Source organism: Thamnophis sirtalis, unplaced genomic scaffold (genome assembly GCF_051295495.1).
Source record: "Thamnophis sirtalis isolate CommonGarterSnake01/CBP01778 unplaced genomic scaffold, rThaSir2_p1.2 scaffold_3, whole genome shotgun sequence".
NCBI classification, from domain to species: domain Eukaryota; kingdom Metazoa; phylum Chordata; class Lepidosauria; order Squamata; family Natricidae; genus Thamnophis; species Thamnophis sirtalis.
In genome coordinates, this window is record NW_028261383.1 from 4049441 (window position 1) to 4121529 (window position 72089).

Sequence of the window (72089 nt, forward strand, 5' to 3'; positions counted from 1 at the left end):
TAATTCAGTATGGAAGGCCCAAGACTTTTACCATAATATCTTGAAGGCTGGACACCCCGTCCCACCTGGACCTAGAGAAAGAGAACAAGAAGGACAAGATAGATGGCAAACTATACAACTATCAACAAGGATGGATCATTTTTCTCTCTCAGAAATACAAGGAGCCAAGGAACAAAGGCAAACCCGTGTGATTACCAGATGAATAGACCAACAATTAAAAAAGCAACAAGCACAACAAACACCTGTTACCGGTCAAGATGCTACAGGTACCAGCTTAGAAGCAGTGGGAGGAGACAGACAAAAGGTTAAATTCCAAGATGTTCCAATGGCTCTAAAAAGGCTTCAGGGAGCCAAAGATGACAACTAAGTTCCTAACATGGAACGTCAATGGATTAAACTCTCCACAGAAAACAAAAATAAATAAATCACTATCTTAAACAGTTCAAGACTGATATAATTTGTTTGCAAGAAACTCACATTAGATCAACTGATCAAAAATATTTGATTAATACAAGACTTGGACAACATTTTATAGCTTCTACTTCAGAGAAGAAAAATGGTATAGTTATATACTTAAGGAAGGGTATGAATGCTGAATTAATCGAAGTAGATCCCCAAGGAAGATACATCACAATAGACTTGGTATTAGAAGGGAAAAAGACATTGCTACTGGAAATATATGCTCCCAATCAACAAGATGGATTTTATAGAAAGCTTCATGCCAAATTAGTACAGTGGGATTATAGGCCTTGCATACTATTGGGTGGCTGGAACGGTGTTATTGACACTAAGAAAGGTAAGAAGGCTTCTCGGCCAAATATTCAAATGCGAGTGAAGCTACCTAAGTCCTTTTTCGATATGATGGATTATTTTGAACTGAGAGATATTTGGCAAGAAAGAAATACAGAAGAATACGATTTTACCTTCTTTTTTGATAGACATCAATCCTTTTCTAGAATTGATTTCATACTAACTACCAATGATTTGCTTTCTAGGGTAAAAAAGACAAAGATATGTGCCAGAGTTTTACCAGATCATAATCCGGTTTGGATGGAGTTGGGAGGGGTGACGCAAGCAAGAAGGTCTTGGAGATTGAATGAAAATTTATTTAGATATGAGAAATATATTAATGAATGTAAAAAATTGTTAACAGAATACTTTGTTTTTAATATGAATAAGGGTACATCTATGGAAATTGTATGGAATGCAAGTAAAGTGTATATGAGAGGAACTTTGATAAATCTAAATAGATTACGTAGACGTAAACAAGGGGAAAAGTGAACAGAACTGGAAGATGAAATTAGGAAGAAAGAGCAAGATGTTTTATAGATCGCATTTAGATCCTAAAAAGTTGGCTTCTATGTATCCGAACTTACAACCCAAATGCTGGAGATGTGATTCTCTCGACGCTATATATTTTCATATATGGTGGACCTGCAAAAAGCTTAAGGCATTTTGGATAAAAATATGGTGGATTATGCAAAATGTTCTTAAAAAAGGATAAAGTTTACCCCTCAGTTATTTTTGTTAGGTATAATTACTGATTGTACAGCTGTAGAGATTAATTTGATTTTGCACTTAATAACTGCAGCAAGATTGTTGGTGGTGCAATACTGGAAGAAGGAAGATTTGCCTACAATTCAAGAATGGACATTGAAAGTCACAAATTTAGCTGAGATAGCTAAAATATCTGCATATCTTAAGGACTACTCAAATGAGAGATATAAACGAGACTGGAAAAAATGGATCGATTATACTCAAAATAAATATGGGACTAAGAAATTCCAGATAGCTTATCATTAAGATCAGGAATGATATAAATTGTTTAAAGTTAGCCTAGCAAGGAGGAGCTAAACTCAATTTAAAGATGTTATCAATTTTCTATTCTGTTTTCAAATATATATTTAGACTGTTTTTGTTAAAGATTTATACCGTGTATGAGTTCTGGGAAGTCAGGGGAGGGAAAGTTGCGGGGGTTGGGGGGAGGGGGGAGGGTGGGAAGTATATTAGGCTTGATGAGGGGTTTTAGATTTTAAAGTAATATGATTGCACATGTAAACTGTCTTCTCTTATTTTTTCTTTAAAACTAAGATATGTTAAGTATATTGATATGGAAGCATAGATACCATCAACATAGAATGGAGTTTGCTCAGAAGCTGAAATACACCAAGTGAATGAGAGGAAGAGTGGGAAGCAGAAGAGAGAAGAAAGATAGGAAGAGAGGGATAGGAGAGAGGGTAAGGGGGAAAGATGAGGAGAATAAGGAGGCATGGAATGAGGAGAGAGGAGAAGGAGAAAGGAAGGGGAAGTAGAGTAGAAAAGGATGATGGAGGGAAGAAAGGAAGTAAGGAGGGGGAGGAGAGAGGCAGAAGAAAGTGGTGTATGGAGTGCTGAAGAGCTAATAATTGGTTTTTATCTTTCTGGGAATTGATGGCAAGAGGATGTAATTATTACTTAATACAATATGATACTGGCTATGTAATAGTATACGTGTGATTATATGTTATGAAAATGGAAAATAAAAAAAGTATTTTGAGAAAGAAAAAAAGGTAAATGTCAAACACCACATTCAAGCTAAAATACAGAAGAAACATTTTCTCTGACAATAGTAAAGCTTAGCTAATCCTCCCCTTATTTCTTACGAGCTCCTAATTCAAGGCCTTTTGGGTATTATTCACTTTAGATAAGAAAGTGTGCACTTTGAAAATAAAGAAGAAGGTAGATGAGCTTCAAACTTCAAACTGTCTTTTAACTTGCAATTTCATGAAAATGCTATGGATGAATCCACTTCCACTTCCTTCTTTGGCATCACCCACCTTCCTGACTGGAGATGGTCCCATCCGGACAAGGAACACAATCATAGCAGCAAACTGGCTCTCCTTCTCGCTTCCTCTTGACAAATCCAGGATGACATTTTTCCCCACATTTGGACTGAGGAAGAGACTGAGGAGAAAGCAAAGAATGCCAAAGAAAATATGTTAGTACAGCCATCTTGGCATGCTTATTTCATGCTCTTGAAATAAGACTAAAAGTGACTTCTCAGTTTCTAAGAACTGTAGTGATATGAGACAGGGGGTCATGAAAATATATCCCTCAAAAAGGGAAATTAAGGCACTTATTTTCTGCAGCATTTGGGACATTGGTTTGAGTCATGTGTCAGAAAGGGCTATTTCTAAGACAGTAACTAGGTAGCCAAGAAAAGACCCTTTCTGTTGAAGACCTATACCTAGGTAACAACAACTAACATGGAAGAACATACTCATATTTGTTATCAATTGAAGTTGGAGCTTTCTTTTTTCCCAAAATACTGTAGGCAGGTAATAATCAAGATAAACAATTGCATTTAGATATTTTGTGATGAAGTGCTCTTTTTAGAAGCCAAAGGCCAAATCTAAGCTGTGCTTCCTATGAAAGAGTCCCTCGTTACTTCAGATTCTTGGAGGGGCTTTTCTTTGAGTCAATGTTTCAATGCTCCAGCTTTCTGGGTCAGGACATTATCTCTCATCAGACCAGTCTTTATAATGATTTCACATGAAAGCTTTGGGCCACATTTCTAGGAGCAGAAGGCCTATTGCACTATCCCAGTGGGGTGAAAGTTTGGAATGGAGAATGCTAGCCAGGCCTGGGTTGCTGAAAAACTGCTTGCCCTGTCCTTTAATGGGACACTGGACCTACTCAGGACAATGTGAATCTTAATTTCAAAGATAATTTGGGCAGCAGAAGCTCCATCCAGTGCTGATGCTAGTTCATCAATTTCAGTCCAAACCTGAACTCAAGAGCTGGTCAACAGAATTGCCTTCATCTTTGGAATTTGTGAACAAGGAACAGATGAACCTAAGGCTATCAGCCTTCACACTTGAAGGACTACCTTACCATTTTCATGCAGCTTCTCTATTTCAACACTAAGCCATGATGCATGCACTTATCCTAATTGAAATAGGTTGGAACGCTTTGGGATATACAAAAAAGATACCAATATTTTTCCTACCCTGTTTAGTGACTTTAGCCGTGACAGATGCTTTTGGTCAATAATCAGTCTCTGTCTTTCAAAGTTCAACAGTTTATTGAAGATGCTACCCTCCTTTGTGAAAAATACCCAGCTTGTGATCTCCAGATTATACATTAAATCTCCATTTTGGTCCCAGTACAGTTTGAATTCAGAAAAATTGTAGTAGTCATTCTTCTCCAGAAAGGGATGGAACTAGAATGAGAACATCCAAGAATTTTAAGAGTAGTAAACTTGATAACATTCCTTTTTGTTAGTTCTCATAGGTATCATTCCTCTACAGTGATCTAACTTGCAAGTTTTACCATGATCTTCAAAAGTGAAAAAGAATGGCTCAGTAAAATTTATCTTCCCTTTCTCTGATTATGTCTACAGAGATTCCCAGTAATCCAGGTTATGGTTGTTCCAAATGCATGGTACAACATAGGAGAATAAACCCATCAGGACAAGATTCAGCAGTCCATCTGCATTGAAAAGGCAAAGGCCACTCTTTTGAAGATAGCAAACTCCAAATTTTGGACAGAGAGGACAATTGGTTGTAAAGGCATGTCAAATAGATCATCTATGTCAAAATTTAACAACCCTTTCTCAACAGAGAGTGGTGGGGATACAACATAATTATCTCCAATCTACAACATAGTCCTTTCAACAGATCCAAAAAGGTGCCACACCCATTTATAAGTGTTACTCTGATGATGTAAATAAACCTCTGGGTGGCCTCAACAATTCTTTAAAAGTATGCAAATGACCAGCTGCCTGCAAGGAGTATAAATCCTTCCATTCCCCACCATCCAGTCAGAACTAAAGAAACTTCTTCAATGAGCAGTGAAACCTCTTCAAAGAAAAAACAGAAAGTCCAGTTGCCTCTTGAAAAAGCAAGGAGATTTTCTCTGATTATACAGTTTTAACAGACTGTGGGAATTCTGGTGATATAATTTAAGCATTAATGAACAAATTCCTAATTTGATTATTAGGAACCTAGTAAAATGAGGGCTGGATGGCATAATAATTAGATGGATAAAACTGCCTTTAAAATTCCATTCATTCCAAAAATACAAAGCATCTAGATAAACATTTATGATTTCCTGATAAAGTGGATAAACAAAATCAAGTAGAAAATTATCAGATTTCTAGCGAATAAGATTTGACAAAGCATGCTATTTCATATAACAACAAAGTTGTAGATAGCAGCTACAATGTAGACCTTTCATTAAGATTTCATTTGTGGTTTTCTCATTATGTATAGCTGATACTGATTCTAAAAAAGTAGTAGTGGTATTTTAAAGTGATTAGATAATAATCATATAATTAATTTCATAATAATATCTTTAACGCTTTAGATGAAAGGGAATTGAATGCCAACTAAGTTATAGCTGAGATCAAATTGGACATCAAAAGATATATTTTAAACAAGGTATAAAATTCAAAACAGATCTTGATTTTTTAAATCAAAATACTGTAGGCTGAAACAAACCTCTGAATGGAATTTAAAAGAGGGAGAAATGCAAAGAAAAATAAAAAATAAATGCAGATCAAGAAGGATGAGGGAATCAAACTTGATAAGAATATTTGTGACAATTATATTGAAATAGTAGTTGATTAAAAACCAAATATGACCTAGCATTGTGATGATAAATGAAAGAAAGCAAATACATCCATAACAATCTCAATGAACACATTTTCCAACTAATATAATCTCTTAGTTGAAGAAGGGAATGAACAGTAATTTTTCAATAACTGAGATGTTATGCAGAAGCTTAAACTCTGTTTACTGCTATTCCAGAAGGTGGAAGAACATAAGATAAACTCAATCAGGAGATTGTAGCTGAATGAGAGAAACAGTTTCAGAGTAAGTCTCCCCTTCACTGATTTTCTTAATTAGACCAAATAGCCATCAGACAGAGAAGCTTTAACTGGGATTCCTGCAGAGAGAAGGGACTGGGCTACATAGTCTAAATTGCTCTTTCAAATTTATGAAGGTAAAATTCTACCAATCTAAACATAAAACCACAAATACAGGAATATATTTAAAAATGCATATTTTTTTAAAAAAAATACTCATAATATCCAACTATATAAGTAATAGTTCCTAGTCTTTTTGAATATTACGCCCTGAGTGATTAGAGTGGCCAAACCTGTTAGCCTCTTGTAGCATAAAAATGTTGACATAGTTCCCCTCCTTCTTCTTTGGATCCACTCTCAAAAGGAACTAGGTTGGATGGATCCATACCTGCCATGGCTGCAGCCTTGCACCCTTCTTCCTCCATCTCTTGGATCTTGACGAATATGCAGCATTCAAGACATAGGCCAGAGTCTTAATGACACTGTAAAAACGGTGGAAATTCCTGACTGCAACCAAGTTTCTTTTCTGTTGTGTTACCAATGGGGCTTTCTCAGTGCATCTTCTCCGGCCTTTGGCAGAAAAAATGTGCTTTGAAAAAGAACAGTGAAAAGATGAATCTCCCAATGGTGGCTTTATAAAGAAATAATGTACATGGGAATCTGACTCTCGCCTTTTTTTTCGCACCAAACTAAGAGTCCATATGGTATTCACATATTTGAAAAGCCTCATTTTCAGTGGAAATAGTCCGATGACTGTTGTGATCCACACTTTCCCTTCAACGGGCCCTGGAAAACGCATAAAGATTAACTGGAAAGTAAGAAGTCTGTCCCAAATGGCACGATATTCTATGAAGTGAACATAGACATTGACTTGTCTCCACTTAGAGAGGGCTGCCCTGAGAGATGCTGTATGTCCAGTCATTGAAAAATGCTGTGATATCACAACACAAATTCCATTCCTGACAAGCAAAGGAGCAAATGTCCTCATGAAATTCTCTCCATTTTCTGTGTCTGAAGCAAAGAGGCCAATCAAGGTCCATTCAAAATGCAGAAGAAGTTTGACTATTTCTGGATAGAACCCTTTTTTGGGAAACAAGGAATGGTAAAATGGCAATTGACTTTTATCATGCAGTGAATCTGAAAATAATTCAAAATTCATCTGAAAAAGCAATGAAGAATTTTGCAGTCAGAGCTATTCCAAACTGTTACCTTTAAAGAAATCCAGTTTGTTTCTCATAAATACTTGAATAGTTATTTGAATAGATTACTGTTGATCAGTCATTAAACCATATTAAGATACAGGTTTTTTTTTTTTAAAAAAAAAGCTTCTCATTTACAAGACTGTATAAAACAAGTGTAGAAAAGAAAACAAATTATTAAAATGAATAGGAATGCAAATCATATTTCTGTATTACCCCTATTATTGACCACAATCAGATCCACATGTGCAGATCACAGATGAAATATTTTCTTCAAATAAACAGCTGTATTATATGTACTTTTTAAAAAAATGACCACAAAAATAAGTTGTTTTAATATAAGAATATATTTAATATAAGAATCCCAATAAATTCTAATCTGCACTTCAAGGTACTGATCCCTCTCTTTCTTATACATTGAAATTAAAATAATAAATATTTTATATCTATCTCTGAACTCCACAAATCAACTCTATTCATTATAAGTGAGTTGGGACTCAAATCTTGCTTAAATAGTGCCCTAAGATGTTTAGGGATTTCTGGATCGGAATATTTGCCAATTTGGACATACTTTTTTAGAGACCTATCGATTCCAATGTGACATCCTTACTGAGAATGGCTGTATCTTTTTCTATTTGATTGTTCAAATAAAGAGCTGTGTTATATGTACTTTTAAAAAATTGACCACAAAGAAAATAAGTTGTTTTAATATAAGAACCCATCTTATCTACAGTCCAAGATACCGATCCCTCTCTTTCTTATACCTTGACATTAAAACAAAAATATGTTATGTCTATCTCTTGAACTTTGCAAGTACAAGTCTGTTCCTTACATGTGGGTTGGTGCTCAAATCTTGCTTAAGTAAAACATGCCCTAAAATATTTAGAGATTTCTGCATTGAAATATTTGCCAATTTGGGAGTACATTTGTAGAGGTTCATTCATTACAATATGCCATCCTTAGTGAGAATGGTTGTACCTTTCTTTATTTAATATCCGAGAATTTTTTGTCTAGATTTTTTTGCTTGTTCTCTAATTGTACAAGAAACGGAAACAGCTTCTAGTATAATTTGTCAGTTGTACAATTTAAGAAGTCTTTAATTGTACTTTTTTAATTTTAAAAGCACTTGAGGCTAGGACAAGAAGCAGTGTGTGGAAACTAATCAAGGAGAGAAGAAACTTAGAATGAAGGAGAAATTTCCTGACAATTGGAATGATTAATCAGTGGAACAACTTGCCTCCAGAAGTTGTGAACACTCCAACACTGGAAGCTTTTAAAAAGAGTTTGGATAACAGTTTCTCTGAAATGGTATAGGCTTTCCTGCTTAAGCAGGGGGTTGGACTAAAAGACCTCCAAGGTCCCTTCCAATTCTGTTATTCTATTCTATTCAAAAGACAGAATTTTGGAAGTTTGTCAGTTTCTATAACTTTAATTTTATACCAATAATTATATGCCCTGATTTTAGCCATAGAACAAATTTACATAAATTCCCAAATCAGCTCTGAAGGTAGTAGCTGGAATATGTTTATCCAATCCCAAAATATTTCTCAGATGATGTAATTAGCTTTGTTCTAGTAGTGATATATTTGAAACATATATATTAGGCATAACATCAATAAGATGAAGACTACTGCCATCTTCAACCCAACTTGAAATGGTAGGAATTATTTATATTTGTAAGTGAGCCTGCCAATCCCTAATGGGGGTATTTAAATATTCGACATGTTGCTTCTATCCTTGCAATTTTTTTTAAACAAAGTGATTCATTAATCCTGTGGTTCCTACAAATTCATAAAATATATGTGTTTTAGCAGCAATAGATAAGGTAAACCATTTGGAATTTTTTCATTAAGGTGGGATGTGTTTACCATTGAAAACATCATTTTCTTTGTTAACCTTATGTACAAAACATAAGCTTACCATCTCTGCTGCACCACCCATTCACTCAGAAAACATTTTGATTGTACATAGAGCCTCTCCTGACCTTTGCAAGTGTGAAGAAGAGAAGACTGAATGCAATAAGATGTCATAAAAGGTTCCCATTGCTTTGATCCTTACTCCCCCTACCAATCCCTAACCATGATGCCTAAAATAGCCACAATGAAAAGCAACTCTCAATTTTTGAAGAGAAGATATGATTAAATCTATTACTCATACACCAATTGCCTTACTCAATTTACTTATCAAAGAACTAGCCATACAAACCTGTGGGACTTTGTAGATACCACCTAATGTTGAAATCTGGGTAGAGATGTCATCAGCAGCTGCATCAACAAGAACCAAAATATTGTCCTTTCTTCCACAGCTGTAGTTGGGAACATTAGCTTTTCCAGTAGCGAGTATGTCCAGCAAGGCTTCTGAAGTGTGAAGTATGTTCAAATAATTGTCATGAATGTTGTAGCCAAGTGTGATATTCTGTGGAAGCCAGGGAGTCTTGCTGGCCACTTGAATGTTAAAAATGTACTGTAGAAATGTTTCTTTATCACAAGGTATACTAATGTAAAAAAAGGTTTTCATGTTATCATCACCATCATTACATAACAATAGAATTTTTTTTCCCAATATAAGCTTCTTTCTCTCCACAAGCCTTGTGAGTCTTAAGCTAATATTGATCCAAAATCAAATGCAAATGCTAGTCACTCATCACCATTTCATTTTAAAGAGTGTTGGGAGCTGGGATTTAGATAGTGTTCCACTAAATGTAAGAATCTGGGATTCTAAATGACTGGGAAGCATCTCCAGTTGGGAGGGTGGATTGATTGGACATGTGATGGACATGTGGGTGCAGGGGAAAGAGCTTTGACTTTCCTTTGGGTGGGGAAAACATAGGAGCTTTCAGATTCCGGTTTTCCTAGATATGCCAATTTGACATCTCTAATACAATGGAACTTTGAGGAACTGCTGGCCTTGGAGTCTTCATTGGTTAGGGGTGTTACTTGGAACCCCAACAATATCATTCAATCATTAAAGTAGAACCATCATACGAGGAAAAGGGTGTTTCATAAGTGATCCAGAAAAGAAATTATAAAAAACCCCACTCCATATATATATATATGTATAAGAATTAGGCATTGAATACAAGTGACTACAACTCATTACTTTAAACTAAGTCAGTATTCAAGAGATATCTTAGAATTGGACTAAGAAAAATTATTTCATTTAGACTTCTTTCAGGTCCCCACTCCCATTTAGAGATTTGAATCTTTTCCATAAAATAAGGCAAAAGAGAGAAGCCATGGAAATCAAAGTGATTCAGCAAATTATATAGGTTTTGCAATATAGAAATAAGTGAAATAAGACAAAAAAGGGGAGAATGCTGGAAGCAAATGGAGGAATGCAACTCCATCACACTGAACAACTTACACCTCAGACTGAATTGAAGGAGCCACGTTGAAAGGCAATGTTGTTATACGCAATATTTTTCTTGCAGTGGTGATGATAGTAATGAGATGGTCTCCTGGCCTGTAATAACTCCGTGGTCTTTTTTCATCCTGGTGCTCCAAGTTCAGAGGACATTTCATTCTAATCTTCCCAGAGACTGGCTTGAACATCAGAAGTAGCAGAAACAGAAACAGGAGACCCATAATTAATCCCATTCCTGTTTTTAAACAACAAGAAGCTTTAGAAGAATTCAAAGCCCTCTCACAAGATGGAAATGCCAGTGAGTTTCGTGATTCCAACATGGACAAACTGAGCTTCACTAGGAAAAGAAAGATAGAGACATTCAAAGCCACAGACCCTCCCCATCCTTCTGCTATACAGACTGTGGTATTTATTCTTGTCTGATACAAAACTCACAGGAGTAGCTGGGGGAAAAAAAACATGTTAGTGAAAAATCACAGTTACACCCCCAGGGGACACTGTTCTCTAGTGGATGTGCTCCTTCCTGTCAGGTCTTGTCCAAAAAGTAACACAGTTCAAGAGCCAGATGATTACTTCTGCTGTCCTTCAAAGTGGGATCTTGTCTCCTGGGACCACTGGAGATGATGCCACCCACCACCAAGGGGTTTGGTGACATTTTAGGCTGTGTCTTATCTAACTCTAGTAGTCTCTGTTATCTTTATTCCAATTAAGTAATCAGGACCCTTGAACCCTGTCAATTGTTAAGAGCTGGGCCTGTTTGAGATTGTGTTTTCTATTAGACCGCTATTGTGGCCCAGCAGGAGCCGTTGGAGCTGCAAACAGACTCCGCCAGCGAGGGGCCTTATGAGTTGACTCTGGAAGAGGTGGAGGACCCTGGACAGGGTTCTGACTCTGAGCAGGGCGCAGAGAGGCTGGTTGGCCACCAGGAGGTGCCTGAGGCATGGAACAGTGGTGAGAGCTGAAGGCCGTGTGCTCCTGATGTCATGCCTTGGAGTAGTGACGAGGAGATAAGGGAGGCGGTCCTGGATGCCCAGGAGTGCCGGGCAGATCGACGGAGAGAACAGCTACGCAGTTACAAAAGATAATTGGACCCAGGTTATTGCAATTAGGCTCCTCTCAATATTGTATTTAAGGAGAGACTGGGAGGAGTCTGGTTTTGCAGGATTCAACTTCATTTGTAACGCTGGAGAAGCTGTTATCTGTCTCTGTCAAAGTCTGAGTTGCTGCCAAGGTTCTTATCTGTTTCTTATGCTTGGACTTTCAGCCACCGAGGTTTATGTTTCCTGTTAATAAAGTGCTGTGAAATTCCAGTTAAGCTTGCATTCGTTACTGGATGGAGGAGGGGGTCGGAAGAGACCTCCATATATGAATTCTAAATTGGAGTTGAATTTAAAATTGCTTGTGACTGAATTAAAATTTTATTTCCCATTTTTTTCTAGAAATATCAATTTTTGGGTGAGAGCTGACTACAAGCACGGAAATGACAGCCTATGGACTGTATCATTTGCTTAATAGGAAGAAAGAGATAGAATGGATAGATCTCCCCCCCCCCTTGATGCTTTCTTTGTTGTCCTTTCATATTCATCCAACACATGGATAAACTTTATATTTTGAAGCTTTTTTTAGTTTACTGGGGAAGGTCTGGAGGTGTGATGGGAGGAGTTTGAGCTGACGATTCCTAAGGAAGTGGTCAAAGTTCTTTAAGCGATCCAGAAGACCTCAAACAAGGCTAATTTTTGAAATATTTTGATCATTTTGTTCTTTCACCTAGGAGATCATTGGTGATGATCACCCATAGATTTTGTTTTTTGTTTTTTGGTTACTATGCAGCTTGCTGCTATCCTTGTGATCTTTTCCTTTTCATAATCTCTTACTGGGCGGATTCTTCTTTTTTGATGTTTGAATCCCCAAAGTCTATCCTTCAACTTTGGCTCCACTGTGAGCAACTAATAGCACCAAGTATGGGTGTTTCCACCTTGGAGACAGACCCTTCTTTCTCTGACACACCAATCTTCTGCTTGCATTAGCTCATAGGCTTTAGTGTCAGGTATCCCATTTTGGTGCTGAAGCAGTCTGACTCATGCTAGGGTCAGTTGCTGCTCCCATTGAAAAGATTGTACAGCAAGAAATAAATTGACCAAGGGTCTGGATGAAGAACACCTTCTGGGATGGGAATTAATTCAAATCCTAAAGGCATTGGTCACCCATAGATGTCCACTTTAGATTCTTTAAAGGCGAGCTTCTGATCGGCAAGAATGTTATGGGAAACACATGTATGGGGAACATAATAGTGCTGGATAACCTACATTAGATTACCAGGCTGAGGTCCTTGCTTTTCCATATTCAGCTCATGTTCTGATTGTTGTGTGACCCAGTGCAATTCAAGGTTTTATTTGTGGGCTGCTTTCACCATTTTGAATAATCCGCAAATCATAGGAAAGTTATTATTTCCATGCTTTCTCTCTCTTCATTGTCAATTTCTATTTTGCGTTTCCATCCCTTGCAATGGTCATGAGCTGGATCTTTTTGATGTTAAAAACCAACACTTTCACTTTCTTCTTTAATTTTCTTGACTAGATGCTCCAGGCATTCTTTGGTTTCTGAGAGGAGAGTTTTGTCATCAGCACTGGATGGGGAAACAAGGCTGATGTCCATACAGAGATTTAGAAATGTAGAACTAGAACGCCTCCTGTTAATCCAGCTCAACCCAAACAGCTCTATGGACACACCTAAAACTGAAAGCCTAAAATAACTTTCATTTCCATATTGGTGATTCCCCACCACCACCATCTTCTGCAATATTGCAGGGTGGATAGACTGAATTCCAGAGGTGGGGAAACCTAAAAGGAAAAATGAGGGATCAATCAACATGGCGAAGATGTAAGTGATAGGACAATGCTTGTGAACCTTTTCGGCACTAAATATGTGTATGCACACATGTATCAGAGCACCACAAACAGTGGTGGGTTGCAGGCGGTATGCCCCTCTATGGGCATACTGGAGCCTGCCCGGAGCACTGGGTACTGTTCCGGTATGATGCTTCGGCGGGTCAATCCACCCACCTGAGCTCCTTACCTGTCATTTAAAGCCTTCGCCGAGCAGCTGGAGGCTTGCATGAGCGTCGCTGGCAGATACAACACATGCACATGCCACAGAGATGTGCATGTGTGCTGCATGCATCCCTGTGAGTGACGCCAGGCCCGTTCCAACTGTACCAGTTGGAATGGGATACGGAACCCACCACTGACCACAAACCAGAAGGGAAGATAACCAGCATGTATGCAGATGCCGGGAAGCTGTGCTTCTGGTTTCTGGCGTGCACATGCACAACAACCGCCTGCTCTTCCTGTTTCCAGTGGCATGCATGCGTGAAAACCAACTTACCGCCCCAAATGCATGCGCCGGAAACCAAAAGATCAGGAGTCTGGAGTGTGCATGCGCACCCAGACACTGCTCCTCCGGTTTGTGGTGCTCCACCATGAACAAAAATCAGCTAGCTGCTGTGTAGGCATGTGCTGGAACCCAGAAGAGCATCAGGTGATGGCTTCCATGCCCAGATAGATTGCTACTTCCAGCATACATGGCATAGGTTGGCCATCACGGTGACAGGAGATCAAAGTGACTTGTTGACACTTTCTAATGTGCCAAATCTACAATATTAGGATCCCATCCCAAGTTCTATGACAAATAATGTCCATGTGTTGCTGGTAAAAATGTTAAAATGGAAAACACCCATGTTGAAAATTTCTGATAACCCACTTATTATATATTGTAATACAAATCCTACTAGAACAGCTGAATGTTATATAGTCTTGATCAGAATCACTTTAATTGATGGCAGGTGTGTTCTGACCTCTATTTAACATTAGTTTGAATGTGATTGGTTATTTCAGAAGATAGCCACATCCCTACTTATAAGACGGTGTGAACACTTATGCAACCACATTGTTCCATTTTTTAAATGGTTATTCCCCCCAAAAAAATATTTCAGTTTGTTTTTCAGTTAAATTGTACAGTTTATACATTATATTAAAGATGAGGAAAAATATGAAGTGATGTGTGTTTTTCTGATTTTACATCTCAAAAACCTGCCATTTTAACAGGGGTGTGTAGACTTTTTATATCCATTGTATTTAGATTTTCAGGGAATATCTCTTGAAGGCTAGTTGAGGTCAATATAAATTCTTGGAAACTATAGCAGGAGTTTCTCTCCCTAGGTTAGAGTAGAATCATTATGATGATTTCTGATTACTGATTTCAAATTATCCCCCTTTCCCCTTCTTCATTCATCTTGGCAAACATGACATTGAGAAGACGAGTGAACAGCCAATTCTTCCTCTGTGTGACTTGATTCTTTGCATTTCCTCCCCCTTTGCCAGTTTCACCACAATAAAAGACTGAGTAGTTCTACTTTGTCTTTCTCCTTCAGCAGCTGTTACCATTTTTCTTTTTGAATTTTGACTAGTTCAACAGATGGCCAAGGGGCCTTGCTTTTTGAGTTTGTCTTGGTGGTGTTTTCCCAATAAAGAATATGTGTAGCTCAGGGTTGACATGAGCAATGGTGGGCTGCTGGGGGTTCACAGGAGTTCGAGACGACCTCTAGCTAAGATTCTGTGCAGTTCAGAGAATTCCCAAATCCCACTCTAGCTGGTCCCACACTCCCCACCTGTCCCCTCCCAGGAATCCCCACATAGCCCGTTTTAGATGCAGATAAGTGCAGGGCGCATTCAGAGGCTTAAGGAGGGTGAATAACGGGCCTATTGGAAGTTCAGGAAGGCCGGAAAAAGGCCTGTTTCTGGCCTCCAGAATCTGGGGAGGCTGTTTTCGCTGTCCCAGAGGCTCAAGGAAAGCCTCCGGAAGCCCAGGGCGGGCAAACCACCCTCCATGGTGCAAGAGGCTGACTAGACCATGCCCACCATGGCCATGCCCACACCCACCCAGCAACCAGGCAGAGAACCTCTTGCTAAAAATTTTGAAGCCCACCCCTTGACATGAGGGGTCCTTGACGCTCTCTGATCTTGCTTGCTTTTTTGGGGGGGGGGGCAGACTTTCTGAAACTTTCTTTCTCAATGGAGCACTTTAGGCCATGCACTCTGGAGGAAGTTACAAAAGTGATGTTTTTTCTCCTTGCAATTTTCAAAATCACAGCTATTCCTTGTTTCATGTTGATGCCGCACCCCTTGGGGGTTTCCTTCATCTGAAGAGCAAGATGAAGTAATCCAGCATCTAGGCTGCATAAACACCTTGGGTCAGATTTTGGCAGGTGCTGTGTAGATGAACATCGCCTCACCCTCTCAGAAGTTAGCCTTTTATTGAGCTCTCTCTGCACTACAAAAGCCACTGAAGGTTTGTCTTGAAAGATGCTCTGCTTGCAGAGTAAACAATGCAGTTACAAGGCAGGAGAGAGTGCAGGTATAGAAGGATGTTTCTGTTGCACTCGTTATTTCTGCTGTTCCTGTTCCTTCCAGACACAGCCTCCAGGATGTGGAAGACCCCCTGCCCTTTGACTCTGGGGCGGGATGGGGAACAACCAGTGAATCATTACAAACCAGGAGATGCTCTCATTGGTGGCCTCACCTGTGGAATGAAAACTCTTTTTCAACTAATTAATTTCCACAGGACTCCCTCTCCCTCTGTTATGTTAGAACAGTAAGTCTACGTTGGTTTTCTAGCTAATCTGATTTCTGTTGCATTAGTAAAATATGGATCTTTCCAAATTCCCTCTCTTCTCCATGGGTCAATCGTTGCCCCATGTTCATGGAGATGAATTTACTGTGGTGCAACTGATGTGGCTGTAAGCCATAATGCTGACTGACAAGCTAGACAGATTAGAAGTCTTTCTGCCAAACAGCATTTCTCTGTTTTACAGCAAACACGGCTGCACCATTTTGTTGACCGTTTGTTGCTGTATCAATGCAAAACTTGATTATTGATGAGAAGGGGAAGGAAGAAGAGGAGGAAGAGAGGGAGAAGGAATGAGGAGGAAACTGCTCCAAATATCTTGCAGGAAACTGATAATGATTTCTTACATTCGGCAGAAGGGAAAAGGTCCTAAAAAAAAAAAAAATCAAACGAGCAGTTTCTGCTTCATTTTATTCTTGCTTTAAAAAAAAAGAATATTAGTCAAATGATTTGTGAAGAAATCTACATAACTAAGGAACCAGCAATGTTGGTTGGACAGGATTTCAGATAATGCTCATTCCTAATTCATACAGTATATTTGCCAGGACTTGCAAAACTTTGCAATCTTGGGGGGGAAAAAAACCCATTTCAGAGTTTTTTTGTGCTGGTCAATATATTTATCCACATTATTTCAGGGTTGTTTTGTTTTAAAATCTTCAGTATCTTTGCAATGCATACACAGAATTCAGAGATTGGTGGATTAGAAATAAGAATCACATTTAAAAGAGGTGCTGACCCTAAAATAAGATCAAACTTCCACCTCCCAATGATAGTAGGCAGAAAATATTCCACATAGCTTGGAATTGTGCTTGGATAACTACTGAGGCTCCATCAGTAGTTATAAATCCATTGTAAATGATTTTAGTTTTAAAGAAAGGGGCAATGAAATAGATGTGTTTGTTGGAGAGGTTGATGTTGATAGGTTGCAATTAGAACAGAACAGAATAATACAGCTGGAAGGAACTTTGTAAGTCATTCAGTCCAGCCCCTGCTCGAGCAGAGGACCCTACACCATTTTTGACAGATGGCAACCCAGTCTCTTCTTGAAAGCTTCCAGTGATGAAGCTCCAACCACTTCTGAAGGCAAGCTGTTCCATTGGTTGATTGTTCTCACTGTCTGAAAAAAATCACCTTATTTCTAGGTTGAATCTCTCCTTGATCAGTTTCCATTCATTATTCCTTGTCGGGCCTTTGGGTACTTTGGAAAATAGCTTGAACCACTTCTCTCTGTGACAGTACCTCACTTGATCTTGACTGAATCCCGCTGTTAATGCAATTTAGGATTGCATTGGCTTTTTTGGCTGCCCCTACACACTGCTGGCTCATATTTAATTGGTTGTCCATTAAGACTCCAAGATCCTTCTCACATGTACTGCTATTAAATCTAGTTTCACCCAGTCTATATATGTACTTTTGGTTTTTCTTGCTAAATGTAAGACTTTACTTTTCTCTACATTAAATTTCATTTTGTTAGATAGGGCCCAGAGTTCAAGTCTGTCAAGATCCATTTCTCTAGGGTGATGGCTATTCCTGCCAGTTTAGTACCATCTGCAAATTTAGTAACTTCCCCTTCTGTTCCTTCATCTAATCCATTTATGAAGATGTTGAAGAGTACTGGGTCTAAAACAGAGCCTTATGGTACTCCACTGCTTACTTCCCTCCATGTAGACATATACCATTAAGGACTACTCATTGAATGCAGTTTGTCAGCCAGTTGCAAATCCATCTGATGGTGATACTATCTATCCCACTTTTTTCTAGCTTACCAAGAAGTAGGTTGTGGTCTACTTTGTTGAATGCTTTGCTGAAGTCTAAGTATACTATGACCACAGCATTTCCCTGGTCTTCTAATTTATTCACAATGTCAAAGAATGAAATATGATTGGTTTGGCATGATCTCTTTTTAACAAATCCATGCTGACTTCTCGTTATTATTTTACTCATTTCTAGATGTTTGCAGATCTGTTTTTTGACTATATTTTCCAGTATCTTCTGGAGTATTTATGTTAGGCTGATTGTTTCTGTTTGTTTATGTTAGTCTATAGTTTCCTGGGTCTGTTTCTATCCCTTTTTTTTTCAAGATCTTTCAGTTTATCAGAGAGACCTTTGTGTAGCCCTGCTGGTTTCTTCTTGGATTTCTTGTTTTTCTTTTTCAGTGGTATTGTGCTGGACTGAACTTTTATGATAATATTTTCCCAAGCTTCTTGAGTTGTTTTCCCCTTTAGGATCTTCATCCAAGGAATTTTTCCCAAGTTCTCTCTAAAATCAGATCTTTTTAAAATCTAAGACTCTGGTATCATTATGTTTTATTGGTTGTGTTTGCATTATATTGCATGGTTCCTGCAGTCTCTCACTCTCTCTATCACTTCTTCTGTTTGTAAGAATTAAATCCAGTATGCCCCTCTAGTTCTTTCCTCTACCTTTTGGACAACAAAGTTGTTAGCTAGGTTGGTCAGGAACCTATTCAATTTCTCACTTGGTGTGGAATTAGTCTTTTAATTGATGTCAGGCTAATTGAATTCCCCCATTAATATTGCAGTATGTTTCCTACATATAGTTGTTAACTGTTTAGCAAAAAGGACATCTATTTCTTCTGCTTGGTTGGGTGGCCTATAATATACATTTATGTCAATGTCATTCTTTTTTTATTTTATATTGACCCATATGCCTTATAGTAGGTTTTTATGTTTGCTTTCATGCATTTCTGTAGCAATATAGTGTTCTTTTACATATAGTGCAAATCCACCTCCCCTCTTATGGGGTCTGGGTTTTTTTTTAACAGTTTGTATCTTTCTATCAGTATGTTGCAGTCATGGGTTTCATCCCACCAGGTTTCTGTAATTCCAACTATATTATATCTACCTTCATGTATTAATAATTCAAGTTCTCCCTGTTTGTTCCCCAAACTTTGTGCATTTGTATATAGGCACTTGAGATTTTTATGTCTGACTCTAGGTATGTTTCCGATGTCTTCTATTTGGTGTTTGAGCTTATCTTCCTTCCCATCCTGCAGATCCTAAAGATTACTTACATTTCCCCTTCAATTTTAGTTTAAGTTTAGTTAGTTTAGCCCTCCTAATAAGTTGAGCAAGTTGTTTCCCACAAACATTATTCCCAGTTTTTGTGAGGTGCAGCCCATGATGCCAAAAGCCCATCATGGAGACAGTGCAGATCATGGTCCAGGAATCCAAAGTTATTTTGGTAACACCAACCCTTTAGCTGGTGGTTCACTTCTAGAGCCCTTTGTTCCCTTACTGGATGTTGACCTTTTGTTGGCAGTACAGATAAAAAAAACTACTTGTGCACCTAATTCCTTAACTTTCCTGCCTAGCAGCTCATAATCACTCAATATTGTTTTCAAGTCTATTTTTGTGTCATTTTGTGTCATGTAGTAGTAGAAAAGGATCACCACTTTATTGGAAACTCCTGTCCTTCCTCATTGCTGTCCAAAGGATCAACCAGGATCCAAAATTCTTACCCAACATCACTTTGGGCTACACAATCCAGGAAAGCTACCTTGATACAAGAATGACTTCAGATGCTCTGCTGGACCTGATTTCAAATGGAGAGGCCAACATTCCCAACTACACCTGTGGGAAGTCAAAACATATCCTGGCTCTTCTTGAAGGGGCTGCCATGGACATCTCCATCCAGATTTCAACTATGTTGGGTACCTACAAAATCCCTCAGGTGTTTGTGTGCATGGAACCATATCTAGTTCAGTAATATGATTGAAATATTAGCAGCATAATATCCCAATGTTGATTGGTGACCCATGAATGCTAATCTTGTGGTCCGCTGGCAGCTTGCAGAGTTGGGAGCAGAATCGGACAGTGAGGAGGTTAAGGAGGAACACGAGACAGTCCTGGAGTCTGGGGAAGGCTCAGATGAGGGCTCTGCAGAGAGGGGGCCAAGGCCATCTGGGTGTTATGTGCTGCCTTCGGAGTTTCCAGAGTTGAACAGTAGGGAGTCAGAGGAACAGGCTCACCCTGTTCCCAGTGTGTGCATGTGCAAAGCTGCCAGAAGGCAAAAACAGTTAAGACAGAAGGGATGACTCCAGAGTAAGGCTTGGAGGTGATTGCCCTCTCCCCATAGGACATAAAGGAGGAGCAAAGGCACATGAGCCCTTGCAGGAAGCGACTTGGTTCATGCTGGTCAGTTTACATTCTGAAGCTCCATTCTGACACTTTGCTCCATGTGGCCTTGTTACACTAACTGCCAATTAAGTCTTTGGCAGCATTTCCAGGAAGATAAAGGCGTATCAGCCCTATCCCGAAGGGCTTTGGCCAGCCTACAGCAGAACTCACAACTCTTTGGGACTCAATATTGGATCTTCATTTGGATTCCCTCATTGTGAATGAACATAATTCACAGCCTTTGAAACAAAAAGAGGATTTTTGGGACTAAGTGTGTGCTTTTTACTGTATCAGGAAGCCCAGGTCAGAACAGCTAATTGTAAAAAAATTCTCCTTTAATAATAGCATTTGCAGAGCATTACCCAGCCCCTGTTGAGGTGGATTAGCCTGTCCTCCTTAATGGTTACTTTGGCACAATGAGTCTCTAGGGAGTGGGCAGCATACAAATCCTAATAAAGTGAAAGTGAACTTTTGGATGATTCAAGAGGTCTCAATCATTAGAAGAGAAATGGCCTCCAAAGTGAGATTCGTGCTTTTGGGCTTGGCAAAGTGAGGTGGGAAGCAGCTTCCCTGTAAAAGTTCCTTTTTGTGAAAAAGGTGGGGTACCTTTCCCTGAGATAAAGAGCATCATTTTAACTTTCAATTTGTATAGCTAACCAAATTGGCCTTGATCTGACCAAACAGAAAACCTTAATATCTCCCTTTCCTTTCCAGATCACTTTTACTTTTGCTTCATCTGTACTGAGTGATAAAACTCAGTTCCCTTTTCTCTATCGCTCTGTCCCTTCGGAAGAAACTCAGTACTCGGGGATTGTGAGACTCCTCCAGCATTTCAAATGGACTTTAATTGGGATCCTTGCTCCAGATAATGACGATGGGGAAATCTTCATGAGAACCTTAACTCCCCTGCTTATAAGGACTGGAATTTGTGTGGTTTTGTCAAATAAAATATCTGTGGCTGCCCACCATGTGACAATTGACTTAAATCCATTCTACAAATGGATGCAAGTCAATGTCTTTGTTTTCTTTGGAGAGCCAGGTACCTTTGTACAAGGAGTACTCTTTTTGCAGGAATTAGTTCAGATGGTGAAAGCATCCACTCGTGGCAAAGTCTGGATCACTACAGCTAGCTGGGATTTTATGCTGGATTTGAAATATTGTACACCTGATATTCTCTACACTTCTGCTTTTTTTTCCTTCTTCACCCTCCAAAAAAAATGGGCAACCCATGATTATTTTCACTTATTTTATGAATCTGTTGAGAGGTTTGTAGAAAAAGCATTTCATTGTTCATATTCAAAGCATCCCTTGGCCAAGAAAGGTTGGACCAGGTGCACTGAGAAAGAGAAACTGAAAGCCCGACTGACCCAGGAGGGGGAGGAAAAAAACTTATCTCTAGACAACTATCATATATACCACTCTGTCTGGGCTGTGGCACAGGCATTAAATGCTGCATACTCTTCTAGAAGCAGGAAGATAAAGAAGAAGGATGGAGACAAGCTGGAAGTTCATGGGTTGCAACCATGGCAGGTATTACTTTTTCCATTGTAGGGCTCTATCGTCCACTTCAGCGGTCCACAAGAAAATTTTGGTGGTACACAGAAAAAAATATTTCCATTTTTTTATATTGCATTAAATCAGGGCTCCTCAAACGATGGCCCCTGGGCCAGATACGTGCAATGAACATTTTTGTTGCTGCAGAGAGTCTCCCCCTTTGGGGTCTTTTTGTGTGGGTTGGAGTAGGGGAGAAATTCCGACCTGGGGTCTGCTTCTGTTGTAGGCCTTTGGGCGAAGGCTGGAGGGAAGTGCCACTGGTGGCAAAGAGACAGAGGACCTTGTTACAGTGGGACTGCATCACGGCGTGGAACTGCCTGACCATCTCAGCCCACTGAGCCTCCAGGCGCCGGTACCTGGCCTTACACTCCTGCAGGTCTTCCTTCTGCTTGGAAAGCCTATGCTCATAGTCCTCAGTGAGATGCTTCTGCTGAGCCTCCTTCTCAGTCAGATCCAATTTGAAATGAGCTGTTTGGCCAACTCTTTCTCATGGTAGCTGCTTAGCTCCAACTACTGCTTCCTGTTGGGGCCCTAAGGAGCCTGGGCAAGCAGCTGAGGAATGATGAGTGACATCAAGTTGGCCACTCCTATCAAGTCACATGACCATCTAGCCATGCCCACCCAGATCATATTAGTGATCCACAGGATTTAAAATTATGAATTTAGTGGTCCCTGAGGTCCAAAAGGTTGGGGACCTTTGCTCTACTTGACTGTCCTGTAATTCATGGACAGGACATATAGATGGAAACAATGTGGCATGCTGAGTTTTAAGAAAATGCAATTGCCTATCTCTCCTAGGTACAAAACAAGAATATTTCAAGTATGTATTTAAAAGTTCTAAAAGAAATTTGATTAAAATTATAAGTTCTTAAAAACTGTAGTTCAGGACACTGCCAAGTTAAGTCTGAACTTACAGCTATACCATATGTCCAACAGAGAGACTTTAAACTATTTGTAGTTTACTGGAGTATTTCTTTTTGTGCCCTTTCATTTCATACTAGAACAGTCTATTCTTTGCCAGTTTTATTTTTCCTGAAATGACATTCAGCTCAGTTTTATGATTATTAATATACAAACACAATGATTTGCCTTCTTAAAGGACTAGATCTCATTTGATATCTTCATATGTCTAAAAAAAACCTGTGCCACCACTCAAGTTTCTATCAGTTTTTCACCATAGGCACCATGATATAAACATGGGCAATATGTGTTCTCTTTTCCTTATCTTCCTTTGTCTCCTTCACCTTCTTCTCCATCTCTTCCTTTTGCTATTCCTCTTTCACCTGTTCCAGTTTCACCCCTTCCTGCAAAGCTCCCATTTTTACAACTCTTCCATGGATGGAGTACATTTAGATGAGAACAACAATGTGACAGCTGATTTGAATATTCTGAGCTCCATAATATTCCCTAATGGATCCATAATGAGAAAGAAATTTGGGAGTCTGAAAAGAGATGGATCCCTAGACCTCAAGCTTTTCATTGAGCAAGATGGCACCGCCCTCTTCAGCTTGCCGAACAAGGTAAGAGACAAAAGGTTTTAATTTCTAAAATTTTAATAACTTTACTGACTCAAATGCCTGCCAAATACTTATAACTACCTAATTTAAGACAACTTAATTCTATCTTATTCATGGTCTTGGGACAACCGGAAGGCTGCATCTTACAGAGGCAGTAGAAAAGCAAAGTCTTCAGGCAGTTTCTGTCAGTCAAGGTGCAAATGTAGAAACTTCCTTAGTATTTAATCAGACTGCAATTTACAAAGGACTGGCAGGGCATCCAGACCTCAGTCAATCAGAATAGAGTTGGACAGGACCTTGGAGATCTTCTAGTTTAACCCCATGCTCAAGTAAGAGACTCTATACCATCTGAGACAGATGACTGTTCAGTCTTTGTTTGAAAACCTCCAATGATGAAGCACCCACACTTTCTGAAGGCAAGCTCTTCCACTGTTTAATAGTTCTCACTGTTAGTAAGTTTCTCCTTAATTCCAGGTTGCTACTCTCCTTGATTAGTTTCCATTGATCCAGTCCATTCATGGAATAATCTCCTGGGAAACCCTGGAGAAGGAATAAAGAGTATAAAGTAGTAATAGAGAGTTGTGTCAGTCACCAGAAGAGGATATTTGTTTGAAGTTCCAAATTCAGGCCACAACTGAAGAATGACTTTATTCTCCTGAATCTTCATGGCCACAAGTAAATGAAATTAATCACATTTGCTTGATTTCTACTTTTTTTTTTCTGCTCAGCCCCTGCCTGCTTCCCAGTGTGTGGAGAGCTGCCACCCAGGTTTTGTCAAAGTGCCTCAAGAAGGAGAACCCCTTTGCTGCTATGACTGTCTTCCTTGTGCAGAAGGTACCATCTCCACTTCCGAAGGTGGGTGACGATGGAGGAAAAGGCAGATTTTGGAGGAGTTGTGTGTGTCTGTCTCTCTCTGTGTGTGTTTGTCTGTCCGTCTCTGTTTGTGTGTGTGTGTGTGTGTGTGTGTGTGTGTATGTATGTATGTATGTATGTATGTATGTATGTATGTATGTACGTACGTATGTATGTACGTATGTGTGTGAGAGAGAGGGGGGGGGGAAAGAGAGAGGGAGAGAGAATTGATACTCTGGGAATTGCAGCATCCACATGTTCATGTACCAAGACAACAAAAACTTACTGTGACACCAAGCCGTAGATTCCATCCCTCAGGACTGCATATGTCATATCTTGGTGCACTTAGAAAAAGGGTGGGACTTCTCTGTATCCTAGAATTTTGTTCAAATCTATAAAATTTGGATGGGTCGTCCTTTCTTTTGGTGATAGCCAATTCGGGATTTCCACATAGTGGATTTTTTTAAAAATTTTGAGCCATTTTTGCAATAATGCTCTTCTAATTAAATGATTTTGAAAGTATTTGTGTGTTTTATTTTTATCATCCCATAGCCTGCCTGCTTGCTAATCATGGCTTTCTAAGGTCAAAATTATTTTATTCTTTAGCTCTATCAAATCCTTCATCCATGTTATTGTTACTGCTGATGCATATAAATCCCAATTTGGTAATGCTAAACTCCCCTCTCCTTGCTGTCTTGCATTGACTTTAATTTAATCCTCGCTATTCGTCCCTGCCAAATGAACATAGCGGTTATTTTGTTTAATTCTTGAAATAATTTTTTACCCGGATTAATAGATGTGGCTTGCAACAGGAATAAGATTCTTGGTACAATATTCATTTTAATTATTGCTATATGTCCCATGAGTGAGAGCTGAATATTTTTCCAATTTTCTAAATCTTTCTTTATTTGTACCACTAATTTATTATAATTATCATCTTTAATTGTGGAACATTTTTCCAACACAACCCTAAGATACAGATATTTAATTGGTAGACAGGGAAATTTAAAAACAATTGAAGAATTGGCAGAACAGAACATGAAAATTGACTGGCTTATTTACCTCCAAATCAAAACTAAATACAATAATGCTACTAAATTAAATGACATCCAAACAGAACCACATGAATTGGATAAAATTATTCAAAGTGCAGATAGAAAGATGATAGGGAGAATATATAAATTTCTCCTGAAGTATAAAATGGAAGAGGAAATTGTGAAAGAACCAATGATAAAATGGGTGCAGAACTTTGACTATAATATTGAATTAGACAAATGGGAAAAATTTTGGGGAACAAACTTAAAAATGACATTATTGGTTGCATACAAGGAAAACCAGTACAAAATGTTTTACAGATGGCACCTGGCACCAACAAGGTTAGCTAAAATCTTAACAAATACCTCCCCAAAATGTTGGAAATGCAAATCAATACATGGAACATATTACCATTTATGGTGGGCTTTTAGGAAGCTAAAAACTTTTGGAAAAAGATCAAAAATTGGCTGGAGGCAATAACAGGGGTTAAAATAGAATGGAAACTTGATGTTTTTTTACTAGGAATAATGTCTGCAAAATACAAAAAAGAAATCCAGTATTTAATATCACATATAATTACGGCGGCAAGGATTGCCTTGGCCCAGAAATGGAAAAACAAATTAATTCCAAATGAAGATGAAATAATAAGAAAGGTTATGGATTGTGCTGAAATGGACAAACTAACTAAAGAAATCCAGGGAAAAGAAGAATCAGAATTCTACCAGATATGGGATAAATGGTATAGGTGGATGGAGGAAAGAAACAAGAATCAATGAAGGAATATAACAAAACTCAAAAATAATAGTTATGAGTAAAATAAGAAGGTTAAGAATGGTGAAATCCGAATGAAATACAATAGAAGGGGAAATAATATAAAGTGAGCGGTATTGATTGATAATTGCTATTAGAAAGAACAGGAAACCCCTGTTCGTATTGTATTGTGTAAATGTGGTGTACATCTAAGTTTTGTGTGTGCGTATTTCACATGTTTGTTAATTTAAAAGGGGTGGGACTTACATGATACCACTGTCACTCAATTTTCATCAGTCTGTTCCTATGAACATCAATGCTAGGGTCATTGGTGATATTCTGCCAGCAGCCACCAAAAGTGGACAAGGATACTGCTTTTCAAAGAGGAAACTTCACTGATCCTCAAGTTGGTAGAAATGTGCATTGAAAGAGCCATACACTGATTCATTACATTCATTCATTCATACCTTTTCATTTTGACATATAATTTCTATAAAATATGTCTAAACTATAGAAATAGGTGATTCCTAGATATATTTCCTTTGAATACCAGTTAAGTTCATTGGCATGGAGATTCCCTCATCCCCTTGTGAAAGGCTTGTGATCTAGGGGAGGTTGGTGTCCATTTCTCTAATTTCTTCCCATTTTGATCATGTTTATAAAGTATCCCCCTTAAACACATATGGAGGAGTTTTCACCCAAAACAGGCATTTCTCCAAGTGGAAAAATGAAATGTTGTACCAGCGATATTGTTTTACCTCTCCTCAGATGCAAAAAAATGCCTGAAATGTCCCGAAGATCAACATCCAAACATGGCCAAAGATCAATGTATCCCCAAGAAGATAACTTTCCTGTCCTACCAAGAATCTTTGGGGATCATCCTAGTCTCTTTTATTTTATGTTTCTCCATCACAACTGCCCTGGTGTTAGGGATTTTCATGAAACATCAAGAAACTCCCATTGTCAAAGCCAACAACCGGGATCTCTCCTACATCCTCTTGGTCTCCCTCCGGCTTTCCTTTTTGACTTCCATTCTTTTCATCGGTCAACCAAGGAAGTCCACCTGTCTTCTCCGTCAAACAACATTCAGCATTATTTTCTCACTTGCTGTCTCTTCTGTCTTGGCCAAAACCATCACAGTAGTGTTGGCCTTCCTGGCCACAAAGCCAGGACATACCATGAGGAGATGGCTGGGAAAAGCTTTGACCAACTCCATTGTAATTTCTGGTTCTAGTGCCCAGATTGCCATTGCTGCCATTTGGTTGGGAATCTCTCCTCCCTTTCCAGATTCTGACATGCATTCCCAGGCTGGAGAAATTGTACTGCAATGCAATGAAGGCTCTGTTGTCATGTTCTACATCACCCTGGGCTACATGGGCTTCCTGGCTGCCATCTGCTTCACAGTGGCTTTCCTGGCCAGAAACCTGCCTGGGGCTTTCAATGAAGCCAAGCTGATCACCTTCAGCATGCTGGTCTTCTGCAGTGTCTGGATATCCTTTGTGCCTACCTATCTGAGCACCAAGGGGAAATATATGGTTGCTGTGCAAGTGTTCTCCATTTTGGCCTCCAATTCTGGACTGCTAGGCTGCATCTTCATCCCCAAATGTTATATTATTTTACTAAGACCAGATCTGAACACCAAGGAACACCTAGCAATAAAAGTAAAATAGAGAATGCAACTCTTCTGGATTCATTTTTCAGGAATGTAACTTACGAAGAAAAATTGCCTGATTTTCAAATATTGGATAGTTACAAATTTGTCTGCACAAAAAAGTGTTTCATTAGGCTACATTACTTTTCTAAATCATATCACAATTTATTCAGGAATAATATTTGGGCTTTCATTGATTTAATAAGTCTGAAAGAGCAAAGGAAAAAGAGGGGCAGAGAGTGAAATCTGAAAGCCACCTTTTGATTTTAAACATAAGAGATTTACAGATATCCATAAGCTCCAAATAGAAACAAAGCTAAACAAAATCTTTTCTTTAATCAAAGCAATCAGTTTTGCCATCCTTGCCAGGTCCATTAACCTCACCATCTATTCTTCCACTGTTGGTATTTGTGACTCCTTCCATTTCTGTAGATATAAAGAGTTTTTGCTGCTGCTATAATGTATAAGAACAAAGTTCCATATATTTTTTCAATTTGTTTGTCCATGAAATCTAGAAGAAAAAAATTGTACATTCAATTGTACATTCAATTTGAGAATTCTCTGAATGTGAAACACATTTTATCCCATTTGGTCTCAGTATTTCTTAGCTTTCTTACATGGCCAGCAGATGTGATGAAGGTGTCTTCAAACTGCTTATATTTTCAACATACATTTGAAACATTTCTTTTCATTTTGGACAATTTTTCAGGTGTTAAATACCAATGATATACCGGTACATCTAATGAACTTTGTCTTTCAAATTATAATTCAGTGTAAATTTCACTCCACATATTCTCCCATTGGTCAAACATTATGTTGCATCCAAGGTTTATTACCCATTTAATCATACAGTCTTTGCTAAAGGTCTTTCCATAATCCATTCATCACACATATTTGTTCTTTTACGGATCCATTAAGAGGAACTGAGGAAATTCATCCTCTTAAACTTCTTGTCAACAATGGTATTTCTCTGGTGGACCTTTTTATGGAAAGCCTCTATTGAAACACTTCCCACACTCCACACATCAATGAGGTTTCCCTCCCACGATGATCCTATCTGGAATCAGATTAAGACCAAAATATTGGATCTTCATACATTCAACTTGATTTTATGATTGTTTTCAGGAATCTTAATTTTCTGTACAATCGGTAATATAGTAATATAGCCACTTATGATTTAATCTGCATCATATTTGTGTCTCTCTTCATTTTTTTTCATCTATTGCACACACTCAAGGAGAGCTATCAGTCAACAATCATGAACTCTAAAGTGGGCTACACTCTCACACAACAACAAAAAAGTGTAATTGATCATCTTGCTACATTCCTGTTGATAGCTTTGCCACTGCACAAAACTGTGACATGTACTGAATAACATATGTTTTCATTGTCTAATTTTGTGTTCTCTGTACCTTTATGTACACATACTTACACATAATGCATATGTGTTTTTAAATGTATTTGTTTATATATACATTTATCTCTCCCAGATTTAATTCTCCATAGTATTTCTCATTCTTTATTAATAAATATCAAGCTTAGAGTTTTAGTTCAAGGAATGATTGTTTGCCCTATCTCAGTGAATTTTCTTAGTTGTGTGTGTGGTTTTTTTTGGCACTATGATTGCAATAAAGCTGTTGAATTGTATAAAAGAACATCTGCAGGAACTCACAGTTTCTGCCAGAATGATCAAATCAGCCTCAAAAGGTCAAGCTGCAAGGTCCACCCCTTTGGGGCATGTCTGATGTCACAATGAAATTAAGAAAAGGTTTGTGACTATTTCCATCAATCTGGCCTTCCTTCCACAGATTTCCCCATATATTACCTGCATGCTCTCTAGGTAGCAACATGCTGGTTTCAATGGGTGTTTTTAATATGCTGCAAGTTCCTGATAGCCAGATTTTGATTTTCTAGATCTGATCTAGGTGCTCTCTGAAGATTGGAACACCATTATATCCACCATTTTGTAGTGGGTCCTTGATCTCCTGCTAAAAGCCAAATCTGCCCTAGAGCCAGAAAAAGTAGAGGAGACCCAGCCTGAGATCCAGGGTTGCCTTACAATAGCAATAGCAGTTAGGCTTATATACCGCTTCATAGGGCTTTCAGCCCTCTCTAAGCAGTTTACAGAGTCAGCATATTGCCCCCAACAACAATCTGGGTCCTCATTTTACCCACCTCGGAAGGATGGAAGGCTGAGTCAACCCTGAGCCGGTGAGATTTGAACCGCTGAGCTGCTGATCTAGCAGTCAGCCTGCAGTGCTGCATTTAACCACTGCGCCACCTCGGCCTTGACTCTCAGGGAAGAGCATTTGATTCCATTTAGGCCATAAACTTGTCCAATCTGTAGCCCACAGGCCATATGAAGCCCTGAGCAGCTAGTAATATGGCCTGACAAGATATAATAAAATGTTTTAAAAAAACAAAGGGAGTTTGTTATTTATAAACATTAACTATCTATACTACATATTGTATATGTAGCCCAAGACAGTCCCTCTTCATTCAATGTGTCTCAGGCAAGCCAAAGAGTTTGACTCCCATGATTTAGAATTTAAATCTGCTGTTGAAAGAAATGTCCTTCTGGGTTCATCGCCAAGTGGGGAAGAAGACACTGGAGACATGGAGGCTGCTTGGAAAGATGGTTTATTGTTGGACAGGGCCACATGGCTTGAGCCCTGAACAGAAAAGGTGATCACATGCTTCAATGTTTTTGGAGAAGAAGAGAAGGGCTGAAGGAGGAGCTTGCTAGGCTTTTTATACCCTGTTTAGTCCCACCTCTCTGTTTCCTGTTCCTGTGTAAGAAATGTATTCTGATTGGTTGTCAGACTCCCATGGGGCCATGCAGGGGCTACTCTCTAGGCTGTTTTGAATCCAGGTATAGGTGAGTTCTCAAATGCCATGTGATCAGTTGAGTAAAGTTCCAACATTCCTTCCCCCTGCAGCTGCAGTGGAGAAGTCTTTATTATGTAAAAGGGGCTAGCCGGCCTTTTCAATGGCCCAGTGGGGATGGGCAGGAAGATACAGGCAACTATTCTGTCTTTTAAAACTGTTTCTTTCTTTTTAACATCCAGATAAATATTCTGCCTTTTCAATATTTCCTATGATATTTCATTTTTCTGGGAGAGGGCTGGATGATAACTTCCCACACTGCAAAGGAGCATTTTCATGACTGCAGCAAACGTGGAATTTAGTTAACCAGTGTTGCTTGTTCTTTCATTGCCACATCTCAGCCTTGATTTCTTTCAAAAGAAAACCATATTTGCCCCTCCTTGATTAACATCCAAGGATGTGAAACCTTGAAAGTCAGTTCTTGTTTACAGGCTCACTTCTAGCTCTTCAAAGGAGCTGTGGCAGGTGTCCCACTTCTTCCCTATAATTTTGGAGGCACTGGGGATTTCTTCCTTCCTTTTTTCTCTCCAGGGAGTTTAATCAACTGCCACTTCAGAAAACAATCCTGTGAATGGCAAATATAAGGATTAATTTAAAAAAAAATAGTGTCCTACTCTGAACCAGAAGGCTCAAAATAGAATTCCTGGTTTGGTCTATGTTTTTGGTATTTCATAACTAATTTTAGACTGGCCTTTCTGCTATCAGGCCCCTTTTCTGCTGGAGATGCTTATTTAAAAATGCAATAAATCAGTCCTTCAAGAAATATTTCACTCCATTTCCAGATAAATGCTTACAAATATTTTAATCCATCTTGATTTAGGCAACCTCATGGACATACCTCATAGTCCAAGGCCTCAATGGCCCCTTTGGTCTTCTATAGTATTAGAATGCCATCCCAAGCTCTAAGATACCTTCCCTTTCTCTTTTCATCAAAATAATTAATGCCATCCCAAGCTCTAAGATACCTTCCCTTTCTCTTTTCATCAAAATAATTAATGCCATCCCAAGCTCTAAGATACCTTCCTTTCTCTTTTCATCAAAATAATTAATGCCATCCCAAGCTCTAAGATACCTTCCCTTTCTCTTTTCATCAAAATAATTAATAAAAATGTTGGTGAATACAGAATCCAAAGCAGAATATGACAACAAATTCAATTGTTCTTGTTTGTTTCAAGAAGACCAGTCAATCAGCCTTCTTTGGCTACATTTCTCAGCCAGCTTAATAACCACTACAGCATATTACCCTTACTTGCTAAATAGAATATTAGGTGTTCTTCCATTAAATGTTTATTGCATCTAGAACATCCATCCATCCATCCTAAAGAAGTTGCCCAATTAGGATATTTACTGTAACCCTTTCTTAACATCAGCTCTAGATGTATGGAATAACAATGAGTTCCACCCTTCTTGAATTTTCTGACATGACCTCATTTCTCCAGTGTTGTCAAAGATAGATCAGTCAGTCCATTTCAGAAGAGGGGGTAAGCTATTTTTCAAAGTAGCAGAAGGCAAGACAAGAAACAATGGATGGAAACTGAGTAAGGAGAGGAACAACTTATAACTAAGGAGAATTTTTCTAACAGTGAGAACAATTAACCGATGGAACAGTTTGCCTTCAGAAGCAGTGTGTGCTCTGTCACTGGAGAAAAAGAGACTAGACAGCCATTTGTCTGAAATTGTATATGGTCTCCTGCTCAATCTAGATAACCTCCAAGTTGTCTTCCAACTCTGTTTTTCTATGTTCTGTGAATGGATTATGAAAAGACCTGTAGCAAGGTCAGAATTCTTAATCCATGGAAGAGGTTCTGACAAAGTTTGAAATTATGTACATGGAATGAAATTTGAAATGATATCATTGGGAGAAGAATTACAGAACTGAAAAAGAGTTCAGGTTAACCTTCTTCATGTTTAATATTAGTTACCTGTCAGGCCTGCAGTTATATTCCTTTTAGGATTTTTGGCCTGCCACACTCTCTATTATTTTCCTATGCTGTTTCGTTAGTGTAGTAGTTGGGAGGGGGGAATAGAAAGGAGTAGAATTGTGGAATGTATTGTTGTCATTCTTTCCTAGAAGCCAAGGTCATCTTTTGTCTCCACACCTCTGCATCTGACCGGAACTAGATGGGTGGAAATGCCAGCGTGGCTGAAGAAGATTGGACCATATGATGGATTTATGGCTGTGTGAATAAGATCATGAACTTTCAACTGGGTGGAATCCCAGGAAGTTTTCAGAATTGGCATTTTCCACAGATGTGCCAACATGTCTTTCTTATTGAATTGGAACTTTAAGGATAGCTCTGTCTTGGACTGATTTAATTCTGCATGATATTTGGAATGCTGACATTACCTTTTCTGTGTGCCCCTTTACTTTTAAGGCTGGAGTTTGAAGATCATTTGCATTTTTGACTATAAAATTTGTGTCAACAGCAAAATATTGATTGTTGATGCCTTTTTTTTTCCTTTCCTCCAGTTTCAAAATAAAACTCATCTCAAAATCCAGTTTTCCTTAATGCATATATAACATATAGGTTGAATAAAGAAAGTTTGATGAAAAGGTAGGGTGACATGTAACAGTGTTTCAATATCTCAAGGGTTGCCACAAAGAAGAGGGAGTCAAACTATTCTCCAAAGCACCTGAAGGTAGGACAAGAAACAATGGGTGGAAACTAATCAAAGAGAGAAGCAACTTAGAAGCGAGGAGAAATTTCCTGACGGTGAGAACAATTAATCAGTGGAGCAGCTTGCCTCCAGAAGTTGTGAATGCTCCAACAATGGAAGTTTTAAAGAGAATAATAACAAATGGATAACCATTTGTCTGAAATGGTGTAGGGTTTCCTGTCGAAGCAGGGGGTTGGACTAGAAGCCCTCCAAAATCCCTTTCAACTGTTATTCTAAATTCAGAAGTATAAACATAATTTTAAAAAATCATAGCTATGCAACTTTCTTAGCCTGAAATATTAAAGTAGAGAAGGCCAATGTTACCACCATGCATTTATATAAAGCTGAACTTTGGGATTTAATTTATACCACTTCTAGAACAAATCCAATCACATCATCTAAGAAGTATCTTAGGGATGGATGAAAGGACTTCAACTGCTGTCCTGAGAGCTGAATTGGGAATTTATACAATTTATAAAATTAGGACATGTAATTTTTAAATGAAATTCATGATGTGGAAACTGTCAGTCTAAAAACTCAATTAGAACAAACAAATTTCAATTTAAAAAGTCTTAAAATGTACAGCTGACAAATTATATTAGGAACTGTAATCTCCCTGTCTTTTTTTACAAATGGAGAAAAAAACTAAGAAAAATGCTGCAGCACAAAGAATCCAAAATTTTCAAAACAGAGAAATATATAGCCATCCTCAGTAAAGTTGGCACATTTAAATGCATTAAATGCTACAAATGTATATTCCAAATTGCCAAGTATTGAGTTAAATCCCTTACAATGAATATACTCGTATTTGCGGAGCTCCAGAAATAGAAGAGATAATACATCTATTATTTTCAATGTAAATTCTATAAGAAAGTGGGAAATCAATATCTCAGGTTGCACTTTACAGAAACAACCTATTGGGATCTTAGTATTTAAAAAATGTATTTCCTGTATACTCAGAATGTATATACATATACATATATACATATATACATATATACATATATACATATATACATATATACATATATACATATATACATATATACATATATACATATATACATATATACATATATACATATATACATATATACATATATACATATATACATATATACATATATACATATATACATATATACATATATACATATATACATATATACATATATACATATATACATATATACATATATACATATATACATATATACATATATACATACATACATACATACATACATACACACACACACACACACACATATATATACACATATACATATACATACATACATACATACATACATACATACATACATACATACATACATACATACATACATATATATATATATATATATATATATATATATATATATATATATATGTTATATTTATGCTGATAAATAAATAAAGGGAGACTAGTATAGATCTATTTCAAGCTATTTAGCTCTCATCAGCTAGCCATACCCAAGTTTGGGAATCGAACCTGTGCTCTATTGCCTCCCAGGCAGGGAGTTAACCATTTGAGCTACAGAGAACGATATATATATAGGTCTTTGGTTATTCGGGTTTTCTCCCATGTAAAATTGGAGGTGTCTTGTCAATTTTACGCGGGAGAAAACCCGAATAACCAAAGACCTACATACTAACACCCGTGAAAACTGCTTCCTTTCTCTGTCTATCAGCTCATCATATATATATATGCCTTTTTTGGAAGGAAATTAGGGTCTGATTGTGGTAAATTTTAGGATTGTAAAGAAATACAATTTTTATTCTTTATGCTTATTCTATTGCACTATTTCTTAAAAAAAATCTACATTTACATGCTATTTACATGCTTTCTTTGGTGGTGCCTTGGTGGTGCAGTGGTTAAGAAGGCAGTACTGCAAGCTATTTCTGTTGACTGCGGGCTGCCTGAAATTTGGCAGTTCAAATCCCACCAGGCTCAGTGTTGACTCAGCCTTCCCTCCTTCTGAGGTGGGTAAAATGAGGACCCAGATTGTTGGGGGCAATAGGCTGACTCTGTAAACTGCTTCAAGGGAGCTGTAAAGCACCGTAAAGTGGTATATAAGTCTAAGTGCTATTGCTAAGGGGTGTATCTGTGATTTTTCACTACCATGATTTTCTCCAGCTACCATTTTTCATGTGGAGTCCCAAAGAACTTAAGGATCTCCAGAGGAGAAGTTGTTCCTCACCATAATTATCACCATCCTGATCTTTGAGACCTCTTCTGCTCCTTTACCAGTGATTGCCTTTGATGTAAACATCAGGCTGAATCACTTGTATCAGAAAAGGATAAATGCCACAGTTCACACTTAGACATTGAGACAGGCAGGGACTGTGCTGTGGAATGTACTTTCTCTCCTTTCCAGATGAAGCTCAGATTGTCTCTGTTCTTCATCTGACATTTCCATCTTGTGAGAGTGCTTTCTCTTCTTTTAATTCTTCTTTAGAAACAGGGAGGGGATTAATACAGCCCCATGAATTATGGAAGTCCTGTTTCTGCTTCTAATGCTGCTGTTGTCCCAGCCGGTCTTTGGGAAGCTTAGAATGAAGTGCCCACAGAATTTTGAAGGCCAAGATGGAAAAAAAGCGTGGAGCTTTTATATGCCAGGAAATCATCTCATTGGTATAGTGATGAGGGCATCAACTGTACAACATAGAATGTTAAATTTCAGCATGGATCCTTCCAATCAGATTCAATTGTAAGTTATTCAGTGTGATATTGTTGCTTTCCCTCCATATGCAGTTCTAATACACTCATTCTTTTCTTCTTCTTCCACTTACTTCTATATTTCAGGACCTGAGTAATTTCTTGAATCATTTTGATTTCAGTGAAATCCACCTTTTGGGGGTCTTATTTATATATGTTCATTTGTATTCAATACCTGAACTTAGGGAGAGAGGATGGCTTGTTTTTAGAATGGCTTTTCTAGGTCACTTATCAAAAATCCTCTTCCTATTAGGATAATTCCAGGTTAATGATTGAATTATTTTGTAATCTGCTACTGGGCTGGTGAAAATAAGTTCTGCTACAAAAAAATCATATGTTTTAATCCTAGTGGAGAAGTATCTCTATCCCATCTTCAGAAAACCTATTAAAATAAAATGGTAATGATCATTTGCCTCTACTTTTGGATCAGTATTGGGTTAAGATTCAATAAGTTTGTCAGGGAAAAGAGAATTAAATAGAAAAGGGTATTTTGTTATTCCTGTTGATGATGCTGATATTAACGTGAGCATTTTTTACACTAGTACACCATATGGTATGGATGGAGTGGTACGCTTTATGTTTAATATTCAAGTAATCAACAAAGATCACCAGCTCCTAGACAATCTCACACTTGGGTACAACATCCATGACAACTATGTCAGCACCCTTGCTACTTCAGAAGCCTTGCTGGACATACTTTCTACTGGAGAAGCCAATGTTCCCAACTACAGCTGTGGAAGGAATGAAAATCTTTTGGCTCTTGTTGATGCAGCTAACAAGGACATCTCCATCCAGATGTCAACATTAGCTGGCACCTACAAAGTCCCACAGGTTTGTGTGTAAGTTTATCTGGTAAAAGTGAGTGGGATGGAAGTGGGTGATCAGTAGCTCCAACTATAGCTTCTATATGGAAATCAAGAGCTGGTTTTCACCATGACCATTGTAGATGTCATGGTTGGGGACTGGGATCCACAGTGGGGTGAGGGAAGGGATCAAAGTGACATTATCCTCTCATGATGCCATCCTCATCATTTTGAGTGACATTGCTGCAAATTTGTGAAGGTGAAGAGTGGCTCTGTGTTCAATAGACTCATAGTGACCACTAGCATTAATTAACTGTGATATTAAAAAGGCATATTAGTCAACAGATCAACATGTTTTTATCCTAATGTATTAATGATCAAATTCATGCAAAAAAGCTTGAACAGCAATAGAGCTCTTGGAGAGGACACTCTGCTCTGAATTATTTAAAAAGAGTAACCCTGGAAAAAGTACAAAGAAGAGCAAAAAAGACAATAAGGGGTTTGTTGGCTAAACTGCATTATATACTAAATATGTTCAGTATAAAAAGGAGCAGACTAGGGATGATGTGTCAGTTGTCTTCCAATACTTGAGGGACTGTCACAGAGAATAAGGGATTGATTTTGTTTCTCCATAGCACCTGAGGTCAGGGCTAGAAGTAACGGTTGTAAGTTCATGACAGAGAGATTCAGTCTAGCATTAAAGAGAAATTTTCTGACAATGAGAACAATTAATCCATGGACTGGCTTGCCTCACTTCCATTAGTGGAAGTGTTAAAGAAGTGACAATTTGTGTGGAATGGTAGAAGATCTTTTCCTTGATAAGCATATTAGACTGGAAAGTCTCAAGATCCCTTCCAACTCTATGATCCTGTGAGTTGATTCACTATTGCCTTTGTCTTGAACCATCCAATTACAAAATGCATTGATCAGGGGAAACTAAAGTTTGCTGTCTTTATACATCTTAATGCAGAATTTGACATACTAAACAGATACATATTGTGGAGGAAACTGATTGTTCTTAAAATGGAACTCAAACTGTTGGCTTTGATCAAACTCTTTTCTACAAGCACTTGTTTGAGAGTGTATGTTGGGCTCAATGGAGCCACAAGAAGAAGGATCAATAATTACCAAGAGGTGTAGAGAAGAGTGCATATTTGAACCATTGTGATTCTATCTGCACATCTACAACTTTTTTATGCTAATGAATGAACCTGATCTACACATGCCTAAAGCCCACAATACCTAATGCAATGCCTTATAAACTAACAAGATAATTTTGTCATACTCATCATTTGGGTTGTGAAAGTTGTTAATAAGACTGGGATCCTACTGTCATAATAATTCAATAATTGTTAATAAATCAGTTTCAAAAGTTGTGGTCTTTAAAAATGTTATCATAGTCATAAATGGGTATCCGATGGTAAGTTAAAGAGAAAGTTGCACCTTTCTTTATCTAGGGGAAATTTTCTCTGAGACTGAATCTTGCATTTCTCATCATCATAGGAGCTCATTGAGGTCAAAGAGTGAGTGAAAGTACTTACATTAAAAATTCATAGTTATCCAGCTTCCTTATCCCCAATTATTAAAGTATATAAGGCCAAAGTTACCCCCATGTTCTTATATCAAGCCGATATTTGGGGTTTCAATAAGATATCACTAATAGAACAAACTTAATCAAAGCATCTGAGAAGTATCATGGAGGGGCATAAAAGGACTTCAGCTCCTGCTCTGAGAGATGAGTTGGGGATTTAGGTGATTTCTTCTTTCTCTAAAATCAGGGCACATCATTATTAGTACCAAATTAAAACTATGGAAAATGTCAGTCTCCCAAAATTGTGCATGTTAGAACAGACACAATTTCAATGAAACACCTCTTTGATTATACAATTGACAAGTTATATTAGGTACTGTGGTCTCTGCATCTCTTGTACAACTGGAAAAAATAACAGTATTGATGCATAATGAATTTGGAAGATAGAAGCAGAAAAAAATGAAGAAATCCTCAAAATTACATATAATAGATATCTTTATTGGAATAAAAAAACATAGTAGCTATCTGCACATATGAGTCTAATTATAGTAAATTGTTGGGTTAACATTGAAATATGATTTGCATTCTTTATTCTTTTTTTTACTTCTTGTATTCCATTTTTAAATATAATCTTGTTAGTATGCTCTGTTTAAAATTTTAAACAATGGTGAATCTACAATCTAGTCTAATGTGTTCACTGGGTCCAAGCTGGATTTATTAAAAGCTGATATTTTGAACTTGATCTGACCCCAAATATAACACAGCATTCTTCATTGCTTTCTCAGATCCAAGATAAAATGGCTTCAGAGGCTATGAGTGATAAAACTCAATTCCCTTTTTTCCACCGGATGCTCCCCAAAAAAGGGATTGAGTATCCAGCAATTGTCCAACTGCTCCTCCATTTCAGATGGATTCTGATTGGTCTTTTTATTTCAAATACAGAGAATGAAGAGAATTTCATGAGGACTTTTACTCCTATGCTTGTCAGGAATGGAATTTGTGTTGTTATCTCACAACAATTGTCACTGACTGGCCATACAGCACCCCTCAAGGATGCCCTCTCTAAGTGGAGAAAAGTCAATGTCTTTATTCACTTCGTAGGATATGACTCCATTGTGGAAAAACTTCTTCCTTTCCATTTAACGCTTGAAAATTTGCCAGGACCCATCGAAGAGAAAGTCTGGATCACCACAGCTTTGGGAAAATATGCAATAAAACGGCATAGCTCTTTGAAATACATCCATAGTATTTGGAGCTTTGGCTTTCTTTCAAGGGAACGTGAAAACGATGGTGCCTTTGAACGCTATTTCTTTATAGATTCCCAGTTTGAAGAGCAGTCTTTTCACTGTTCTTTTTCAAAGCACAAATTTTCTGTCAAAGGCCGGAGAAGATGCACCCAAAAAGCACCACTGGAGACCCAAAGGAAAAAGAACAGTCTCCCATTCCGAAATAGTGACTATGTTTTCTTTACTGTTATAACTCTAGCACATGTCTTGAAAGCTGCATATTCCTCCAGATCCAGGAGGAGAATGAAGGAGGGTGAAGAGATGTTGGCGGCTCAAAGGCTGAAGCCATGGCAGGTATGGAGGACCTAGAAGGATTCATCAAACTTAGTTCCTTCCGAAAAGGAATCCCAAGAAGAAGGAAGGGAACCCTATCAATCTCCTTGTACTACAAAAGGCCAACTGATTTGCCAGTCTAATCCATCAGGGGACAATGTTCCAAAGAGCTGGCAACATATATATTTTGATATTAAACACTATTGCATTTAATATCAAACAGCCATGATGGCACAGTGGTTAGCATTGCAAGACATCTCACTGCTCACTGCCAGGAGTTCAGTTCTGACCAGCTCAAGGTTGACTCAGCCTTCCATCCTTCCAAGGTTGGTAAAATGAGGACCTAGATTGTTGAGGCAATATGCTGACTCTCTAAGCCACTAGGAAGCAGTATATATCTATTGTTATTGCTAATTTTCAAAGGATGCTTGCATTTTTAAATATATTCATTTCTTCGCAGGACAAATCTGCATGCCCAAAAGGGGGGTTGCTGTTGATCTCTACTCCCCCTCATATATGTATGGAAACTTGTTATTTTTAAAACAAGATCAAATTAGTTTTGTTTCAGAATTGTTATAAATATTGCGTCAAAAAAATCACAATTGCTATGCTATATTAATGACAGTATAATCATTAATAACATAATATAGTCTGAAGAACAGATGGCCAAGGGCTAATTATTATTCATAATTTCACGAGAAAGATTTAAAAGATTGGATAATATTTGAGTACACTTTAGTAGGTTTTTATCCACTTATTTATCATGCCACCCAGGCTTCACTTAACTTGGTTCCTAATCACCACGTCATGAACTAATTTATCAATATTTTGCTGAAATCAACATTCCCATCATCTATTAAGGAATTGTATTGCAATGTGAGAATAATTCTTGTGATGGGGAGAAGAGATGTTGCTTAAGGGATGATCAGAGAAAAGGTGGGGAACCAGAAGCTGTGTAATGGGTAAAGAAAGAAACTCAGAAAGGATCCTCTCTAAGTTTTCAGGTTGAAAAAAAGAATTGGCGGAAGATTTGTACTTTCAGACTTGTATAATTCTCTCAGTAGCATTCCAATACAGTACAATTATGTAGCTCATATTATCGTGCTTCTTGTCAAGTCTACCTGGGAATAGATTAGCTTGGCAGCCTTCGTCTTGCAAAACCCATACATTCTTGTTTCCTAGAAGTTTCTGAATAATTTTGTTGTTATTCAATTTATTTGACAGCTGCTCTAGTATGATCCTTATACTTGAGGAAATGTATTACCATAATTATACAGGCAGTCCTGTTGTTGTTGTTAAGTGAGTTTTGACCCATTTTATGACTATTCTTGCCACAGTTGTGAAGTGAATCATTGAAATTGTTAAACTGGTTGTTAAGTAAATCTTCAAGGTGCTAATCGTTACTTATAAAGCCCTTCATGGCATGGGACCTGGGTACCTGAGAGACCGCCTCCTGCCAATTACCTCCCAAAGACTGATTTGATCGCAAAGACTAGACCTTCTCCGGATCCCATCTGCCAGCCAATGTCGGCTGGCGACCCCCCGGGGGAGAGCCTTCTCTGTTGCAGCTCCGGCCCTCTGGAACGAGCTCCCCATGGAGATCCGGACCCTTATGACCCTCCAGGCCCTCCGTAAAGCCACTAAGTCCTGGCTGTTCCGGCAGGCCGGGGGCTGTTGAAGTATTCAGCCCCACGGTAACTATGAATGTTGTTGTATTTTAAATTGTTGCCTGTCTTATTTATTCCCTTTCCCCTTTTTATTGTAAGCCGCCCGGAGTCCTCTGGGAGTGGGTGGCATACAAGACCAATAAACTATAACTATAACTATCTGGCTTTTCCATTGACTTTGTTTTGTCAAAAGAAGATGATGAGGTGACTCCAGGATACTGCAACCATCATAAATATGAAGCAGTTGCCAAGCATCCAAATTTTGATGACATGACCATGGGGATACTGCAATAGTCATAAGTGTGGGAAATGGTCATACGTCACTTTTTTCAATCCCATTGTAACTTTGAACAGTCACTAAAGGAACTGTTGTAAGTCGAGGATTACCTGTATTTTGTCAAACTAGATGGCATTTTGAAAGTATATCACTGATAAACTTTGCTCAAACTTTTTTGTTCACTTATAAAGATAGTGGTAACACTTCTCCTAATTAAGCATATTTGCATTTTTAAAAACTGTAGAAGAAAGATACAAATGTGAAGAGGCCACATGAGATTTTTTTTAAAAAAGGTTTCTGCTTTTAAAATTCCTGGATGTGTCTTTTCCAGTTTCATCCATTCCTTAAGAATAATGAGTTTTGCAATCTTTCGTGGGCAAAACTATACTTGGACCAAAATGGGGATGTTGTAGCTGATCTGGGACTTCTCAGCTTGTTGGTTTTCTCCAACAAGGATTCCATCCACAAGAAACTGGGGAGTTTTGAAAGACAGACACTTATTATCAACCAAGATGCTCTATCAGAGCTAAATTTGCTCAACAAGGTAGGTTAAAAATTGCTGTGTTTTCTCTTTTCTTCCCAAAGATTTGTGCTGCTAATAGCATCAGGTCATATGGAATATAATCATGACTTATATGGACTATAGCCTTTTGAAATGGGAAATAAACCTTGTATTGTCCAGATTGAGGAATGTGTCCCTGAATGAGCAGGTCCATTATCTATGAAGTTTAAGTCTGGCCAGGTTTATCTAAGAAAACATCCAAGCTCAGAGATCACCAAGAACCCCTCATTTCAACCCTGAGCTACCAATATTCTTCTTTATTGGTAGAGATATCCATGACACTTTTTCACTGCACCTTGATAGAGCAATAGACCTTTCTAAGAAGGTCCAAAGATTTCAGTTCGCATGAAATCATAAAGACTCTTCTGATGTAAGATAATGGTCTGACCTAGCAAACTGAAGTGAAACAAGACTTTGATGCAAAGAAAAGCCCTTCCTTGTGAATCCATTCAGAGATTGTTCTCCCAACAGCCATCAACCAGTGGAGTAGCTTGTCTCAAAAGTTGTAGGTACTCCGTCACTGGAGGCTTTCAAAAAGAGACCGGACATCTCTGAAATGGGTATAGAGTCTTCTGCTTGAGCAGAGGGTTAGACTAGAAGACTTCCAAGATCCCTTCCAACTCTATTATACAAATCAGAGTTTACAGATTAAGAGTTGAAAGAGACCTTATAGGTCATCTAGTCTAACCCTCTGCTCAAACAGGAGATCCTACATCATTTCTGAGAAATGGCAGTTCAATCTCTTTTTGAAAGTCTCAAGTGATGGAGCTCCCACAATCGGCAAAGGCAAGCTGTTCCATTGGTTGATTGTTCTCACTGTCAGAAAGTTCCTCCTTATGTCTAGGTTAAATCTCTCCTTGGTCAGTTTCAATCCATTATTCCTTGTCTGGCCTTCAGGTGTCTTGGACAATAGCTTGACCCCTTCCTCTCTGTGGCAGCCCCTCAAATATTGGAAGACTGCTATCATGTCTCCCCTGGTCCTTCTCTTCACTAAACTAGCCATGCCCAATTCCTGCAACTGTTCTTCATTTGTTTTAGTCTCCAATCGCCTAATAATCTTGGTTGCTCTCCTCTGCACTTTTTCTAGATTCTCAGCATATTTTTTATTGTGTGGTGACCAAAACTGGATGCAGTACTCTAGGTGTGATCTTTCTAGGACTTTATAGAATGATATTAGTATCTCACTTGATCCTGTATCCCTCTGTTAATGCAACTTAGGGTTGCATTGGCTTTTTTTGGCTGCCGCTGCACACTGCTGGATCATATGCTATATTCTATGTTCTATCTTTCCATTTCTATTTTTTGCTTAGAGTTGTTTCTTGAAGGAAGGAAGGTAAGTTCAGGGAATGGACCACCAACTTCCCTTCCTCCCCTGTTTGCAAATTCTACTGGTCAGAAGTTTCTAAACCACAGTTTTAATCTAGTTTAATAAATCAAATAGCATAAAAAACAATAATTCTTTTAGAATATTTTTTTTGTAAAATTTAATATAATAAGGTCACCATACTTTAAAATCATAGATATGACATATAAAGAATGGAAGAATCCCTGTTAATAAAGACCATGAGTATGTAGCCACTGTTGCCATGTACTGCTGAAACCCCTCCAGACTTTATTTAGTAAAATAAGTCTTTATTGCAATGAGTTATTCCAAAATTTCAAAGGGAGGAACTAAATAAAGAATCTGTCAGTAGTTGCATCTTCTACATCTGTTTGGAATTAAGCAAAAAAATTATATTTAATTAACTGAAGCCCAGTGACTACTGGGCTAATGTTCATTTCTACATCTATTTTCTATAGATAATTAGTACTAACACATTTTCTTTGGTAATTCCTTATTTCTTTGCTTAGTCTGTTCCACAGTCCAAATGTGTGGAAAATTGTCGCCCTGGATTTGTCAAGCGAAAGCGAGAAGAAGAGCCAGTTTGCTGTTATGACTGTGTTCCTTGTCCAGAGGGGACCATCTCCACTCAGGAAGGTGGGTGACACCAAAGAAAATAACTGTCAAGAAGAAGTGGCTTAATCCAGAGCATTTTCATGAAAATGCAAGTTAAAAGAAATTAGAAGAAATATTAAAAGAAAAGTAGTATTGAAACGCACTCTACCTGGGCCTCTCCTTAAGGACCACTGAAAAAATGTCACTAATCTATAAGGTAGTGTAGACAACTAAATATTCACCTCATTACACACATATTTACAATGTTCCTAAGGGTCATTTCAGATTATTTGGAAGACTATCTCAAAGGTGCTTTTTCAAAAGGCAACTGGTCTTTCTTTGTGTTTCCTTAAAAAAACATTTTGTTTCTCATCCAGAAAGCTTCCTCAGTTCTGACTGAATGGTAAATGGAAGGATTTATGTTACTTGCAGTCATCTGGTCATTAGCATTCTCTCTAAGAGTCATTGACGTCACTTGGAGGTTTATCTATTCCTGCAGGGTCACCAAAATATTGTAAAGAGGTGTGAAACCGTGGAATTGCTGAAAGGACTGTGTTGGAGACCAGGGGTAGATGATAGCAATAGCAATAGCAATAGCAGTTATACTTATATACCGCTTCATAGGGCTTTCAGCCCTCTCTAAGCGGTTTACAGAGTCGGCATATTGCCCCCACAATCTGGGTCCTCATTTTACCCACCTCGGAAGGATGGAAGGCTGAGTCAACCCTGAGCCGGTGAGATTTGAACCGCCGAGCTGCAGAACTAGATGTTGTATCCCTCCCCCTCTTGTTGAAATAGGGCTGTTCAATTTTAATGTAGATGGCCTTTCTGGTCCCTCTTTCAAACCAGCGGTTTACTCTGTCCAGAATGTGGGCTTTGATGTCCTCAGAATAGTGACCTGTCTTCAAAAGAATGACTTTGAAAGACAAAGTCCATACCCATTCACATTATAGAGGTGACCCTAAGGACAAGTGACCTCAAAGACTTGCAGAGAGAGTGCTTATAACCAGATCACTGCAAGGAATATAAATTCTTCCATTCTTCATCATTCAGTCAGAACTGAAGATGCTTCTTGGATAAGAAACAAAACATCTTCAAGGAAAATGGTATAGGTTCTCCTGCTTGAGCAGGGAGCTGGACTAGAAGACCTCCAAGGTCCCTTCCTGCTCATTTTATTCCATAAAAAGTCCAATTGCCTTTTGAAAAAGCACCTTTGGACAACTGTGACCTGGATGACAGAGAATCCCCATAGACATTTGGAAGACTAGCTTTCTCTGCCAAGCAAATAAAGTTCACAAGATCAATATCTTTTAGGTTCAGTATATTAAAAAGTGCCTAGAACAAATGAAAATATACTTATTTATTTCAGTGGAAAATGCTGCTGGTATCAGGTGTTGTCTCAATAAGATATTCCCTAAAAGATAAAAGCATAGAATGTTAAAGAAATATTGTTTTTTTCTTTTCAGATATGGAAAAATGCACCAAGTGTCCTAATGATAAGTATCCAAACGAGGACCGAATCCAATGTATCCCCAAAGTTATCTCCTTCTTGTCTTATGAAGAATATCTGGGCATCATCCTGGTCTCCTTTGCCCTACTCTTGTTCCTAACTACAGGCCTTGTTTTAATCATATTCATAAAATACCTAGAAACTCCCATTGTCAAAGCCAACAATCGGGACCTGTCTTATATCCTCCTGGTCTCCCTCCAGTTTTGCTTCTTGTCTTCTTTTCTCTTTATTGGTCAACCAAGCAGAACCACTTGCCTTCTCCGACAAATGTTTTTCAGCATCATATTCTCAATTGCCATTTCTTCTCTCTTGGCCAAAACGATTACTGTAGTGCTGGCTTTCTTGGCCACAAAACCAGGAAACCGAGTGAACAGATGGTTGGGGAAGAGCTTGGCCAACTCCATCATCATTTCTTGTTCTGCTGTCCAAATTATCATCTGCTCCATCTGGCTTGGAGTTTCTCCTCCATTCCCTGACTTTGACTTCCTTTCCCAAACTGAAGCAATCATCTTGCAATGCAATGAAGGCACTGATGTCATGTTCTACATCACCCTTAGCTATATGGGCTTCCTGGCTGCCATCTGCTTCACAGTTGCATTCCTGTCCAGGAATCTCCCTGGGGGTTTCAACGAAGCCAAACTGATCACCTTCAGCATGCTAGTCTTCTGCAGTGTCTGGGTGACTTTTGTTCCAACCTACTTGAGTACCAAAGGGAAATACATGGTGGCTGTGGAGGTGTTCTCCATATTGTCCTCCAGTGCTGGGCTGCTGGGCTGTATCTTCATCCCGAAGTGCTATATTATCATTCTGAGGCCAGACCTGAATACCAAGGAGCAGCTTACAACAAGAAAAAATGTCAACTTGTGAAATTGAGCAATTCCCATGCTCAACATTTTCCAAGATAACCTAGGAAAAGATCAAAGCTGTTCTCCATCCATAAGTTATTTCAATGATTTTGCTTGAAATAATTAAAGGGCAGCTGGAGGATTCATGATTATCAATAATAGAATTCTATGATTCTATGAAGTTAGTGTTATGAGAAAAAGAAATTCTTGGAATAGTAAGAAGGTTTTAACAAAATAGAAATATGGAAGGATTGCATACCTTGACAAACTCAATTGTTGGTACTTTTTGTTAAAACTGCTAAGGCAATGCAATTGTTTCTTTTTATTTACACAATAACTCTTTCTTGATGATAGTAGCAGAAGATTAGTGGGGAAGTAACAAGGCTTGATAATTATGAATATTCATGATCTATTAAGTACCCATATATATATATCATTATCATTTTGTCCTCCTTTCCTGAAATGTATCAATATGAGTGCATCCTGTTGTATGTAGGATTTTCTCCCACTATTTTGGGGAGTGAAATTCCTCCAATGTCCACTGAATAAATAATTACTGCAATAAGCTTGGATTGTTGATTATTTTGGGTGCTGCATTTGATTGTCCAGAAACTGATGTCTGCAGTAGGATTCACAGTCTTCAAACTGTAATCAAGGACAACAGCTGGGGTGCCTGTATAGGGTGAGCGTCATGAGATTGCTCCCATGATCCTTCCTGCTGTCAAATCAAGGCATCATTTAGGATGGTGTCGTAAGGCAATAATCTATGTCTAAAACTCTATTTTCTTTAGGGAGGTTTGTTGGATGTATTTTGACTCTCTAGGCAGCTTACAGAGTCAGCATACTAGTCCCAACAATCTACATTCTTGTTTTACCAACTTTGAAAAGATGGAGGGTTGAGTCAACCTTGAGCCAGTGAGGATCAAATTTCTAGTTCTGTGGGCAGAGTTTGCCTGTAATGTTGCATTCTAACCATGGCATCACCAGAGCTCTGTATATTATTGTCATCTTGTTCTCCCAGGGCATGGCTGCTGAGCTGCTTTTCATCCCTAAATGTTACTGTCAGCATTCCAAATACCATGAAGAATTAAATCAGAGTCGAAGGCAAAACTATGCTTAAAGTTCCAATTTAATAAGGCAGGCATGTTGGCATCATGCTGTGGGATTCCAACTCTGGAAGTTACATCAGAATCCCACCCAGTTAAAAGTTCATGATCTTGTCTCCACACCCACAATCCATTACATGGTCCAATCTTCTTCTTTCACACTGGCATCCATGCCCAGCTTCTTCCTGTCAGGTGTACTGGTGCGGAGACAAAGGATAACCTTGCTTCTAGTAAAGAATGAAAAACAATACATTCCACAATCCTACTCCTTCTATTCCACCCTCCCATCAACTATACTTAAGGAAACAGCATAATGAAATAAGAGAAAGTGTGGCAGGCCAAAATTCTAAAAGGAATATAAATGCAGGCCTGACAGTTACATTATTTTATTAAGGGTAGCTCTGAACACCAAGGAAAGTCTAATAATAAAAATAAATCAGAAAATCTTATTTAATTCAATGTATATCAAGGAACATAAAATGCCCTTGATATTCCATAGTATGGGGTATTACATACAAATCTGAAGAGAAAATACTGTATTGGTTTATTTTCCGTTTCTAAATCATCTCACAGTTTACCGAGGTGTCTTAATCAGCCTTGCACTGATTTAATAATACTGAAAAGGCAAAAGGGAAAGAAGGCAGGCTGAGTTCATGTACTTTCTGGGGACATAGAAATGCTGCTCTATAAAAGTAACCATATCAAATGAACTCTTTCTCTGCCTCAAGTAGCTTGCACTGTGTGCTCTTTGGAAGATCCAGCCTGAATTTGAACCACAATTTTCTTCTAATTATATGCACAACAAAATGTCAAACAAAGCCAGGGTTTGTGTGCCATGTTTTCTGTTTTTCAAAGAGGAGCTTGCAAAAGAATCATCTAAAGTTGATCCAAGCATCTAAGGATCATGAGTGAAATTCATACATAGAGATCACATTTGAGCATTAAATGTCATTTCCAGGAAAGAGAAGAGAGGGAACCCACAGTCTCTTCTATCAACTGTCACTCCTGCTGCAGCCAACTGTCACTGATCGGAATCTTTATTCTGTTGCTAGGCAACTAACCTAAGGGAACCTCCCTTCTGCTCTTCTTTTTCCTGGGCCATTATAAGTCAACATTTCAAGACTCAAACAGCAATCTTTTCATATCCTCTTCTAGATTTCACATTGTTTAATTAGATCACCATTAACCATACTTTGAGTTCTGAAACATATATAACAACTTACTTTCTTATTTTTTAAATATCTTAGCATTTTAAATTCAAATTTATTTATTTATTTTTCATATTTTTAACCACCCATCTTCCTCAGATTGCCAGATTGTTTCCTTTGTATCCAGCTTGTTTTTTATGTTCATTATGTTGTTATAAATATTCTATTGCATCCAATACAAATCTGACATTGTCTTTCGTCATTTAGGTAAGAATATAAACTGACCTTCATGAATAAACTGTTGTAATTTGTTTTATATTCAGTCTGTCAAAAATAATGTAGACACTTTATAATCATGATTCAGTAATGAAATTGGTTTTTAGTTCTTATGATATCTTTTTAATATAGTGTTGCCTTTAATTTCAGGCCTTGTTATTAGCATTTTAAAATATGATATTACCACTTTTAACATGACAGTCTAGGCTTCTTTTTCATGTTAAGAAAGCATCTTTTTGCCTTTTTAACCAAGGCTGTTTCTTTGGTACTTGTGAGAACTTGCTTTTTCAGCAATTGCACCATTGGGTAAGTATTCTGAAAGTCCTTGAATACATTTGCAAATTTCAATAAACATAGAAACTCAGCTGAGAAATTTAAGGTAACTCAAACCCATTTAAGGTGAAATAACTTGTTGAATGTTATGTAGAATCAAAGTTTTCTCTTGTCCAAGTCTCACAGTAATCAATGGTTTTATTATTTGATCATTTACTTTCTGATATATCACAAATATCAAATGTCTGTATCATTTGTTTCTGTACCCTATAAAAGTTGAAACTCCTCCCACTTTATAAATGTTTTTGGCTTTCCTTTAATGTCTTACTGATTCCTGTTTTGACTTAGGCCCATGATGACGAACCAGTGGTGGGATTCAAATAATTTAACAACCGGTTCTTTGCCCTAATGACCAGCTGGGTAGCTGGGCTTGGTGATCATGTGACTGGGTGGGCATGGCCAACTCAACATCACTCACGTCGATGGGCGCTTCGCCTTAGCTGGGACAATGTAATAAGGGTTAACCGGAGAGGCAGTTTCTGTAAACAGGGCATCTGTTTCCTTCCTGCCTTCCTTACAGGATTAGCCCTGTGAAGTGGAAAAAATCAAAATGAGATTTCTTCCAACTATCGGTTCTCCGAAGTGTTTAGAAAGTTAACAACTGGTTCTCCTGAATAGTTGCGAACTGGCTGAATCCCACCACTGTGGCAAACCTATGGCATGCATGCCAGAGTTGGCATGCAGAGCCCTCTCTCTGGTCACACGCACTATCACCAGCTGCTCTCCCAGTTTCCAGCACTCCCATGTGCACAAAGACCAGCTGACTGGTGTGCAAATGCATGCTGGAACCCAGAAGAGCAGCTGGGGTTTTTTTTTTGGTTTTGGCATGCACGCATTTGTGTGCATGTTCTGGTTTTCACACTTGGTGCCGCAAAGGTTTGCCAACACTGACCTAGGCAAAGAAGCTCCTTTGCAAAGCTAACAGTCTCTATTTCAAATTCAGGCATCAAGTTCTTATCAGCTCCAGGCTAATCTCAGGATACCTGATTTTGGAGCCAATACCTTGACTCTGGAGAAGGATGCAGTAGACGCCGTTCCCTCAACAATACAGTTTTTTATAATTACTTAAGCCAACCCCTTTTAGGACATCTATGACCTTATTCATGTTATTTGAAATCACCCAATATTACCTAGCTAGCATCAGTATTACTGTATATACTCGAGTATAAGCCTAGTTTTTCAGCCCACTTTTTGGGCTGAAAAAAGCCGCCTCGGCTTATACTCGAGTCAGTGAAAAATTTGCCCGAAATGGAGGAGAAAAAGGGGCGGGGCCATGCCGCTGGGTGACACTCGTGAATGGCCCAGTGCCCCTGTGAGTTTCCCCTCCCTCTGTGTCAGTTTGCCGCGCAGCGCGCACCGCACCATCCCCCCTCCTCACGTTCTAATGTAATGCAGGGCTGTCTTACGATTCCCCTTCCTCCCCCTCCTGCCGCTCTGCAACGATGTCCCACCTCCTCCTTGTTATGGCAAGCAGCCACATAGTGATGTCCCACCTCCTCTGGTACAGTGATCCAATGATAGGAATCACTGTGCCGTGTGTCATAGGAGGCGGGACATCGCTCCCGCGGCTGCACGGGACATCATCATCACAGCGGGACATCAGCATCATGAGGTGAGTGAAGTATTTCATTGAATACACCGCTAGTTTACTGTTTTTCTTTGAAATAAATATTCAAAAACATTATTGGTATCTATTTTTATTTTTGAAATTTACCGGTAGCTGCTGCATTTCCCACCCTAGGCTTATACTCGAGTCAATAACTTTTCCAGTTTTTTGTGGTAAAATTAGGTGCCTCGGCTTATATTCGGGTCGGCCTATACTCGAGTATATACGGTATCTAGCACCAATCATCATATTTTGTTTTATTTTATTATTTCCAGTGGCAATTAGTACATTATATCAAAATAAGTACACTGATCTCCAAAATTCTCTTTTCCCAAATCTTTGCCCTTATTCCATAATATGTCTCACTTCAGCAACCATTCTTTTGTAAGCATTATTGACCATCCTTGCAGTCTTCGAAGTTACTAAGTATCAATGCCCATCTGCGTTTACATTTTCGCTTCTCAATATAAAAATATTAGGGGAAGGGGGCTTTTAGCCTTTCCATCAGTTCCTGCCCAAAATCTGGACCAAGGAAAATGAGTAAAGATCCAGCATGAGTAGCAGGTCTCTTGTTCACCTTGTTTCAGTTGGATATGCTCAAATTCAGATCTGTTGCATTGCTTCCATTTAATATCAAGGTTTATGAATGCACTTTCTCGGCATTTTGTTCTCAATGTTCTCATCTTCCCATTTACGCCCTGCACTTTATATATTGTAGTGTTTTTAATCTTGCCATTTAGCTCCTTCTTAAATCCAAGTGTGTGGAAAGTTGCCCACCAGGATTCTTCAAGGTGCTTCAGGGTGAAGATCACATTTTTTAAAAATCCCTGTTTTATTTCTGCTATTTGTGTTTCCTTCCCCAATTTTGAAAACCGAGGACCTTGGAAACAGCCCTTTTCTGTCACAACACCTGCTCTATGAAATAACATCCTCCCTGAGACTTGTTGAGTTCCAATCCTGACCTTCTTTAAAAGACCATTTAAATTTTAACTATATCCCCAAACATTGCATTAGAGTGGATCTGACCTCTTGTGTGCTATGGCTACTTTCAAGCTTTGTGGAATGTTTTAAATTAGATATCTGCTGTTCTTTTCTTTCTAAATGATTTTAAGAAAATATGCTGGGCATTGTCATAATGCAGTTAGAGAGGTTTATAATTTTATTTTATTTTTATGTTGTTAAACTTAAATGAGGCCCATTGTACATGCTTCACAAATTCAGACATTAAAACAAGAATCAGAACAATAAGAGATTATGAAGAAGATTGCAAGGATAACAAAATCCAGGGAAAAAACCCAACAGAAATCCATGCAATCCAGGGAAGGTAATCACTCACCTCCCCAATATCCTAGGTGAGGAACGGAGTGTTCAAAACCCTTTAAAAAGCAGCACTGCAGAGGCCACCTGAAATTTACAGGGAACCTTGTCCACTTCCTTAGGAATCACCAACTCAAACTCTTCCCAGTTCATAAACACCAAGCCTTGCCCCAGGTCCCTTCCTTGCCAAAGTCAGGAAAAATCTGAGCAATTTTATCCTTCACATAGCGTGAATAATCCTCTAAGAGACTTAGCAGATGTTCTGAAGGATTCTCCCTAACCAATTGTGTTAAGAAAGGGTATGTTTGGGTAATGAAACATCAGGAAGAAAACAATCAAGCTCAGAGAGCACCAAGAACCAACATCTCAACCCTGAACTACAGATATTCTCCTTTATTCTCCCGAACCAATAAGGACTGGGTCGCCCTATATATGGGTGCTGCATAGCTATCAGCAGTGGAAAAATATTGCTGTTTTACTACCCTTATCACCATGAGGTGATCTCTAATGTGTGCTCTTACATATGTTTGATCAGATGGCCTTAGAGTTTTTCTTCAATGTTCTCAAGATGCCTTTAGGTGTTTTTTTTATTTTGAAGATTCTCTGTAAATCAAAGTACATCCCAGGATTAGCACAGAATGATCCAAGGATCAATCCACCTGTCCAATGTAGGTAGCAACTGAAGCCTTATCTAAATGAGAAGATTGAGTGATCTTGTTAGGCATCAATCTGGCATTCAAATGCAACAGCTGGAACCCAGATCCACCAAATATCTAGTAGCCAGGCATTGAGAGTAGAAGCCAAGGGCCATAGCGTTGGACAACTTTTGAACAGCAGATCAGATGTCACCAAGTATGACCTATATTCAACTTATCATGATCAGGATAGTTCTACCTATTTTGTCAGTTTCCCTCTCTCATTCAAACCCTTAGTTAACTCTTGTAGGCCCAAGGTGTGCATATCAATGATATCCATCTCTAGATAAAAAAAGTAATCCCAAGAGAAAAACTGACACAGAGACATTCAAAAACAGACTTGTAACCACATTTATCAAACATCCGGCAATCTTTGGGGGGATTCACACACGGTCTCAGAGATGGGTAGGCAAAACCAAAAAGAAGAGGGTCCACAAGGTCTCCCTCAATCAGTTTCAGGAAGGACATGGCGAGAAATCATGTCACAGAGGGACCATGCTGTGGGAATTGCTGCCATCATAGCTGTAGGTCTCACAGCCCTCTGTAAGTTTAGTAAAAAAAAAAAGTCAAAATATAAAGTTTCTCAGTGCTTACACAAATATGGGAGGACAATAGAGAGAGCATCAAGGAAAAAAAATGAACAGTTCAAACCCCTCTATAACTTTCTCCCTATAAAGCAAAAGGGATAGTCCACAGGCTGTTATTTTCCTGCTCTTAATCAAGTCTCATCTCAAAATTGGTATTTCTAGAAAAGATGGGAAATAAAATTTAACCTCTGTCACGACCAATTTTAAAATCAGCTCCAATCAGGGTTTATATACGGAGATCTAATAGAAAAGAAAATCACAAACAGGTCCAATTCTTAATATTAGACAGGGTTCAAGGTACTGGTAGTTTAATTGGCTTTAGAATACACGGAATACTTGAGATAAGTGCAGCCAACCTAGGATGTCACCAAAGTACATAGTTCTAGATGACCTTCCCCAGTGATCTCTGGAGACAAGTTACTATTTTGAAGGACAGCAGAAGTCATTATCTGGCTGTTGAATTATCTTTATCCAGCATCACTTTCTGGAGAAGATCTGACAGGAAGAACCACAATTACTACAGAACAATGCCTTTAGGGATGGATTTATGATTTTTCACTAAGATGTTGTTTTTTCTCCAGCTACTCTTCTGCAAATGGAACCTTGGAGAATTTTAGGATCTCCAGAGGAAAAAGCTGCTTCTCACTGTAATTTTCAAAATTCTGATGACATCTCTACTGCTACTTCTTCAGTGACTGTCTTTGAGTTAAATATCAGACTGAAACAACGTGGAAGGAAATCTTGCATCAGAAAAGGATAAATACCTCAGCCACACACATTGCGGCACAGGGTTTGGGGACAGGTAGATATTGCACTCTTGAATGTACTTTCTCTCCTTTCCAGGTGAAGCTTGGTGTGTCTCTGTGTGAATCAGGAAAGTCACTAGAATTTCCATATTGTGAAGGCGCTTTGAATTAATCTAACTCTTCTTGCTGTTCTTTTTTAGAAACAGGAAGGAGATTGATTCAGCTCCATAAATTATGACTATTCTGCTTCTGCTTTTGATTCTCCTTGTGTCCCAGCCAGTTCCTGGGAAATTTAGAATGAAGTGTCCACTGAGTTTCGAGCACCAAGATGAAAAAAAATCATGGAGCTATTACAAGCCAGGAGACCATCTCATTAGTATCATAACCACTGGAACAAAAATATTGCGTATAACAACCTTGCCTTTCAACAGGGCTCCTCATTTTCAGTTTGAGTCGTAAGTCATTCACTGTGATGGAGTTGCATTCCCTATATTTTCAATTCTAACAGTCTCATTCTTTTCTTCTTATTTCACTTATGCATGTTTTGTGTGCATAATTTCTTGAGTCATTTTGATTTGCATTGCTTTTCTTTTGTCTTATATAAACAAAATCTGAAATCTAAAAATGGGGCACCCCCTCCCAAATAGTCCATATTCTACCATTTTCCTGATCTAATCCTGATTATAACATTAATATAAACTTTGCTTTAAAGTAGTTATTGAATGTGGTATAGTTGCCTCTGCCCAGCCCACCTCCTTAGTTTTATAATTATATAAAATTATATGTAATTTATAATTCATTCATATGCAATGCCTGCTTCTTATAGGAACAGAAAATGACTTGATTTTAGAATTGCTCTTCTGGGTTGTTTATGAAACAGCCTCTTCCTTTTATGATGCTTCTTCTTTAATGATTAAATGATTTTTGAATTCTGGTTACTCAGCAGTTGAAAACTTGTTCTGCTACAAATAATGATTTATTTGTGATTTATTAAACTAAGTTTAATCTCATTTCATCTCATCAACACTCATTAAAATAAAATGCTGATGGGTAATTATCATTTGCCTTTGGTGGAGGATCAGAATTGGCTTAAGATTCAGAAAACTTGTGGAGACAAAAAGGATTAAATTGAAAAAAAAATATTTCGTTAGTGCTGTTAATGATGATGATGATGATAATATGAATATTTTTATGTTAGTTTAGCTTTTGAAAGTTTTAGAGCACTACGCTACATTTTTAATATTCAAGTGGTCAACAAGATGCCTGGGCTTCTGCACAATCTCACACTTGGCTATAACATCCATGACAACTATTTGAATATACTCATGACTTCAGAGGCCTTGCTGGACATGGTCTCTACTGGAGAAGCCAATGTTCCCAACTACAGCTGTGGAAGGCAGGACAACATTTTGGCTCTTGTTGATGCAGCTGCTGCTGACATCTCCATCCACATGTCAACATTAGGAGCCACCTACAAAGTCCCACAGGTTTGTGTGTTTATTTTTCTATAGGTTCTATATATGGTGGTGGGATGGTATGTGATAGATCCAACCATATTTTATCTTTGGAATTGAAGAACTGCTTTTCACCATAATCATTCTAGGTGTCATGGTTAGGGATTGGTGTCCACAGTGTTTAGGAAGCAAGGATCAAAGCAGCAATGTCCTCTCAGGACATCTTCTGCTGCTACTGCTGAATACTTGGGAATGCAAAGGATTCTCTGTCCAAAAGGAAAGTACAACAGAGATAGAAAATTATGTTTTATACATATTCTTAACAAAACACATGTTTTATTTCAATGTCAATTATATAATTGATCAATAACTATTAACTATCAATAAATATTAAAGAAGTACATTCAACATGACTCTTCATTTGAACAAAACATTTCAGTTGACATATGAACATGTGGGTCTGATTTCCATAAGTTGTAGGGATGACTCAGAAATATGATTTGTATTCTTTATTCTTATTCTTTTAACTTATTTTGCTTTATACTATTGTTATATACACTTTTAATTCTTTATTTTCATATGGGTTAATGACTAATCAATAATAAACTATATGTTTATGTGAACCAAACTGGATTTCTTTTAAGCTAATATTTTGAAATTGATCTGATCCCAAATATTGCGAAGTATTTTTCATTGCTTTTTCAGATCAATTTTGAATTATTTTCAGATTCGCTGCATGATAAAAACCAACTGCCCTTTTATCACCGGTTTTTTCCTCCAAAAGGGATCCTCTACGCAGGAATTGTCCAAACGCTCCTTCATTTTGGATGGACCCTGGTTGGTCTCTTTGCTTCAGAAACAGAGAATGGAGATAATTTTATGAGGACTTTTACTCCTTTGCTTATTAGAAATGGGATTTGTGTTGTTATATCACAACAATTCTCAACAATTCAACTTACAGCACCCGACAGCCATGCCCTCTCTAAGTGGAGACAAGTCAATGTCTATGTTCACTATATAGAATATGGTGCCATTTTGGAGAGAATTCTTCCTTTTCATTTTATACTTCATCGTTTGCCAGGACCCATTGAAGGGAAAGTCTGGATCACAACACTCACTGCAATATTTCCACTGAGAGAGCACAGAGCTCTCAAATATGTGAATACTATCTGGACTGTTTATTTTGAGGAAAAAAAGCAGCCAATAAAGGATGCCTTTATATCCAATTTCTTTCTGGATCCACCCTTTGGACATCAGTCATTTGTTTGTTCTTTTTCAAAGCACCTCTTTTCTCTCAAAGGCCGGAAAAGATGCATTGAGAAATCACCACTGGAGACCCAAAGGAAAAAGAACACAGTGCGGGCCATGAATTTCCACAGTTTTTACAGTGCCATTAATACTCTGGCACATGCCTTGAAAGCTGCATATTCTTCCAGATCCAAGAGGAGCCAGAAGGATGGCAAAGTGAGGCTGGGAGTTCCAAGGCTTCAGCCATGGCAGGTATGGGGTCCTGATAAAGATCCATCAAACTTAGTTCCTTTGGAAAAGGAATCTAAAGGAGAAGAAGAGGAACCATATCAATCTACTTGTGTTGTAGAAGTCAACAGGTTTGGCCAATCTAATTCCTTATGCAATAACGTTCCCAAGAATGGGAATTATGACAATTTGATATTAAACCCTGCTAATTTTTAAATAAATTCTTACATCTATAGGCTTTATGATTCACATCATAGAATTTTACCTTCATAAATTTGAAGGAGCCCATTAGACCACCTATCTCAACCTCGCTTCTCTGCAGGAATCCCTGTTTTTTTTCTGACTGATGGCTGTTCAGTGTTTGCATGAAAACAGTGAAGGGGAGATTGAAATTCTCTGGTTCTTTGGCTCAACAGTAAAATTCCTCTTCTTTTTAGATGTTTTTGCCTCTTGTTCAATCAGAATTTTCTTTACTGAAACTGAATTCATTTTTCCATGTCCTACAGTCTGGAGTAACATTGAACAGATCTTAAGTGTTTTTGTAGCATCATTCATTTATTCTCCATCTAAGACCTTCTATTAATTGGAAAAGATTTTCCAGATTCCTTCTGATTTTCCACTCCTGTAGATCAACATGTACTTCTCTCTGTTGTCTTTCCTCAAGGCTAAAATGAGCGCCTCCTTGGTTTCACTACTTTTCCTAAAGTTGATCCAGTTTTTTGTGGTGCTGCAAGGGGCAGTTGTGGTCTCCCCTACCAAATCAATATTCATTTCCCGAGGTGCTTATGGAGGCATTTGCTTTCTTTCCATTAACACCATAATGAAAATGAGATCATTTTCAAAATTTTTTAATCAAGTCTGATATCATTAATCTTTCTTGCTCTACATTTCATTTTTTGTTTGGAAGACTTTCTATTTGTTTCTCTCTAAAATCCCATTCAGGGTTTTTTTTCCCCAGCCTATTTTCATAGACCATGAAGATGTGTTTTGAATTTTATATCTGGTTCTAACATTTAGAAATTCAATTTCATATCGGCTACCAACCAGTAGCCATTCAATTCAATTTCATCCAAATCATTAATGACATGGTTATTAAATTAATTATATGATTATTATCAAATAATATCAATATGCTACTATATCTAATTTATTGTTAGCTATCTTAAGTAATTATGGGAAAAGGAAGCCTTCAAATTTAACTAATAACAAATACGACTTTATTTTTCTATGTCAGTTGTTGTTACCTAAATGCAGTTCTTGAGCAGAAAGGACCTTGTCTTGCATAGCTTCCTAGCTGGGCCATAGAATAGAATAGAATAGAATAGAATAGAATAGAATAGAATGATGGATGGATGGATGGATGGATGGAGACATAGATATTTATTAATATTATCTTTCTTCGTACAATTTATTTATGATCTATTTTAGAAGGTTTCTTATAATTGACAAATTTTATTGGTCATATTGTTTTCAAAATATATTTTTCAATATGTGATTGACAAATTTTGCTGAACCTTTCTTTTTTGTTTTTGAAGATAGTTGTTAAATCTGTTCTCCCAACTAAACATATTGGAAAGTTAGATCTCTGTAAAAGAAAGATTCAAATGAGAACAGTAAAAAAGGGATAAGATTACTGCTTTTAAAATACCTGGATGTTCCCATTCTAGTTCCATCCTTTTCTGGAGAAGAACGAGTTTTGCAATCTTTCTGAATACAAACTGTACTTGGACCAAAATGGACATTTAAGGGCTGATCTGAGTATCTTTAGCTGGGTGTTTCTCCCCAAGAAGAATCTCATGAAAGCCCAACTGGTGACTGTTGAGGGACAGAGACTTATTATCAACCAAGATCATCTGTCATGGCTAAATTTGCACAACAGGGTAGGAGAAGTATTGAGGTCTTTTCTCTATTTTCCAAAGGGTTCTGACCCATTTCATTGGGCAAATGCACCATGGCTCAGGTTTGAAAAGAGAAGCTGCATGAAAATGATAAGACAAACTCTCAAGTGTGAGAAACTGTGGTTCACTTGTTCCTTTTCCTCAAACAAGAAGGAACATTTGTTGACCAGAACCTGAGTTAAATTTGATGAAATTGAATCTAGATCAGATGGAGATTCCAGTGGGAATCAGATTTACCTAGTTCTGGTTGAGGTCAGTGTCCCATAAAAGAGCGGGACAAGAAGTTTTTAACATGATTTTGAGACAAAAAAAGCCTTTTTTGAAAAAAAGAGCCTTTTTTGATTTCTGAAATAGCAAAAGACAATTAAAAGGAAATGCTGCTTAGATTTGGGTTTTGACTTGTAAGAGGGTACTTCATCTAAAAACTCCTTGAATACAATTGTTCATCTTGATTGTTACTTATCTTAAGTCATTCTGAGAAAGAGAGGAGGCTCCAAATTTAACTAGTAACAAATATGAGTTTGTTCTTCCAAGCCAGTTGTTACTTAATTGTAGTTCTTTAATAGAAAGGATCTTGCCTTGGATCCATAGCTGAGCCACACATGGCTCATATGGGCTTGAACAAAAGATTCCTAATGTACACTTTTTGAGGGACACATTTTCTTGATTTCACCTCTATTTGATATCACTACTCTTCAAGAAAGGGATGTGGTGGCTCAAAGGCTAAGATGCTGAGCTTGTTGATCAGAAAGGTCAGCAGGTCGGTGGTTCGAATCCCTAGCATCGCATAATGGAGTGAGCTCCCATTACTTCTCCCAGCTTCTGCCAACCTAGCAGTTTGAAAGCACGTAAAAATGCAAGTAGAAAAATAGAACCACCTTTGGTGGTTCCATGACCAGGAAGACATCTTCAGACAGCACTGGCTCTTTGGTTTGAAATGGAAAGGAGCACTGCCCCCTTGAGTCAGGAATGACTAGCACATATGTGTGTGGGGAACCTTTATCTTTACTCTTCTAGAAATTGAGCAGTCACTTTTGCTATTATTTCAAGAGCATGTCAGTGTATCAGGATGGATAGTGCTATCATATTTTCTTTGGAATTGTTTTTCTTCTTAGTCTCTTCCTCAGTCCAAATGTGTGGAAAAATGCCATCCTGGATTTGTCAAGCAGAAGCGAGAAGGAGAGCCATTTTGCTGCTATGACTGTGTTCCTTGTCCAGAGGGGACCATCTCCATTCAGGAAGGTGAGTGACACAAAAGAAAAAACAGGCCTTGAGGAAGTGGATTCATCTAGACTAGGGCTGTCAAACTTGCAGCCCATGAGCTGGATGTGTCATGTACTGGCCACTCCCTTGCCCGGTTTAACAAAGTGAGAAAAACGTCCAAATACATCACGTGACACCTCCGTGATCATGGAAGTTTGATACCCCTGATCTAGAGCAATTTTCATTAAAGTGAAAGTTAAAGGACTGAATGAATCTCAACTGATCTTTGTTTATTTTCAAACTGTGTAATTTCTTATCAAAATTAAAACTAATCAGGTATTGGCAAATTATGGCATATTGCACAGGTTTTGCTACTGCCAGAGAAAATACTGCTTTTGAGTTTTTATTTGTCCTTCCACATTTATCTTTCTGGGACTATCTGAGTTCTTTCAAACTTAGAGAATTATCTTAGATTCATTTCCTGGAAGGATTATTGCAATACTCTCAACATGGTCCTCCCTTATAAATAACTGGAAGGTATGACTGGTCCATATTCAGTGACGTGTGGTGAGGTTTATGGCTGGTGAGGCACTGACACAGGGATTTCAAATTTTGTTAGACTTGTGGACTTCCACTCCCAGAAATCCACAGCCAGGCACGCTCAGTTCTGATTAAAAGTGACAGCATTTGTTTTTCTCCTTTGTGAAGAACTTTTCCTTCATTCTTTTTCTTTTCCCTCCCCCTCCTTCCTCCCTCTCTCCCTCCCTCCCCCTCTCTCAAACAAACACACAGAAGTTGGATTGGATATATTTTCCAATGGCTTGAAAGCAGCTCCTCTGCCATATCACCCCCCCCATCACCCCCCCATTACCCTGCTGCCTTCCGATCCGAGCCTTTGGTTGCAGGTGGAGCCACGTTCCTTTTCAAACTTGTAATCAGTGAAGCTGGGCTTATATACTTTTATCCAGGTGTGTGTGTGTGTGTGTTTTTGAAAAGGCAATGTGGCCCTGCATGCAATCAAACGTTTTGAATTCCTCCCCTCCCTCCGACCCACACATGTACCTTTTCCAGCTGTTTCAGAGAGGATTTCAACTCTGCTCTTGCCTGCCATCATGAAAAGAAAAAAAAAATGTAAAAGGAAAAAGGCATGAGCTGAGATCAGGCCGAACTAGTTGCTGCTAGAGCTGCTAAAAAGCCTCTAAAAAAACACCCTCTACAGGAGGCAGGAGAACGACGTACCTCATCTACGTCAGGAATTTTTCGGCTTTTAACTCTTGCTTAGCTCTGCTCGAGTGATCATCAAGTCAGACTAGATGAGGCACCTCGTTCTCCTTCTGCCTCCTGTAGAGGGCACTTTTTAGAGGCTTTTTTAAACAGTTAAGCACTAAGCAGAGTCATCCATAGTGATTCTGGCAGCAACTACCTCAGCCTTTTTCCTTTTACATTTTTTTCTTTTCATCATGATAGTGGTGAGGCTCTGCCTCCTCTGCCTCCCCTGACTGCACGTCCCTGTCCATATTGAGGTGGTATGGACAGTTACGGGTGTAGTTCATAACACCAATATTATCATTGGTCCAAGTAGTCATTCCAGATTATTTGCAGGGCTACCTTTCTCTTCCAGCCAGCTACATTTCAGGCATCCTCTGATCCAATTTGGTTCTGAGTAAGTGTGCCTTCTAAGATGAACTGATTCATCATTTTCCAGAAAAATTCTGCAGAATACACAGGAAACCATGTTGATCCTAAGATTTTCCCCAATTTCATAGACCTTAGCTCTGTATGGTTTAGAAAATTATTTTCTTCCTATCTTCTTTTTCAGGAGATACTAAGAAATAAACTTTGAAAATGCTGCTGGTATCAACTGCTATCCCCAAAAAATGTTACTTGAAATGTAAAGAACAGAATGTTAAAGAAATATTGGTTTTTGGTTTTTTTCAGATACAGAAAAATGCACCAATTGTCCACATGATCAATATCCAAATGAGGAACGAATCCAATGTATCCCCAAAGTTATAACTTTCCTGTCTTATGAAGAAGATTTGGGCATCATCCTTGTCACTTTTGCCCTACTTTTCTTCCTAACCACAGTCCTTATCTTAATTATATTCATTCGATACCGAGAAACGTCTATTGTCAAAGCCAACAACCGGGACCTCTCTTACATCTTCCTGATCTCCCTTCTACTTTGCTTCTTGTCTTCTCTTCTCTTCATTGGTCAACCAAGGAAAGCCACCTGTTTTCTCCGACAAACTGTTTTCAGCATCATTTTTTCAGTTACCATTTCTTCTCTTTTGGCCAAAACTATCACAGTGGTGCTTGCTTTCCTTGCTACAAAACCAGGAAACCGAGTGAAGAGATGGTTGGGGAAAAGTTTGGCCAACTCCATCATCATTTCTTGTTCTGCTGTCCAAATTATCATCTGTTCCATCTGGCTTGGAGTTTCTCCCCCATTCCCTGACTCTGACCTCTACTGCCAGCCAGGAGTAATCATCCTGCAGTGCAGTGAAGGCTCTGCTGTCATGTTTTATATCACCCTTGGCTACTTGGGCTTTCTGGCTTTCATTTGTTTCACTGTTGCTTTCCTTGCCAGAAATCTGCCTGGTGCCTTCAATGAAGCCAAACTGATCACCTTCAGCATGCTGGTCTTCTGCAGTGTCTGGGTGACTTTTGTGCCCACCTACCTTAGCACCAAAGGAAAATACGTGGTGGCTGTTCAGGTCTTCTCCATTTTGTCCTCCAGTGTTGGGCTGCTCAGCTGCATCTTCATTCCCAAATGCTATATAATCATTCTGAGGCCAGACTTGAATACAAAGGAACATCTTATGACCAGAGGAAATGTAGAAACATGAAGAGAGGAAATCCAATTATCCAAATTTTCCAACAGAACAAACCTAGGAAATGCTTCAAGCAATTCTTTATGAGGAGTGAACCAATAATTTTGCTTGAAAAAAATTTAAGGGTGGTTATACAATAGTGTTGTAGATACAAGAATGTACATTCTTGTCCAGCAAAATAAAATATAGTTGCATAGCAATTTTGAGTAGTTGAGATAGTATATCTATCCTGTGCCCTTAAGTTACCTTAGACATGAGATGCCCCACCAAAATACAGGACACTTGTGCAGTGGGAATGTTTTGGTATGCCAGAAAAAATCATGCAGGGTGGGGCTTTAAAATACCATCAGAGAGAAGAACCACGTTGGTCTACAGGAGCAGAAAATCAGAAGGCATCTGGGAACATCTTTTTCCAATTAATAGAAGCTCTTACATAGAGAATAACTGAATGATGTTATACAAACACTTAAGATCTGTTCAATGTTATTCCAGACTGTAGGACATGGAAAAATGAAATCAGTTACAGTAAAAAGAATTCTGACTGAATAAGAGTCAAAAACATCTTAAAAGAAAAAAAGTAGTTTTAGTGTTGAGCCAGAGAACAAGAGAATTTCAATCTCCCTTTCACTGATTGTCTTCATGCAAACACTGAGCAGCCATCAGTCAGAAAAAAATTAAATGGGATTCCTGCAGAGAAGAAAGGTTGAGATAGGTGGTCTCCTTCAAATTTATGAAGGTGAAATTCTATAATGCTAATCGCAAACCCATATATATACAGGTTCGAATCCCAGTAAGGGTATGGCTAGCTGATGAGAGCTAAATAGCTTGAAATAGATCTATACTAGTCTCCCTTTATTTATTTATCAGCACAAATACAACATTCATACATACATACATACATACATACATACATACATACATACATACATATACATATACATATACATATACATATACATATACATATACATATACATATACATATACATATACATATACATATACATATACATATACATATACATATACATATACATATACATATATATATATATATATATATATATATATATATATATATATGAATTTATTTAAAATGCATGCATCATTTAAAAATGAGCAATGTTTAATATCAAACTATATCTTTCATAATTCCCAATTTGGGGAACATTATTGCCTGAGTGATTGAATTGGCCAAACTTGTTGCAGACCTGTAACTTTGAATAAAAGAAGTCAGTTTGTCCATCTCAACAATTTTGTCAATTTCATCAAGCATTCCTTCACGTCAGGTAATATTAAATCTCACCAACTTTTTGCATATTGTAATTTTGTCACAGTAGTCATATGTTCTGACTCCCCTTTCTCCGTCCAGGAATGACAGCCAAAAGCCACATAACTCAAAAGGTTTCTTTTAATCAGTCCAAGCTCCTGTTGACTGCAAGCCCAAATAAACAAAATAATAGCTCTGGCAAAAGTCCTATAACTCATAACAAAATGCAAACCCGGCTTCTCTTATCTCAAAACCACTTATCCAAGTTGGCTTCTCTCGGGTTGTGAATGTGAACAAGACCCAACACTAGAACAGGAACGGAACGGAACGTTGACTTCTGCAACCAGGGCATGGCACCAGCAGTCTCTTTATACTCAGACGAGGATCCCAATGAGCAACAGCTGCTCGCAATTATCTCCTGTAGTTATTCCTTTGTCCTTTACGCTGAGTAGATCTAAGCCTGCATGCATCCTGATACAACTCCCAGATTCTTTCAGGAACATTCCCTTTGATCCAATGCTCTGCCGCCACCTGGTGGCCAACCAGTCTCTCCTCGCCCTGCTCAGAGTCGACACCCTGTCCAGGGTCCTCCATCTCCTCCAAGGCCAACACCTAAGACTCCTACCTGTCGGAGTCTGGTGGCAGCTCTAACAGCTCCTGCCGGGCCACAACAGTCATATATTGACATAATGTTTCATGGAATTTTTCCAACTGATCACTATCTATACTCAAAGGAAATGTTTTGGTTTCAGTTGAATATTTTCTTTAAAAATCCTCTGTATCTATGTATGAGCTTGAAACCAATTATTAAAGCTTTTTTACATGTCTATAAAGGATGATATTATGTCTTTTTATGTCGTTCATCTTTCCAACTCTAGAAGGCTTTCCAATAAAAGCCCTTGATGTACTCTCTGGAAGTGTGTCTCAGTTGAGCTGGTGTGAGAATCAAAACCAGGAGCAGTCCAAGGAATCTTTCCTTGGGTACCCACCATCTCATCCCCTCCAAGATTCTGAGACACTCAGAGATTCAATTGCTGAACTGAAATCCAAAAGTTAGCATATGGTTGTGTCTGTATGTGTATGGGAGAGGGAAAATAAGGCAGGGGATTGCTATGATTGACAATATTGACCAATATGCCTTGAAACCTCATTCTTTCCCCTTCTTTCTTCAGAGAATCAAAATGATGTTCATGTTCCTTGGACATTAAATCTTCACTCATTTTCTTTATTTATTATATTTATATCTGAAATTACTTCAGAAGTTCAAAGTAGTGACCATAGTCCCCATTCCTTTCTTCCCTCCATCCTATCACTGTTTGAGGCAAAGTGTTGAGTAAGTTGCCCATGAATCTTCCTTGGTGGACTTGAACTGTATCTCCTGCTTCTCACCCAACATCTCGACTTCAGCATCACATTTGGTTTGAACTCTCCTTGACCAACTTTGGTTTCTTTTCCAGGATTCCACAAATTCTTCCCCAACAATCTAAAATTTCTCTCCATCTTTTGAATAAATGCGTGAAAGGTACTTAAGCTAGTCAAAATTGTCAAATTTTGAAAATTTATTCTGCTGTTCACCCCAAATTCTCCTTTTTCTTCTCATCTTAATAACTGGGCCAACTACTATAGAGAGTACATGATGCACATGTAACCTGGGATCAGAATGTCATGAGACAGTTTTTTGTATTGTTATTAAAAAAATATAGAGTTTTGTTTGGCCTCCTTATTCCAATTCTCAAGATATTTTGACCAGAGAATGATAGTAATATAGTGTAGTGTAGTGTAGTGTAGTGTAGTGTAGTGTAGTGTAGTGTAGTGTAGTGTAGTGTAGTGTAGTGTAGTAGAGTAGAGTAGAGTAGAGTAGAATAGAATAGAATAGAATAGAATAGAATAGAATAGAATAGAATAGAATAGAATAGAATAGAATAGAATAACAGAGTTGGAAGGGACTTTGGAGGTCTTCTAGTCCAACCCGCTCCTTAGGCAGGACACCCTACACAACTACAGACAAATGGTTATCCAATCAATATCTTCTTAAAAACATCCAGTGTTGGAGCATTCATAACTTTTGGAGGCAAATTGTTCCACTGATTATTTGTTCTGTCTATAAATTTCCCCTTAGTTCTAAAATGCTTCTCTCCTTGATTAATTTCCACCCATAGCTTCTTGTCCTACCCTCAGGTGCTTTGGAGAATAGTTTGACTCCCTCTTCTTTGTGGCACCCCTGAGATATTGGAACACTGCTATCATGTCTCACCAGTCCTTCTTTTCATTAAACTAAACATACCCAATCGATAAAAATCCTCAACAGAAAATAAACACAAAAAGATGTTTTGCATGAACAATATGAATACAAAGAGAAGCTTTATTCCAAATACAGCTTCAGATATGGCTAAAGTGGCAGAGAGATGAATCTTTCTCCTTTCTCTCTTCCTCTTAGAGACAGTGGGAGGGAAGATCAGAAAATCAATTGCCAGCTTTCCATCGTCCCTTGTTTGGACTTCAGCTCTTGCCCTTTCAGTTTGATTGCATGTGGCAAAGATGGTTGGCCTCTCAGCAGTTTCTGAAGAAGATGGTCTCTTGCTGCAGCTACCTGGTTACAGTAAGTCTTGATACTGAAGCCTCAGGGATGCCCTCCTGCCATTTTCTATCATAGATACTTTTCACATTATATGGCACAATGCTCAAAGCTTCCATTCAGGGAATAAAGATATTGTGGCTTTTTTGGATAGAAAACCAATCTGCTCTTAATTTTTTTTGTACTTTCTTTCCTAGATCGAGTGTTCAGAACAAATACATATTCTTCCAGCTGCCAGGGTTCCAAGTAACACCCTCAATGACAGAAGACTCTGAAACTTGAGTTTCCTCAAAGTTCAATTTTATTAGAGATGTCATATTGGCACATCTGGAAAAACCCGAATCTGAAAGTTTCCAGGTTTTCCCCACCCAAAAGAAAGTTCAAATCTCTTCCCAGCACCCATATGACCAACACAGGATCCAATCAGGCACCATCCAAAATAGGAGGTGCCTCAAACTCACATCATTGCAGCTGCAGGGCATGGTGGCCTTGACTCTCTGAGAAAATAATGTTATTTTGACTATATATTACCCATACTCCATATAATCCCCCTTCCCATTTTCCCACAGTAGAAAATGTGGCAGGCCTGAAGCCCCCATGTAAAAAATGGTTCCAGGTCTGACACCAGATGCTGTTTAGCAGTAGCATTATTTCTGTTAACATATGTCCCAAAAAATGTTGAGGGAATGATGACTCAACATAAAAGTAATAGAAATCTGAGGTCCTACTAGGTATATAATGTCAGCAGATATGTTCAGAAATAATGGGTGGAGGTCATCCCAAGTGTAGCAACTAATGGTCATTCACTTGACACCCATTTTTATTATCCTCATCTACTTTCAAAAACAACTCATGGAGAGAAAAAGATCATGTTCAGACAGTTCCATATTACTCCCACTTTAGGCATTAGGCTCCTTCCCTTTCTCTCTTAGGAGTCTTGTATCCTCTGCAGTTGTTTCATGTTAATGTAACTATCTCAATTCTTATGATTCTTATGATAATTTTAATTATTAATTCCATTTTATTTGATAATTAACTTGGATTTTAATCTGATTAGTCTTTGATTTGTACTTCTATTTCTTTCAGTTTTTAATAATTGTCAAACTGGTGCAAAAGAAGTATATAAGGATAATAATGAAAAGTGAAACATAACAGAAGTGACAATTTCACTATAATTTCCCCACTTTAACTATTAGCTGTTCCTTAGTGTTTAAATCTGGTCTCAGGATGATTACGTAGCACTTGGGAAAGAAGATACAGACCAGCAAACCAGCACTGGAGGCCAAGATGGAGAAGACCTGCACAACTACCATATACTTTCCTTTGGTGCTCAAGTAGGTGGGCAGAAAGGTGATCCAGACACTGCAAAAGACCAGCATGCTGAGGGTGATTAGCTTGGCTTCATTGAAGGCCCCAGGGAGGTTCCTGGCCAGGAAAGCCACTATGAAGCAAATGGCAGCAAGGAAACCCATGTAGCTGAGGACAACATAAAACATGCTGACTGAGCCTTCATTACATTGAAGAATGATCATTCCAGGCTGGGAGTGGAAGTCACAGTCAGGGAATGGAGGAAAAACTCCCAGCCAGATGCAGCAGATGATAATTTGGATGGCAGAACAAGAAAGGATGATGGAGTTAGCCATGCTTTTCCCCAACCATCTCTTCACCTGGTTTCCTGGTTTGGTGGCTAGGAAGGCCAGCACCACTGTGATTGTTTTGGCCAAGAAATGGCAACTGAGAAGATGATGCTGAAAACCATTTGTCGCCGGAGGCAGATGACTTTCTTGGGTTGACCGATGAAGAAAAAGGAGGACAAGAAGAAAAGCAAGAGGGAGACCAGGAGGATGCAAGAGAGGTCTCTGTTATAGGCTTTGACAATGGGAGTGTCAAGGTATTTAATGAATATTAGTAAAACAAAGACTGTAGTTAGAAACAAGAGTAGGACAAAGGACACTAGGGGAACTCCCAGATGTTCTTTATAAGACAGGAAAGATATACCTTTGGGGATACATTGGATTCGGTTCTCATTTGGATATTTATCATTTGGGCACTTGATGCATTTTTCACTTCCATTCTCTTTTGGGGACGATGGGGGTTTCATCTTTTCGGTATCTGTCTTTGTTAATATAAGTATCACATTTCTTATCCTGTCCTTTATGAGCTGCTTGAGAATTTTAACCATTAATTCATTTATTTTACTGTTTATTGATTACATTGGGATTTAATTTGATTAGTTTTACATACCTCTTATGTTTATTTCCCTTAGTTTTAAATAATTTTAATTGTCAACCTGATGCAAAGGAAGACTACAAGTCCAATAATAATTGCAAAGAAAAAATACATGTCATGAAACTAAGAAGAAATTTTAATATTATTTCCCCAGTTTTATCATGAGCTGTGCCTTAGTGTTTAGATCTGGCCTCAGGATGATAATGTAGCACTTGGGGAAAAAGATGCATCCCAGGAGTCCAGCACTGGAGGCCAAGATGGAGAAGATTTGAACAGCCACCATGTATTTCCCTTTGGTGCTCAGGTAGGTGGGCACAAAGGAGACCCAGACACTGCAGAAGACCAGCATGCTGAAGGTAATCAGCTTGGCTTCGTTGAACGCTCCAGGCAGATTCCTGGCCAGGAAAGCTACTGTGAAACAAATGGCAGCTAAGAAACCCATGTACCCAAGGACAACATAAAACATGGTAATGGAACCTTCATTGCATTGAAGGATGATTTCTCCAGGCTGGGACTGCAGGTCAGAATCAGGGAATGGGGGAGAAACTGTGAGCCAGATGGAGCAGATGATAATTTGGACAGCAGAACAAGAAAGTATGATGGAGTTGGCCAAGCTTTTCCCCAACCATCTCTTAACTCGGTTTCCTGGTTTTGTGGCCAGAAATGCCAGCACCACTGTGATTGTTTTGGCCAAAACAGAAGACACAGCTACTGAGAAGACAATGCTGAACACTGTTTGTTGGAGAAAGCAGGTGGCTTTTCTTGGTTGTCCAATGAAAAGAAAGGCAGACAAAGAACAGAACAAGAGGGACACCAGAAGGATGTAGGAGATGTCCCGGTTGTTGGCTTTGACAATGGGAGTTTCTAGGCATTTAATGAATATGATTAAAATGAGTCCTGTGGTTAGGAACAAGAGTAGGGCAAAGCAGACGAGAATGATGCCCAGATGTTCTTCATAAGTGAGGAAGGTTATAACTTTTGGGATACATTGGATTCTCTTCTTTGGATATTGATCATCTGGGCACTTGGTACATTTTTCAGTATCTGAGAAAAGAAAATATGTCTTTAGTAGCCTTTCCTTTCAAAGTTGAAGACAGATCTGATGAAAGCTGTTATTGAGAGACTGGAAAGCCATAGTAAATATTCAATAGGACCAATGTTCCCTCTAATTTTTTTTCAGTGTGAGCGGAAAAGTATAGTGTTTGAGCGGCACATTTTCATGCCTGAGCACCTGAATTTTTTTCACAGATGTCACCTAAGACAACAACGAAATCAGTATTATTTGAAACTCAAAGTTATGTTTATTCAAGGTACCCGCTTAATTAAAAGTGTTATATAATATCAGTATCACTTAACAACGGTCCTGCTTAGCAACCAAAATGTTGGCTCAGAAACTCTGGCATTGAAGCGTGCAAGTCTTAAAGCTGTCAAGTTACAAGACCTTTGCACCCCTAGCCCTTTAGGAAAAAAACCCCAGGGGTCTTCAAACCTGACAGCTTTAAGCCTTGTGGACTTCAACTCCCAGAATTCCTCCTCCAGTCATGTTGCAGCAACGTCATCTGCGTGGATCTGCTCCATCTTCGGTTTTTTCACAGGAGGCAGGGCTGCTGCTGAAGATGCCAACGAGCGCCCGCCGCCACTAGAATATGCATTTGTTTAGCATGACATAGAATAGTCTTTCAACCAGAAGTATGGAATAAAAGAGAGACTGATAAATATTAAAAAAATAAAACCAAAAAGCAGCTATTTATTTGAGTTCTAGATAAACATTTAGTTCAGAAGAGATTAGAATAGAACAGAGAAAGAATAGAATATAGAGAATACAATAGAAATAGAATTGGAAGGGACCTTGGAGGTCTTCTAGTCCAACTCCCTGCTTAGGCAGGAAACCCTACACCACTTAAGACAAATGGCTATCCCACATCTTCTTAAAGACTTCCAGTGTTGGGGCATTCACAACTTCTGGAGGCAAGCTGTTCCGTTAATTGTTTTAACTGTTAGGAATTTTCTCCTTAGTTCTAAGTTTCTTCTCTCCTTGATTAGTTTCCACCCATTGCTTCTTGTCCTGCCCTCAGGTGCTTTGGAGAATAGCTTGACTCCCTCTTTTTTTGTGGCAACCCCTGAGATATTGGAAGACTGCTATCATGTCTCCCCAATTCCTTCTTTTCATTATACCCAGTTCTTGCAACCATTCTTCATATGTTTTAGCCTCCAGTCCCCTAATCGTAGAATAGAATGACAGAAGGGACCTTGGAGGTCTTCTAGTCCAACCCCCTGCCTAGGCAGGAAACCCTACACTACTTAAGACAAACGGTTATCCAAAATCTTCTTTAAAACTTCCAGTGTTGGAGCATTCCCAACTACTGGAGGCAAGTTGGTCCATTGGTTAATTGTTCTCACTGTCAGGAAATTTATCCTTAGTTCTAGGTTGCTTCTCTCCTTGATTAGTTTCCATCCATTGCTTCTTGTCCAGCCTTCAGGTGCCTTGGAGAATAGTTTGACTCCCTCTTCTTTGGAGCAACCCTGGGTCCTGAGATATTGGAAGACTGCTATCATGTCTCCCCTAGTCCTTCTTTTCATCAAACTTTTCCATTTTTTTCCTTATATTCTTTTCCATTTCAACATTGTCTTTGTTCCTTCCATTCTTTCTTCCTTCTTTCAATCCTTCCAATATTTTTTCCTTCATTCCCTTGTCTGTTTCAATATTAAGTACATTTCTTCCTTTCTTCCTATACTTTTTTCCATTTTCTTCCTTATATTCTTTTCCATTTCAACATTGTCTTCCTTTTTTCC

The 72089-nt window shown here is 38.4% G+C and overlaps 1 protein-coding gene across 1 annotated transcript; it reads left to right on the top strand.

Annotated features, from left to right (window-relative positions):
* The first annotated feature begins 19232 nt into the window (after positions 1 to 19232).
* Positions 19233 to 42396, top strand: LOC148047046 (metabotropic glutamate receptor 2-like). The gene is made up of 9 exons (XM_087707701.1): positions 19233 to 19363; positions 19485 to 19782; positions 24028 to 24154; positions 26705 to 27597; positions 35670 to 35845; positions 36396 to 36586; positions 39673 to 39767; positions 42022 to 42234; positions 42337 to 42396. Exons 1-9 carry the CDS (start codon positions 19233 to 19235, stop codon positions 42394 to 42396), a joined length of 2184 nt encoding a protein of 727 aa, XP_087563827.1.
* Positions 42397 to 72089: the final 29693 nt, after the last annotated feature.

Coding starts and splice junctions, on each gene's coding strand:
- LOC148047046 (XM_087707701.1), top strand. CDS start 19,233: ATGCCAAAAGCCCATCATGGAGACAGTGCAGATCATGGTCCAGGAATC. Junction 19,364..19,484: donor TTACTGGATGTTGACCTTTT/GTTGGCAGTACA, acceptor TGTGTCATGTAG/TAGTAGAAAAGGATCACCAC. Junction 27,598..35,669: donor AGGAACACCTAGCAATAAAA/GTAAAATAGAGA, acceptor CTGTTGTCCCAG/CCGGTCTTTGGGAAGCTTAG.